The 62578-nt window shown below is 43.0% G+C and overlaps 2 protein-coding genes and 1 long non-coding RNA gene across 3 annotated transcripts; 2 read left to right on the top strand and 1 right to left on the bottom strand.

The window, feature by feature from the left end:
- The first annotated feature begins 2141 nt into the window (after positions 1 to 2141).
- On the top strand, positions 2142 to 23457 carry LOC103183243 (solute carrier family 46 member 3). Its single transcript, XM_007900600.2, has 7 exons — positions 2142 to 2317; positions 8044 to 8256; positions 10312 to 11179; positions 15737 to 15820; positions 19033 to 19189; positions 21985 to 22042; positions 22142 to 23457. The coding sequence occupies exons 2-7, from the start codon at positions 8065 to 8067 to the stop codon at positions 22184 to 22186; spliced, it is 1404 nt and encodes a 467-aa protein (XP_007898791.2). The 5' UTR covers positions 2142 to 2317; positions 8044 to 8064; the 3' UTR covers positions 22187 to 23457.
- An 8396-nt stretch (positions 23458 to 31853) lies between these two features.
- Positions 31854 to 52267, bottom strand: pomp (proteasome maturation protein). The gene is given in 6 exon segments (NM_001292609.1): positions 31854 to 32817; positions 33920 to 34013; positions 39479 to 39580; positions 40756 to 40816; positions 48536 to 48633; positions 52210 to 52267. Coding segments are annotated over 6 exon segments (426 nt in total). The 5' UTR covers positions 52213 to 52267; the 3' UTR covers positions 31854 to 32749.
- Positions 52268 to 55242: 2975 nt separating this feature from the next.
- Positions 55243 to 56702, top strand: LOC103183245. The gene is made up of 3 exons (XR_488398.2): positions 55243 to 55262; positions 56012 to 56093; positions 56541 to 56702. It is a non-coding gene; the product is annotated as an uncharacterized LOC103183245 (long non-coding RNA).
- Positions 56703 to 62578: the final 5876 nt, after the last annotated feature.

Raw genomic sequence — 62578 nt, 5'->3', positions numbered from 1 at the left:
TGGGGAGCCAGTGGAATCGGGTGAGGGTGAGAAAGATGGGGTCACAGAGCCTGGTGCGTGAGAGTACATGAACTGCAGAGGTTTGGATGATCTGCAGCTTGTGAAGGGAAAAGTTGGGAAAGCTGATGAGCAGCGCTTTGGAACATCCTCCCAACTTGAAAGGTACTATATAAATGTAAATTTGTTGTTGTTGTTGTTCTTGAGGGAGGTCCCGTAATCAAGCCTTGAGGTGACTAATGCGTGGGTGAGGGTTTCAGCAGCCTGAGGGGTGAGGCAGTGGTGGAGTCTGGCAATGTTGTGGAGGTAGTGGTAGGCAGTGCCGGTCATGGCGTGGATGTGGGGGGCGAGAGGAGTTCAGGGTCAAACAAGATACCCAGGTTCCTGACTGGCTTAGTGAGGTTGAGTTTGCAGCCGTGGATGCTGATGCCGCCAGAGCCCGAGGTGCGGAGGCACTGGCCAATCGGGAGGACCTTGGTCTTATTGACTTCTTTAAATCAATTTTAAAAAAGTCACTCTCTGCTCATGTATAAGTCCTCCAACGCGTATGTAATGTACATGTATAACATTTATGCACTTTCTTTTAAAATTAAAGCTTTATTTCAGTTAACCCACATGCATTAACTTGGGTGAATCAAGGTGGCGAAGGAGCGAGGAACTGTGAAGCAGCCTGTCACCCATAGGAAGGAGAGAGTGGGCTAAGACATTCATTATACCCGTATAACATCTGTAAAATTGTAATTTTTTTTACAGCAAGCAGGTACATAACATCGAATTCAAAAATAAATCTGACACCTCGCTACAAAGGGATGCCTCTGGCAAGCCACTTCTAAGCTCAGCAAATTTATGTCAAATGTTAATGACAAACTTTATGATGTCTGCACTGTAAAGATAAAACAAAATGACATGCATCTTGTTGCAATGCTGCAATGATGACTGGGACATTATTGTAAGTAACGATAAGAGATAAGATAAAAACTTGTTAAAAGTACACATATAATATTGCAAATGTGGGTAATGCAGTAAAAGCATACACCATCCCTGAGATCCAGAGTTAAATCTTGCCTATATATTAAGATTATACAATCAAGTTATAATTGAAAATATTTCTGTGATAACCACCATATAATAATCCATGCATTCGATATAATTCCCATTCACGCATCTTCAAAATATCTGTGTTTCAGTTATCTAGAGCAGTGGACTGCATTTGTATGCAAACAGGGCAATCAAATTCCACGCAGCAATATTACGCACAGTAACGTCCCACAAAGAGTCATGGAGTGAATGATGGGGCTGATGGGGTCGCGGAGCCTGGTGCGGGAGAGGACACGAGTTGCGGAGTTCTGAATTGTCTGCAGCTTGTGGGAGGATGAGTTGGGGAGCGCAGGAGATAGTTGGCGTACAGAAGCCTGGACATGATGAACGCATGAGAGAGGAAGCCTGCGACTGGGCACCATGACAGACAGGTGGTGACAGGGCTCAGAGCCTCGTGCAGCACAAGCCCCGCCCCTCATTGTATAACACCAGCCCCGCCCCTCATTGTACAACACCAGCCCCGCCCCTCATTGTACAACACCAGCCCCGCCCCTCATTGTATAACACCAGCCGCCCCTCATTGTACACCAGCCCCCCCCTCATTGTACCCCACCCCCCCCTCATTGTACCCCAGCCCCCCCTCATTGTACACCAGCCCCGCCCCTCATTGTATAACACCAGCCCCGCCCCTCATTGTACAACACCAGCCCCGCCCCTCATTGTACACCAGCCCCGCCCCTCATTGTATAACACCAGCCCCGCCCCTCATTGTACCCCACCCCCCCCCTCATTGTACCCCACCCCCCCCCTCATTGTACACCAGCCCCGCCCCTCATTGTATAACACCAGCCGGGCTGGAAATGATTGACGTGCCAGGCAACCAATGGTGTGCTCTTTGTTTGGCCACGTGCTCTGAGAGCCGCCAATCAGTCAGGAGGAGCCGCTTGTGTAACGCCCGTGTGCGTCGGCAGGCCGTGGCGCGTGGCAGTGACGTCAGAGCAGTCGCGGGGGGGTGGGGGGGGGGGCCTGGGCGCCGCCTGTCACTCAGGTTGACGGACAGCTCCATGTTGGCGGGCGGTGGTGAGGGCGGTGCTCGGGGTGTGGGGGGGAGGGGGAGGGGGGGTCTGATTGACAGCTGCTGCGGGGACTTTTATTTTTATTTTGTTCTTTGTCTCTGCGTTTTGTTGCCGTCGTCGTTGCAAACAGATTGTGTCTTCCGGTCGGTTGTTTGCAAACTGCTTTCAGGGCAGAAAAGTTTCTGGCGCTCGGACCCGCGCAGCCGGTGAGTTGGTGTGAGGGGAGACCTGGGCACTGGGGGCACAGTCACTCACATACAGCCCCAGCGAAGGGTGTGGAGGAGCTGAAGCTGACACCTGCACACTGCTGGGCACCCGCTGCTGGGCACCCGCTGCTGGGCACCCGCTGCTGGGCACCCGCTGCTGGGCACCCGCTGCTGGGCACCCGCTGCTGGGCACCCGCTGCTGGGCACCCGCTGCTGGGCACCCGCTGCTGGGCACCCGCTGCTGGGCACCCGCTGCTGGGCACCCGCTGCTGGGCACCCTCTGCTGTGGAGGAACCAGAGGCACTTGGTGAGGTTCACACATTACTGGGGAATGGTATGGTCTCGCCTCTGCTCATGTCATTTTGTTGTTGTTGTTGTTCCTGATGTCACCCCTCCAGTCTCACACCTCCTAATGAAATAAAAACCAGAAGTTGCTGGGAACAATTAGCAGATCAGGCAGCATCCATGGAGAGAGAGAAGTGCGTCAACGTTTCAGGGGCGATGGCTTTTCGTCAAGAAGGATAACCAGGCAACAACAGCATCTTGCATTTATATAGCCACCTATTTACAGGGGCAGTGTCTCGGAGCGCTTCACAGTGGCGGACACCGGCGAGGACAACCTTGCCAGGCCCTTTACTTTGTTTGATTTCAACAGTCACCCGATATGCATTTACAGTTCCTAATGGTGAGGCTTCTGGCAACTCATACCTTTGTCCTCTGGATTTAAGTAAACGGTGGGAAGACAGATAAAGCTGCATTGTGTAAATTTTTGTATTTGTTTGGAATATGCTGAAGCATGCCAAGTAGTTTCTGGGTGTGCTTCTCCCACTTGTCTTTGTAAAGTGCAGTGAGACAGTCTCCTTAGGTCTACAGTATTAAGGGCATGGTTAATAGGTAAAAGAGAAAATTGTTGTTATACTCCTTGTTATACTTGTTATACTGTATAAATGCAATTTGTTGTTGAACTCTCAGTTTAGGCTAATACTCCAATGCAGTTTTGGGGTGTCCTGCATTGTTGGAGGTGCCTTCCTTCAAATGAGAGGTTAACCAAGATCCAACTTCCCTATTCAGATGGTCGTTAAACATCCCATGACACTATCCAAAAAGGAGGGAGTTTCTCCTGGAGTCTCTGGCAATAATTCCCTAAATTAAATTGATTTTTCACTTCATGGCTGTTTGTAGGATATTTGCTGTGCTGATAAGTTTCCTGCCCCATTTGTCTAAAATACAGTTACTAAGCTTCGAGTAACATTCTGTGAAGCGCTTTGAGATGTTTCAATGATGTGATAAGGTGCTACATCAAATTCAAACATTATAAGATATACTTTGTAACTACAGTATCAACTAGTATCAAACTCTAAACTCTATAGGGTTGAAAAGAATTTTACAGATCCTATTTAAGCTTTATGCTAGCCCAATATTAAATACTATTTACTATAATTCTTGTACTAAAACATATATAGTAGTTTACTGATATGCAGATAAGTCCTCAGTGGTTAGAGCACTCATCTCGCAAGCGAGTGTTCGATTCCCTGCGGGTGAAATGTTGGGCAAGTTTCCTTACTCCACACGCCCCTGTTTACCTAGTAGTAAGTTAGTCGATCGGCGGATCACTTTTCCGGGGGTAATTCTTTCAAAAAAAATCCTTTCATTTAATATAGCACTTTTCACTTCTTCTCGATGTCTCAAAGCGCTTCATAGAATAGACTTTAAAGTGAATTGACTGTATATTTGTGGGTGAAATGCGGCAGCCAATTGCGCACAGCAATTTATTATTGTTGTTTTTCTTGAGGGATTATTATCAGGTGGATTAAAATTGGTCATTTCAATCCACGACTGTTTGTGGGACACTGATGTATGCAATTAGCTGCCACGTTTCACCATAGGCATGGTCGAAGAGGAAGGTCATCAGGCGCGACTTGAAAATGAGCAAGGAAGGGGCAAGGCAGATGGATTAAGGGAAAGTATTTGAGAGTTTCTGGGAGTAGTGGCTGAAAACATGGCCACCGATGGTGGAACGGAGGGCACAAAGCTCATGCAGGAGGCTGGAGCCAGTCGAGCAGAGGCAAGAGGTGATGGGTTGGGGAGTAAGCAGGTCGGAGAGGTAAGGAGATCCCAGGGCATGGATGGATTTGAAGATTAGTGTGTGGATCTTGAAGTCGATCCGTTCAGTGATTGAGAGCCAGTGGAGACTGGCTAGAACTGGTGTGATGGTGGTAAGGAGTTTAGTGCGGTTGAGTATGCAGAAGGTGGAGTTTTGGATTAAAGAGAAGAGCTTCACAGGAACCAAGCAGTATGGCTTTCGTCTTGTTAAAATTTAGCTGTAGGAAGTGCAACAGAAGCAAAGTAAGTAAAGGGGAAGTAATGCAAAATTACATATGTATAACTTCTTTCACATCGGGACATCAGGTGGGGGACGTGGAGCGGGCTGGAGCCTGCTGAGTGAGGGTAGCGGTCAGGTTTATAAGGGGTTAGTAGGTCGGAGAAGTAGGAGGGGCAAGGCCGTGGAGGGCCTTGAAGGTGAGGACGAGGATTTTGAACTTGATCCTCTAAGGGATGGGAAGCCAATGGAGCCGGGCAAGGGTGGGTGTGATGGGGTCACAGAGCCTGATGAGGGAGATGACTCGAGCTGCGGAGTTCTGGATGATCTGCTTGTGGAGGGAAGAGTTGGGAAGGCTGACAAGCAAGAAGTTGGCATAGTCGAGCCTAGATGTAATGAAGGGTTTCAGTGGCCTGTGGGATGAGGCAGTGGTGGAGTCGGGCAATGTTGCAGAGGTGGGGGAAGGCAGAGTGGGTCATGGCACAGATGTGGGGGTGAATGGACAATTGACAGTCGAACAACACGTCTCAGTTCCTGACTGGCTTGGTGAGGTGGAGTGTGCATCCGTGGATGCTGATGCTGCCAGTGAAGCGCTAGCGTGAGCCGATCAGGAGGGCCTCAGTCTTGTTGATGTTCGTCTGTAGAAAGTTAGCTCTCATCCAGGACTTGATGTCTGACAGACAGTCTGTCAGGACAGCAGTGGTTCTGGAGCCAAGGGTGGAGGCAGAGAGACAGAGTTGGGTGTCATCCGTGTACATGTGTAAGTTCACCCCATGTCTGCAGGTGATATCACCAAGAGAGAGCGTGTACAGGTTGAAGAGGATAGGACCACGGACGTTACCCCGAGGAACACCGCACAAGATGGGGGTTGGAGGAGAAGCTGTTTGTGGAGACAAAGTGGAGCCGGTGTGAGAGATAGGATTTGAACAATTCAAGAACAGAACCTTGAAGGTTGAGGTGAAAGGAGAGGAGTATTGAGCAAAAATTTTGAATAATACTGGTGGTATGAATTTCAAAAAAATATTGATAAGCAGAGATAAGCAGCTGCCACACAAGCTCTGCACTTTCAACTGATGAAACCATCGCTCAATAGATAAGGCTGTGTGTGTGATGACTGACCAGACAGCTTTGCTTGTTGGCAGCACTTGGCGAGGCAAACTGATGATTGGGACCAAAGATTCTTTCAATTTGTCTCCTGTTAGCCTTCAAGCCAAAGCCCTAGCAAGTAGGATTACCCTAGCTGGACTAGCAGTTAGAAGCTGGCTTGGCAATCCTCTCAATGGAGAATTGTGTAGTTTTAGCTGGTTATGTGTTTTTAGATGGTTAAACTCCCAACGCACACTCTGTCCTCAAGCTTTAGATTTTAACAAACTGCGTCTAATATTTGGTGGAACTAAGTAAGCAGGATGCACCCATCGGGAGGGGGGGGGTTGTGTATTTAGTTGCAGATGCGGGAATTTCCATATGTAGGTGGCATATGTGAAAGTCTAACTGGTTTGGATACTCTTAAGCATGGTGATGGGTTTCTGAATGTATCGCACACCTGGCTGATCAGTGATCACAAAAGAGAAGTGAGGTTCACAACGATGAGGAAGAGCTGAATTTTCTTAGAAAGCCAGTTCCGTGCAAAGCATTTCAATTTAATTAAGCTTGTTGTAGCTTTCAAAATTCCTTCTGTAGATTTGTTGTGAATGAAAATGAATACTTCACATTGATTTTGATGGGTCTGCCCTCTGCTCAGCCTTCCTATCAATGATCTTGAATAGTGAAAAGTAAAGAATTGTGCAACACCCTCAGTATGTTTATCAGGATGAACCAGATAATCTGTAATGCAACACGTGTTGTGTATTTTACCATGACCTGAAAAACACTCTGATTTGAAAAAAAAACTTGGCTCAATCTGCAAACTGAAACTAAGAATTTTGCAGGGTTCTGTAAAAATTCTTATGTGTACAAAAATAAAGAAATATTTAAAATTGATCGTTACATATAGAGAGCCAATTATTTTCATCGGATGCAAATTCTGCAGTTTGGGAACAGAGAACTGAATGTACTTCGGAGGGTGGTGTTCTTTGTTGGAGCTTAACTTTGAATCTATAATAGCTTTAATGCAAACTATTTTTTTTAACAAAAATTAGCGGTCCCAATATTTTTAAATTTTCTCCCCATTGGCATACGCCTCTCTGCACCTAGACCCCAGCCTCCTCGTGCTGAGATGCAGTCCCATGGGCGCTGTTCACCTACTGATGTAATTGCTCAAGTGATCATTGTTCAGGTGTGAGCCTTGGCAGTGAGTGGGATGTCTTCCCACTCAACTACTATTTTATTTATATATATATATATATACCAGAAGAGGTTTACCAGTAGAGGTTGCTCTAGAGGGACCAGGAGCAGAACTCTGGCTACTTTTTCCCCTCCTCAACCCTGGAAGGCCAGGCCAAGTTTAGTCTTCTCACGAAGCTATAGCTGAGACCAGCAAACTCAGCAAAGAGCACGATTCAAACCGGTGAGATTATGGCCCATAAACTGGAGCTCTATCCATCGCACAATTGGAGCTATCTTTTATTTGTTAGTTATCAAACACAGATAAACTGTTTCCATATTATTTCAGCACTTTAGGATGTCCGTCTGACGTGAAGGGTGCTATAAAAATGCAATTTGTTGTTGTTTCAGCTATGTTGAGTTAAGTTTTTCTGTAACCAATGCAAAGGTCAAAGTTTGATTAAAATCCTGGTTGGTTGCTGCGAGCTCTAGACATTTATTTTTTGGCATGTTACAGAAAGAAGAATTATTGTGCTTAGAACTGTGAATAACTGAATTGGAAGTTCTTGATGGTAACATTGGAGAAGATAAAAGATTAGTTAAAGAGAAGCAACATTTTTGATTTTGTGAGCGGGAAGGGGCCCCTCACTTACTCGTGCACCAGCAAACTTAAGCAAGTTTCCTACCTCTGTTTACTTAGCAGTAATTAAGTAGGAACATGGTTATTAGTGGATTAGCGGATCGCTTTCCAGGAGTAATAATCACTTTTTTTAAAAAAATAATAATTTGGTTCAATGAGTTTAGATTTCCATTCTCAATGTAGAAACACTGAATTTTGAAAGGAACGTTCCAATTTCCATAATGCTACTACCTCATAGTCGCAGTCAGGATGTTATTCCCGGTTACAATACTTGAGTAACCTTCATGCAGTGTTTAGTGCCGGCAGTAGTTATTCAGCTGGACTTAAACCAAAACAACAACGGATTGTTGTTTTCACAGTAACTAAAGTAATTATTGGATCAAGAAACATAATCTGCTGGTTTGTGTATGTTCTTCTCAAGCAGATCTAATTTAGCTTTATTTATTTTTTCAAGATCGCAATCATTCATCTAACAATAGTTTTCTTTGCTCCTTTTTCATATAGTGACCCTGATTCATAGGAACCATGAAGCGGCTGTATCTCGTCGAACCTGTTATTGCTCTTACCGCCTTGGCTTCTCTACCAACATATCCGTTAATTCAACAGTATATTTATCGCAGGACATGGGAGGAGCAGACTAACAGCAGCTACATTGATCATGGAAATGTCACCTTCTGCAATCAGAATCGCAGTGATCCTGCCTTTGTGAAACAAGAAGTCAGTGTTTTCAAATTATGCATCACAAAAATAAATGTTTCATGTGCAGTTGTCAACCACATTTTTACTGTGTAGAGCTTTGAAACATTTTCCTACGTTAAAGGCGCTTCAACATGTGGAAGTTATTGCACAGTCAAATATATATTATGAATCATGTATTATACAATAATGTTTTTAAAAAAAACGTTTTAAGACTAAAGCGCTATGAATATAATCTTGTGAATCATCCTAATTTAGAAAGTTTTCTTTAAATTATATATTTATTTGTAAATATAGTATTTGGTACAAAAAACAACTTAAAATACAACATCTTTTGTTACATTTTTCCCATGTATCTTATATTATTATATTATATAATATATATATTATGTAATAATAATATTACTATTATATATCCTGATACAAAACATTCCATTCTTTACATTACATTCACTTTTTTGGGGCCGCTCTTCTATACGGTGAGCGTCCCCTGATGTTTGTCTGTGCGCGGTTGGGACCCTAGCGCGTTGGGTTTAGTACTGCTGTCAGCGTGTCCAGCGTAGGAGGGCTCCGGTTGGGGCTCAGGCCCCATCTGTCCGTTGCCGCGGCTGTGCCAAGCTTCAGCGTGTCCCAAAGCGCGTAGTCCCTGATGGTGGAGTGTGCTAGCCTGCAGCAGGCCTTCGCTGATGGCTGAGGAGGTGTTCCACCATCTCCTCACCTCCACAGCCACCCTGAAGGCAATATATGGTAGCAGCGAGGCCCCTGCAGTGCAAGAAGGACCTGATGTAGAGCGCTTTGTTTATCGTCAGCCAGGCCGTGTCCTGATGTTTGTTGGACAAGGCCGGTGACGAGGCATTCTGTCAGACATGTCTGACAGTCTCCCTGGGGTTCTCCCTCTATCAGGTCTATCCCCTCGCCCTCTCTGACGGTCCTCACTTACTCTCATGGACCACTGGGTGATTGCCCGCGGGTCTGTGATGTTCCAAGATGTGAATCTCTCGATGTGCGAGAGGCGTTTGGCACATTCCAGCTGCGGGGCGTTCCATTCCGAGGCAATTCTGCCAGACTCGTCCTTCTGAGCATCGGGTACAGGTAGAAGCCCAACACTTAGTGGCATTTGGTGCCGGCGTAGCAGGGCTCCAGCAGCCACAGCTTCAGGCAGCTACACACAAAGGTGGCAATGAGGATCAGGCCTACGTCTGGGACACTCTTGCCTCCCTTGTCCGGGATCTTCAGGAGTGCAGTCCTGCGGACGCACTCCACCTTGGATCCCCAGACAAAGTGGAAGATTACTCGGGTGACCTTTGCGGTGCTGGATGGTATGGGCCAGATTTGTGTCATGTGCAGCAGCAGCACCGAGGACTTTGATTGGATACCCATGCGGTCACGTCATACCAAAGTTTAAGACCTGGCTTTTCTGGCGGTTTACTTTGGCGCCCGAAGCCCTTTCAAAGTGATCACTGAGGCCTAGCGGGTTCGCGACCAAGTGCTGAGCAAGAGACAGTGATATCATCCACACATAGGGAGACCTTGGCTTGTGTGCCGTGGCTGCCCGGGATGGTGATACCTTTAATGCTCTCGTCCCTCTTAATGGCCTGAGCAAATGGCTCTATGCAGCAGACAAATAGAGCCGGGGACAACCCTGCCTGACTCCAGACCTGATGGGGAATGCCTGAGTCTCAAATCCATTCACTGTGACTGTGATACAATCGTCTCTGTAGAGCAACTGGATCCAGTTCAACATTCCCTCCCCAAAGCCCATTTGGAGAGCACCTCAAAACATGTAGTCCTGCGACACTCTGTTGAAGGCTTTCTTAGAAAGTTAATAGAAACTTCGCAAAGTAAAGCAAAAGCCCTTTAACACAGAGAGCTACCTAACGTATAGAAATATTACACTCCACCATTACTTTGTAATGCATCAGAAATACTAAGAAATTGAGTCTCCTGACCAAAATTAATTTGACTTGCTTTTAAAGATTAATATAGTTGTCCATTATTAAACAAATAGACAACTGATTATAGTTGTAATCATTTTGATTTAAGTGCTAACTTGACTTTTTTTATTTGTTTTTTTAGGAGGTTCAGAAAATGACTTCCCACTTTTTTATGTGCATGGAGTTGGCTGTGTTTCTCCCCGGTTTCATTGTTACCTTTATATTGGGCTCCTACAGTGACCGTCATGGACGTAAACTGTCTCTCCTCCTTCCCTCAATTGGGAGCCTGTTTAATAGCCTGGCTTTTTTAGCAGCATCTTACTTTTCTTGGCCAATTAATTTGCTGTTTATACCAGTGATCCTTACTTCATGTTTTGGTGGCTTCACAACTTTGATTGGGGGAATTTTTGCATATGTAGCAGATGTCTGCACTGGCAAGCAAAGAAATATGCGCATGGCATTGGTGGACATGATCATTGGAGTGATGGGTGGGGTTGGGGTGCTGTCAAGTGGCTATTTCTTAAATGCTGTGGGTTTTAACTGGCCATTTTTGACCATCACATTGATTAATTTTGTCAATATCATGTACATCGTGTTTTTCCTTGAAGAAACTGTGAATAAATCAGAAAACGAATCAAATGGAGTATCTGGTTTTGACCGCCTCAGAGAAATATTCTCTGGGATCTCTGTTCTTTACACTAGTTCTGATGTGAGGAAACGAATACAAATTAGTCTGTTGCTTTTTATTTTTTCGATGTACATACTTGCTAATTTTGGTAGTGCATCACTTTTTATTCTTTATGAACTGAATGCTCCCCTTTGCTGGAATGAAATTCTTATTGGTTATGGCTCTGGCGCTGGACTGCTTGTGTTCCTGACTAGCTTTGTGGGAGTTGCTCTGTTTTCCTGTTGTCTCAATGACGTTTATATAGTGCTGATCGGCATATTTTCCTTCGTTGGAGCAATGATCATGACCATCTTTGCCACTACTACTCCACTCATGTTTCTAGGTATGTACACCAAATTTTATTCGTACCATATTTATTCAATTAAGTCTGACCGGAACTTGAGAATTTAGATTTATCGAAAGTCACGCGTGAGAATGAGAAACAGCACAGAAGGTTGCCATTTTAGCATCATGTTGTTTTGGATATAAAATTGGTTTACTCAAACCACAACTGTTTGTAAAAACACTGCTTTGCGAAATTGGCTTCCATGGTTTTGCTGCAAAATATAACCATCTTAAAACGCAATCAAAAGCCACTTCCTTTCTGCACCAGATCTTTTTAATGCAAGTCATTGAGTTGTCATTTACAACTTCTGACTAACTGGTTATGATAACATGAATACAGCTGTTATAAAGGCCTAGAAATCTTGTTGTGTGAAAATTAGCTAATGCGTTTGCTGTAAATATACAGTTACTGCATTTTACAGTATATCCTGTGACGCACTTTGGGACATCCTCCGGATGTGGAAGGCACTATATAAAATGCAAGGATTATTATTATTATATTGAGGATAAATTTTGATTACTTACTGCAGATTTTAGTTTGGTTTTTTATTAAAAAGCTAGTATTTTCATTTTTTTAAAACCTTTTTTAAATTAAAAATTTGGAGTTCTGTAGAGTATTAGTTAGAGCACTTGCTTTGCAAGCGAGAGTACCCAGGTTTGCTTCCTGGGCAGGGCGAAATGTTCGGCAAGTTTTCTTACTCTACACGCCTCTGTTTACCTAGCAGTAAGTAGGAACCCAGTTGCTAGTTGGTTAGCAGATCACTTTTCTGGGGGTAATAATCCTTTCAAAAATAAATAATCATAAAAAATAATATGGTAAAAAATAAATAAAAATAATGATATTTAATCCACTACTATTTGTGGGACACTGCTGCGTGCAATTGGTTGCCACGTTTTGCCCACAAATATACAGTCAATTCACTTTCCAATATATTCTGTGAAGCGCTTTGAGACATCTCAAAGACCCGTTAAGGCGCTATATCAAATGCAAGGATTATTATTATTAGTAGTAGTAGTAATATGCCTCACCTGCAAATAGCAATGAGATGAATGATCAATGAATCTGCATTTCTTTAAATTACATACACAGTCTATTCTGTGAAGCGCGTTGAGACGTCAAGAAGACGTGAAAAGCGCTATATCAAATGCGAGGAATATTATTATTATTAGAATACATTAGAATATATGGCACAGAAACAGGTTATTCGGCCCAACTTGTCTATGTCGGTGTTTGTGCTCCACATGAGCCTCCTCCTGCCCTTCCTCAACTAAGCCTTCAAGCATAACCTTCTATTCCTTTCTTCCTCATGTACCTATCTGGCTTTCCCTTAAATATATCTATGCTATTTGCCTCAATAACTCCTTGTGGTAGCATATTCCACATTCCCACCACTCTCTGGGTGAAGAAATTTCTTCTGACTTCCCTATTTGGTCTATTTGTGACAATTTTATATTGATGGCCCCTGGTTTTGGTCTCCCCACAAGTAGAAACATCTTCCCTATGTCTACTCTATCAAAACCTTTCATTTTTTTTAAGACCTCTATCAGGTCATCCCTTACCCTCTTTTCAAGAGAAAAGAGTCCAAGTATGTTCAGGCTGTCCTGATAGATATAACCTCTCAGTTCTGGGATCATCCTCGTGAATCTCCTTTGCACCCTCTCCAGTGCCTCTACATCCCTTTTATAATACGGGGACCAGAACTGCACACAGTATTCTAAGTGGGATCTAACAAAAGTTCTATAGCAGTTTAGCATAACTTCCCTATTTTCATTTCTATCCCTCTAGAAATGAACCCCAATGCCTGGTTTGCTTTTTATCGTCTTATTATCATGACCCAACTGTGCAGCGCCTTGGGACGTCCTCCTGACGTGAAAGGCGCTTTATAAATGGAATCTTGTTGTTGTTGTTGTTGTTATTAACCTGCGTTGCTATTTTTAGTGAATTGTGTATGTGTACCCTTAGGTCCCTTTGCTCCTCTACCCCATTTAGGTTTTTATTTTCCAGGATGTATTTTCCTTCCTTATTCCTTCTATCAAAATGTACCACCTCACGCTTTTCTACATTGAAATGCATTTGCCATTTGCCCACTCAGCAAGTTTATTAATGTCTTGCTGTAATTTGTTGCAGTCCTCCTCTGTATTAACTACTCCCCCCAATTTGGTGTAATCCGCAAATTTTTAAATTGTACTGCTGATTCCCGAATCCAAATCATTAATGTATATTGTGAACAACAGTGGTCCCAATACCAATCCTTGTGGAACACCACTGTCCACTCCCTGCCAGTCTGAGTAGCTACACTTCACCCCTACTCTCTGTTTTCTGTTTCGCAGACAGTTTGCTATCCATTCTGCTATTTTTCCTCTGACTCCACCCGCTCGTACATTATTCATTAATCTATTATGTAGTGCCTTATCAAACACCTTTTGAAAATCTAAGTATATTACATCTACCGCATTACCCTTAATGATGGAGGAATATGGGCCACAGCACAATTTCCTATATGTGATATTTAACACTCCACCCAGTGTTACATCAGTTTAATACCTCATCTGAAGGACCACACCCTCAACAATACCACGCTCAGTAGTAATGGCATGTCACACCTGATTATCAACTCAAATCCTGATGTGAAGCTCAAACTGACAACCTTTTAATCTAGTGTCACCAACAAAGCCAAACTGATACAAAGAGACAGAGAGCCTTTTGTGTTTCTTCCAACAATTCACTCACCCGATCTTTAATTTAAATGCGGTAGTTTTAGCTGATTAAAAATGTCTAGTGTCATTTGCAATAAAGCCTATATATTTAATGAGAGCATGAGGTGTTTTATCATCACTCTGAATCAGTGGAAGTTGTTGCTTTATTTAAGTGTAAAAAGATATAGTTTATTGTGTTTATTACAGATAAGACTTTCACTAGCAGTTACAGCTATAAAAAACATTAATGAGATAACCTTTGGTAACAGTTTGAGATGATTTACAGTCTTCTGGCAGTGGAACAAAACTACTCATCAAGTCAAATGGCCGATAGTTTATGTAGTCTTAAGATGTGTCAAACAGATTGGTGTTCAACTCTTTTTTGTTGGTTCTTAGGTCTTATTAAGCTTAGCCATGTGGTGGTGACGTGTGCTGTAATTAATTTTAAGTATTGATTCCTTGCTCCCACTTTCAGAATAATACTCCCAATGATCCTCAACAAAATATCTTTAATATTTTTACCAACTCCACAAACATTAGAACTGTATCTGAGAACTGCAGAATAGCAGGATGGCAAATGTGACGTGAGCCTGGGAGTTTTAGATGAGCTAGTGGGGAAAAATGCTTGAAAGCATTACTATATTTGGGATCTTATCAATTCTCATCTTAAAAAGTACAGATGTTGTAAGGAGTAGTCAACATGGATGAAGACATAGTAGTCACACCTCACAAATTTAGTGGAATTATTTGAGAAAGAGAGAAATTTACTTGTAATTTTTAATTTTTGACACGATGGGCCGAATGGGCTTCTGTAGTATAAATACATTTACAAAAAATAATACATTTGATTAAGCTCCATAGGTGGAAAACAAATTGAATGAATGGTATACACATTACATGCAGAAAGTGACATCAGTGGCGATCTGACGACAGGAATTCAGGTATTTTTAACACAGGAAGCCGGCAAATCAGCCCCAGAATGTGGGTGGACTGTGCTTTGGTTAGTGCAGGTCCATAGGACTCCAGCACTAAAAGCGAGACTAAACTGCGGGGGTAGCTTAAAACACGTTGCATTGTATTGTACTGCAACTTAATTTAATGTTTTTGCACAATAAGTTAAAATAATGAATTTGGCTGAAGACATTATTGAAAAAGGAAGGTCTTGAGGTAGGCCTTTGAAGAAGCAAGGGAGGGGCGAGGCTGAAGGCCAGACTGCTGATAGTGGAGCAGGACGATGGGGGATGTGGAGCAGGGAGGGATCGGACAGGTTGGTGACGTTTTAATGGGTCCCAGAGGTAGAGCAAGATCATGGAGGGCCTTAAAGATGACAGTAATCTTGAACTCAATTCTCCGGGGAATGGGCAGCGTTAGGGTTAGGATGGGGTTGATCAGCTGATGAAGATTCGTGTGGGAGAGTACCTGAACTGCAGAGTTCTGGATAATCATTTTTTTGTGGAGGGAAGAGTTGGGAAGTACGGCAAGCAGGGAATTAGCGTAGTCAAGCCTGGACGTAATGAATGTATGGATAATAATAATGATAATACAACAATAATAATCCTTGCATTTGCTATAGTCCCTTATCACGTTGACACCTTAAAGCGCTTCACGGTATATATTGTAAAGTGAAGTGGATTGACTATATTTTGTGAACGAGATGCGGCAGCCAGTTGGGCACATGTTTGCCCCCCGAACATTTGCAGTTTTTTTTGAGGGATTAGTACCCCCGGAAAGCAATCCTCCAATCCACTAACAGCCGAGTTTCTACTTACCACTAGCTAAACAGGCATGTGGAATAAGGATTATTATTGTTTTTAATAGTAATGAGTTGACTAATCATTTTGAGCTCTTTGCTTTTCAGTCAGACTGGTTAGCCTGTTTGCCATGATGCCACTCCCTGTCATTCGATCAATGCTATCCAAGATTGCTTTACCCAGTGAACAAGGTTAGTTGCTTTTGTGATAAGAGAACAAAAATCCTTGTGTGTCTTGTATTAGGTGTTGTTTGTAACAGGGTGCCGAGTAAAGTTTCCACTTCACAGAAATTAAATAAAAGCAAATGGAATTCTGGAATTTATTATAAGAGCATCTTTCACATAGGAAGGACATATTTAAGGCTTCACACAACTGACTGGGTGCCCAAGGGCATCATTACAGTCCGACCCTATCTTTGACATGTTTTTTTTTCAAATTGAAAATTGGGATGCAGATCCAAGGTTCTAAGTATATAATACATCAACAATGTCCAGGTCAGTGCCTTGGGATGACCTCCCGACGTGAAAGGTGCTGTACCATTGTAATTTTGTTGTTATGAGATCAAATCCTAGTGTGGGGCTTGAGCTCAAAACTCTGCAGCTCAGTAAGAGTGCTATCAACTGATTCAGTCATATGTGCATATCTACCATTTCATATTCTTAAACCTCCTCTGCTTTGCACCATCTTTGCCTGTCTTCAGATCACGCCTGAAGACCTTCCTCTTGGACCATGCCCACAGTAACCTCCCATTTATTCCTGGCTCGGTGACACTGATACTGTTATGCCATTCACTCGCTCACGTCTTAGCTTGGTAATACCAGCAAATTTTATAAAACATGAAATCCTCTCTATGTTTGCCCCCACTCCCCCAGCAATATAAGCAGAATCAGATTTATTGGGTTGGTTCCATTTTGAGGCTATTAGAAGGATAAATTACACTGCTTTCCCATTTAGGAGAGTCAAGTACTTTTATGCACACTGCCCTGAGCAGATTTTCCCAAGGTTCAGGGAAGATAAACTGTTTTAAAAAATATTAATAGTAATAATCTTTGCATTTGGGACTTCGCTTTCATATCTAAAAATGCTTTAAAGGATTTATTATAATTTAAAATGACTTCTTTAAAAAAAACTGTAAATGAGCAGTTTTTAATGATGTATTGTGGAATCTACCCATAATATACCTAAGAGGAGAAGGGGCATTCACAACATCTAGTCGAAGAAGACACGGTTTTGCTCTGATTCAGATCACAAACTATCTGGAACGATAATGACTTGTTTCATTCACATACTAAGAGTTCCTTTCATGCACAGATGACAGCAGATTAATTCCAGTTTGTACAGATTCTCTTCTAAAGTTGAGGCAAATTCAGGTCAGAAGATGGAATTGGGAACAGCATAAATAACTCTATTGTTTATCTTCAGGTTTACTTTGGTTCCAGGAAATAAAGAATTTGTTGCTCCGGTATGAGAAATCAATTTGATTTGGGTCAGCACTAACCATAATAGTTGTAATTGAGTTTATCCATCTCTCACCACCCACAAGAGTAGAAGTTTAACACTGCTGAAATGTTAAGCAGCTTTGACAGCCACACACAGAGGATTACTTGATTCAGCAAAGCCAGAAAATCTCATTGCATCCAAAAAAAGGCTGGTGAAGCATGAAGGGAGCATATGTTGCTGATAATTATACTGTGGAACAAAACTATCAATCCATTCCTGTAAGCAGGAAAGAGAAGCAATAATGAACAGTGGATCAGAATAAATGCACACCAAACTAAGTTTGTTCGTAGTTGTGAAAATACTTCTAATAAAGCCGAGTGCTTTTTAGAAACTTAAACAAGAAATTACATTTGTGTAGTGCTTTTCATGTCCCAATGTGCTGGACAGTCAAGGATTTGGAGCCAAGCTGGAGGTTGGGATCAGGAGGGTTGGAGCGCTTAACAGTGACATAGTCCGATGAGGGGGGAGGTGACCATAGGCACAGTCGAAGGGGAAGGTCTTCAAGCGCGACCTGAAAATGGGGAGAGAGGGGGCAAGGCAAAGGGATTGAAGGAGAGAGTTCCACAGCTTTGGGGCATAGTGGCTGAAAGCACAAACGCCGATGGTGGGGCGGAGGGTCCAGGTGACAAGGAGGAGGCCGGAGCCAGTCGAACGGAGGCAGGATTTTCACATAATTTCGGGCAGAATGCTCGAATGCTCAGGGTGCAAGAGATTTTTAGCTGGACTGGCTCTCCGGGCTCTGGAATATCCGAGTTATATTTTAAATTTGCAATTTTACACAGGCTGTAAATGCAGCAAAAATAAATTTGTTTAAAAAGTTTTACAGTAAATAAACTCATTGTGTTTTCCCTCCAGTTATTACACCAAATTTGTGAGTAGGACAAATTTGATTCATTATTATCTTCTTACCATCAGTTGTGTTGTACAATTTAATTTCATAACTTCCAATCGTACTTAATGTCATTGCCAGTCAATCAGTAATTTACCTGACCGGATTTAGGATCTACTATTGCTATTTGTCGCTTAGATAAGGATTCTTTGAAATCGGAATGTCTGTTGGCGACTCTTGCCTTTAAACCGCTGTAGTGCTGGTTCAACTTTATAGAATGTGATATAATCAAGCATTGATGGATGGTGCGTTTATACCTCAGGGTGTAGAATTATGTTTAAGTCACTATGTTAAGAAGACAAGAAGTCTCCTCAAAGCAGCCATTTAAACATAGCTCTGAAACATAGAAACAAAGAAACAGTGGTAGGCTATTCAGCCCCTTGAGCCTGATCTGCCATTTTATAAGTTCATGGCTGATCTGTACCTCAAGCCCAGTTACTGCCCCTTGAAACCATTAAACATTTGAAAAGTGCCATGGGGTCTTTTTAACATCCACCTGAAAGATGTAGATGAGTTCTCGATTTAATATCTCATTCAAAGATACCATCCCTAACAACGCAGCACTTCCCACAATACTGCATTCTTCAAGGCCGGTCTCAAAACCTTTCTCTTTGACCGTGCCTTCAGCTCCCCTCTCGACTCTCTTCCCCCTCCTCGCTCCCTCCCTTCCCTCCCCTCACCCTGACCATTTCCCCCCTCCTCGCTCCCTCCCTTCCCTCCCTTCACCCTGACCATTTCCCCCCTGCTCGGGTCATGACCCAACTGTGCAGCGCCTTGGGACGTCCTCCTGACGTGAAAGGCGCTTTATAAATGGAATCTTGTTGTTGTTGTTGCATTGGAGGCTTAGTCTATGCTGTGATCTCAAATCCCAACATGGCGCACAAACTTACAGCCTTCTGACTTGGAGACAAAGTGCCATGTACTCTTGTCACTGAGTGTTCCATTTTGAAGTTGAAGTGTGAGCGAGATTTTTTGGTACTTGAAGAAACTAAAAATCATTTGTTTTTCTTGCAGGTGTTCTCTTTGCCTGTGTAGCCTGCCTGGAAAATTTAAGTGGGACCCTTTCCTCTGTAATTTTCAATAGCATTTATGCTGCTACTGTTTCACATTTTGCAAGCCTTAGCTTTCTGATATCGGCATGTTTATGCATTATTCCAATATCTGTTTTGTGGTAAGTCGATGTATTTTAATGCTCTCTAAATTTAAATTCTTTGGACTATGACATTAGTTTGTTTCATGCATTTATTTTATACATTTTGCACATTGTTCAGAGTTTGATCAGATTTACTCTGTGTACCAGAACCTTGTGAAAAGAAGGCTCCAGCCTTAGCCCCCTGTTTTCCATCGTTACACTCTCCCTGTTGGTGATGTCAACCATAAACATGGGGTCACTTTCACATGTATGTGGATGATGCCCGTAACTGCTCCTCCTCTTCCAGCAGTGACTACAGGTCCACCGATGTTCAGGCAGTTTGCTTCTCAGAATTCAAGGCCTGGGTGAACACAAACTTTTTGCAGTTGAATGTTGACAAGATGGAAGCCATACTCCCTGACTCCCATCAATGTTTTCTTTCCTGCGGCGCTGACCTCCCCAACTTACCCTTAAGATTTACTGAACCTGTGTGTAATCTAGGCATCAGATTCCATCCCTTGCCGTCCTTACTAATCCCTGACCAGGACCACTTTCCTCCGCCACATTGATCTCCTCCGACCGAACCTTACCCCAAACGCAGCCGGAACCCTAATCCATGCTTTTGTCAACTTCCACCTCGACTATTCCAATGCCCTCCTTGTTGGTCTCCCTAACTCCACTATCCACAAAATCCAACTAATTTTTAATTGCCTGATTCAAGACCAGTCTCAAGATCCTCCTCTTAACCATGCCTTCGGCCACCCTTCTGCCCTCCCTTCCCTCCTCCCCTCCTCATCCCAACACCTTACTTAGGTCCAAATCCCTGACTGTCCAGCGCCTTGGGATGTCCTCTTGATGTGAAAGGTGCTATACAAATATAATTTGCTGTTTGCTTCCTGTATACTCGCCCACACTCCGTACCCCCATCACACCAGTTCTAGCCAGGCTATAATGGCTCCCTATCACAGAACAAATTGTCTTCAAGATCCTCACACTTGTCTACAAATCCCTTCATGACCTGGCATCTCCCTACTTCTCCAACCTGCTTACTCCCCATTCACTTCCCACTTGGCTAGCTCCACTTGGCTGGCTCTGGCCTCCTGCTTGTTCCTCATCCCCTCTTCTCCATCATCGGCAAATATGCTTTCAGCCAATACCCCACCAAAACTTTAAAACTCTCTCTAAATCCCGCAGCCTTGCCCCCTACTTCCCCATTTTCAGATCACACCTGAAACCCTTCCTCTTTGACCTGCCTACAAGTCACTTCCTTCCTTCTCCCAGCTCAGCCACGGTTACGTACTCTGAGATGCTACCCCGTGTGAAGGACGCTATATAAATGCAAGTTGTTGTGATTGTGGAACTGAAATATTGGACAATATGAACTGGGGAGGATGGAAGTTTGGATGAGTCCAATAAGTTAGTGCACTGCTCCTTTACTTCAGAGACCTGGGTTCTGTGGGGTTGTTACTGTGGGGAGTGGGGGGACATAACAGTTAGAATGGTTCCACAGAGATGTGTTCGTGAATAAAAAATGTTCTCTAACTAAAGTCAATTATAACTCCCCAGCACTCTCTGACTAGGATCCGCTAACTCAGCACAAAGTAGGGAAAGAAACTGGGACCTACAAAGTCTATGTATCAGCTACTCACTGAATAACCTTGCTGAGGAGCCAAGTTTAAATTTTGACAGATTGTATACAGCAACAACAGATACTGGGGTCCAAGTAGTAGGGAAACTCTTTAGAAATTTTTTTCAGCCTTTAAGAGACCGTGAGTTTCTTTTTTTAAAAAAAAATCAGATTCTCCCCGAAAATGTGTCTTTGAATTAAAAGCATGTCACTAATCCATTTAGCCTAATTTGCATCATTTTTTTGAATGGGATACCTTAATAAAAGATCTTGCCGGAGTTCATGTCAGTCCACTGGAATCCCAGAAGTAAATCCATTATATGATCCAATGGGTTGACCTAACCTGCTTTCCTTCCCATTCCTCCTTTGTACAACTTTGATTTTCTTATTAAGTCCTGTAGCTCATTGGTTAGAGCAGTTTGTGGGACACTGCTGTGCGCAATTGGATGCCGAGTTTCGTCCACAAAATGTATAGTCCAAATGTACATTCTGTGAAGCGCTTTGAGACATCTCAAAGACCCGACTTCAGCTCATCAGGACCTGTTTTGAAGCATTAACAGAGAGTTATTTTTTAATAGCCATTCAGTCTGGATTTAAGGGTTATATGGTCACTTATACACAAGCAAAATATAAATGATTGAAATCGGCTATTTTCAAAAGGACAATGTTAAAATCATTTGGTCTCGAAATCCCAATGCCACTTACAGTAAACTACAATTGACAATAGGGATAAGAAAACTTGAATTCCTGGTTCCAGTTCGAAGCATATTACACATTTTTGGGGAGGGAGAAGTGGCCAGAAACAACAATTTAAAACTCCGTCCCACAGTCCCCCCATCGTGCTCCTTCCCATGCCTCCTTCAAGACCCTCCTATTCAACTGTGTCCTCGGTCACTCTCCTTCCCCTACCCTCCCCACCCTCCTCCCCTCCTGATCCCAACCACCAGCTCGGGTGCAGATCTTTGACTGTCCAGCACCTTCGGACATCCTCCTGATGTGAAAGGCGCTAATCAAATGGAATTTTGTTGTTGTTGTTGTCGAGAAGAAGTGATAAGGCGCTATATAAAATAAAAGTATTGTTATTATTTCATTGTAAAGTGTAGTGACTGTATTGTAAAGGTGAACCATTAAGAAATACTCCAACAAGACCCCTTTGATGTTATTTGCTGACCTTTTTCTATGTTTTTCTCACTTTGTGTTCTTTCAGCTTCCTGCTGTGCTGGAAATCTGAAGACGAGGATGCTACCCATCTGATTGACGATGAGGTTTACACAAATGATGCTTTAAACAATTCTTTGATATGAAAATCTACAGAATTATGCCAGCTTGCTGTATGTTTTTTTTTACGTTGTGTGTTCTTTCAGCTTCCAGCTCTACTGGAGAATGAGGAGGAGATTGTGGGCAGCTAATTGATGATGAGGGTTGTATAGTGAATCCTTGATCGAATTTGCATCAGAGGGAGCTTACCTTGTGATATTTTCCTGCTTCACAACGCTCGTCATGTCAAATACATTGGCTTCTTCTTGTCATAAATAATATTTACATGTGCAACTAATGCATTTCAATGTGCACTAGAAATAGACAGAAAACAGAAAGCACTTATGAAGCACTGACAGTTAACCCTTTCATACCAGCCCAGTGTATGATACTTTCTGGTTTTATATAGTTGCTTTACCCTTAATAATTTGCACTATCAGAGCAATTGATGGTATCAGGTGATGCGATCTAGCTTTCAGTTGCCAGAATTTATTCCCTATAATACCTTTTTTTGTGCTGATTTTCATCCATTCAATCTGGATTATGATACAGCCTTGAAATTTAGCAGGCACTATGCTTAATGCAATTCATTAAACAAAATACATTTTCCATACCCAATGTGATGAACACGCTTTGAATATTTCAGTCAGTTTGTAAATTAATTGGCAACATCCATACATCCCTCATCACTTGCAACCAAACCAGTTGACCTTTGCTTAATTTTCCAATCTGGGCTACATGTACTCAGGCTGTAGTGCTCAATGTAGAGTCAGATCAAAAGACGACAAGAGGTTTGGATGAAAGATTTCTTTCAGCACATTTGATCTCATTCTTTCAGAATATCCAGTCCTGCTATTTGAGCATCAAACTGAAATCCAATGTCTTGACTTCAGGTAACATTCTGTTTCAACTGTCCTTTCTAGTAACCTGCTCCAGTTATTATTTACCCTCTATGTAGCGAAATCCTTCCTTGTGTGCCCTTTACTGTTTGAAAACCCAACCCTGTATCCTCTTTTTCAGTGTTTCATTGCATCACGTTCTCAATCCCACTAAAGATCCTACCAAAGTTCCCCTCTGAGATGTGTCTTTTCAAGAGTGAAGAGCTTAGCTTGTTTAATCATTTCTCATAGTTCATTCCTCCTCAGTAATCTCCTCCGCACTGTCCCTGGGTCCTGGTCTACTCACTTATGTCATAGACCAAATTATGCGCACTTTGATATTCAACAACAACAACTTGCCCCTCACGCAGGGTGGTGTCTCAGAGCACTTATGTACAAAGAATAGGAGGGGTCTCAGTGCAGATCTTCTCGCTGTTTTTCTGAAGGAGCTATCTAGTGCTGTTACAATACCACTAAACACACTGCTGTAATATGTCCAATAGTCCTTGAACATATTCAAGACTAAGATTGATAGATTTCTTACTGCAAAAGGTATTAAGGGATATGGGGATAAGGCAGGGTCAGGTTATTAGCTGGAGTTAGATTAGAAGATCAGCCATGATTGAATGGTGGGGCAGGCTCGAAGGGCCGAATGGCCTACTCCTGCTCCTACATGTTATGTTAGTCTGTGAGTTGGCTGGAAAATCCATTTTCTGACCTAATTTCGAAACCAATTTTAGTGAGTTAGGATATTATCCCCCTTCAGGATTTTTGTGTTTCTCTTTTATTTAAAAATATATTTGTGACATGTGAAATATTGTCAGTTTAACCTCCCTCCTCCACTCCCACCCCCACACACTATATTGGTACGTGCGCTTTGTATTCTTGAAATGTAATACATGTGCAGTGTTTGGGATTGTATTACCTTAAATACCATTCCTTATCTTTCCATTCTCTTAAGCTTATTGCTTCACATTTATGTGCATATCATCTTACTTGTTTCCTGTGTCTACTTGTGTAATGTTGATCTACTAACAGCTTTTATTGTGTGTTGTTTTATTAAATTAAAAATGAAATTAATCTTTAATGAGGTATAAGCAGAGTACATAGTAAGGAGCTGTGGTAAGTAAGACTAGCTCCTTATGATGAGTTCTTGCATATCGTCTTACGTTTTGCCTATGTCTACTTGTTGTGTAAAGATGATGTATTAACAGGGAGCTTTTATTGTTGACTACACCTTGTGTGTGAGGAATACCTTTGCACTTTAACTGCGGTACCTTAGTTTAACAAAGAGTATTTTCATCTCAAAACGTCTTTTAATAATAATAATAATAATCCTTGCATTTGATATAGCGCTTTTCACGTCTGGAGGACGTCCCAAAGCGCTTCACAAAATATACTGTAAAGTGAATTGAGTGTATACTTGTGGGCGAACGCGGCAGCCAATTGCGCACAGCAATGTCCCACAAACAGTCGTAGATTGAAAATGACCAATTTATTAATGTTTTTGTTTTTTTGGAGGGATTATTATTAGGCTCTGTGTGGAGTAAGGAAACTTGCCCAAGGTTTCGCCCTGTGCCTGGAATTGAACTCAGGTCTCTCACTTGCAAAGCGAGTGCTCTAACCACTGAGCTATAGGATTCCGCCTGTACATTTTACATTTCCTATTCAGAAATCTGTGGAAAAAACCCACTATAAATTAATCTCCAATACAGTTATCAAAAATTGCAATCACTGCAGATAATTTAGAGACATACTTTACCATATTCTGTACACCTAAAATATTTCCTGTTTGTGCATGTTACTTTTTTATGTTTTTGTAGTACAGGATAAATATAGATATATAAATTAGGCAAAAATATGTTGCATTTTTTAATCATAAATTGCAGTTTGCAATCTTTGTATTTGATGAAGATATGCCCTTTGTGCACACTTTACAAAATGATATCTTCAAATGATGTAAATACTTGTGATTTGAAAGTTATCTATGAATTAGGGATGTACTTTATTAATGTATGTTTAGAACTTGCAATAAACATGAAATACAAAAATAAAATGATTAATGAGCATTGATTAATCAAACACTTATTGCTAACAAACCATCATTGGATGGACAAATGTATCTTGTCTCATCGTCTGCTAATTTGTCATTCAGCATAATATGGTGGGACCTGAGCAAACTTTGCTTTGAAAAGATCATAAGAGAGGCCCATTTGACCCATTTGATCTCATCCTTCTAGAATACTCAGCCTCCCATCACAGCATCAAGCTGTTGTTTCAATGAGTCCAGCATCATGACTTCAACCACCCTTCCTGGTTACTTTGTTCCAGTTGTTAATTCAACAACAAAAACAACTTGCATTTATATAGATAGCGCCCTTCACTCAGGTAGCATCTTTGAGTGTTTAAGTGTGGCAGAGCTTCATGGTGAGCCAGGAATAGAGGGGAGGTGACCGTAGGCACAGTCGAAGATGTGCAAGGAAGGAGCAAGGCAGAGTGATTGACCCAGAGAGTTCCATAGTTTCAAGACGTAGTGGCTGAAAACATTCGCCAATGGGTAAAGCAATTCTGCTGTCTTGGTGCATCCAAAAGTATTGTTTTGAGTTTATTTTCTCAATCTCATTTAAAATTTAAAATATCTCTTTAAGGTCTGCACTGGGATGAGTAAAGCGTCCAAGCTAGGCTAACTGTTTCTCATGGCTCGTTCTTCTAACTGGAGATAATACTTTTAGTTTTCCTTTTCACTGTTTACTACAACAATAAAAACAATTTTATATTTATTTGTGACAGAAGGATGTCTCAAAGTAATGTAGGGCTTGAACAGCTCCCTTGTGGTTATCCAAACTGTATGCAGTACTCTAGGTGGTGTCCTAATCAAAACACTTTGTAGCTTGAGTGTGACTTCTGGAGGTCTGATATCAACTGGGTTGGCAATATAGTCCAGCATCCTCTTTGCCTTGTTTATTACTATCTCACACTGTTTTGACAATGGATCAAACTGTGAGCAATAAGTCAATTAACACCCAGAGATCTCTTTTCTCCCGGTGTCCTGGCCAACAATCCCCCAAATTTATCACTTGTTTCATGGATGTTTGTGTGCAATTCTGCTGCTACGATTGCTTACAAATTCACAGTGTCTCCATTTCATAGTAATTCCTGTGAAGGACTTTGAGACGTCCTTCCTTCGACGTGATAAGGCACTGTACAAAATGCAAGAATTATTCTTGTTATTTCAGCTTCCTTTTGGCAAGATCTGTCTCTTTCGAATGACTCACTTTTCTAATGATTATCCATGGGCAACAGTGTGCATGCATTTCAACAAACTTGTTTTAGTGTAAGCTGTACCATAATGTTATACTTTTTTACCGCTATCTCACTGTCTTATCTGTCAGGAATATCATTTTATACCTTTAACAATATTTCACAGTCCGTAAATGATCCATTAACTTACTCATTGTGAGTATGTTTGCGTATGGTTTTCATTGTTTAACATCTTCCTACTGTTTTTCCTGGGTTTGGTTCAAGTTAGGGTCCTCCAAACCTAAATTCTTTACTTATAGATCGATGTCAAACATTGGCGAATGCTTAACACATCAGTTTGCAGTAAGTGCTGACCACAATGCTAAGATGATAAAAGAAATTGCTGATACCTTGAAATCTAACTGTTCCATAACCTTTGCCTTTGAATCTAAAATCGCACAGAATTATGGAAACTTCTCAAATTCAACAACAATACATTACATTTGTATAGCGCCTTTCATGTCAGGAGGACGTCCCAAGGCTCTGGACAGTCAATTTACTCTTAATTTGTAAGCCGATTGGATCCAGTTATGAAACAGAACTGGTTTAAAAGAGTAAACAATGGCACCTCCGATAATGCAGCACTCCCCCAGCACTGGACTGGAGTTAAAGCCTAGACTATGAGGTATAGATTGAGTAAATTGGAATATGACTTTGGATTGAACCAAGAAAGGAGACATAAATTTAAAATCAGACAGAATTTATACAGTTGAGCTGATCTGGCAATATTTTTGCACCAAATCAATGCGGAGACCAGCATGAATTAAATTAGATTCACAAGAAATTGGGCTTCCTATAAATAGTTTCTATGTTCAAGAACTGTATCCTTCGTGGCCTAGTGAACATGACTGACAAACTTCAAAGTCCATTTATTTCAAGCCCTTCTGCTTCTTTCAACATGAAATGTGAAGTATTTATGTAGAGTGGAAAACGTTATTGAATTAAATGAAATTCATTTTGTTTTATAAAATGTATTCTCAGTACAGACACATGATGACTTTATGTTGGTGGCAGGATATCAGTAGACTAAGCATCCTGTGACCTACCACCATGACACAAATCACAATTAATAAGTGTTTTTCTTAGTTTAGTTCCTTAAAATTATGGAATGTTGTTTCGCAAGTGTCTATTGAAGCAGAGATCATTAGAAAGTTAAGTACCTTCTTATGGCAATGAGAATCTCTGATTTTACCCTGTACTTCCAAATTAATTTCTTTATTTTATTTGGTTTGATTTCTTCTTGTGCTTTGGTTTGATTTCTTCTTGTGCTTTTTTTTTTGCTTGTGACATTTCTTTTCCACCAAAATAAACCCCCTAATTTTGCATGTGGGAGAATGTAAAACATATAAGAATACAGATTAAGTGGAGTCCTGTAGCTCAGTGGTTAGAGCACTCGCTGTGCAAGCGAGAGACCTGAGTTCAATTCCAGACAGGGCGAAACCTTGGGCAAGTTTCCGTACTCCACACAGAGCCTAATAATAATCCCTCCAAAACCAAAAACAATAATAAATTGGTCATTTTCAATCTACGACTGTTTGTGGGACATTGCTGTGCGCAATTGGCTGCCGCGTTCGCCCACAAATATACAGTCAATTCACTATACAGTGTGTTCTGTGAAGCGCTTTGGGACGTCCTCCCGACGTGAAAAGCGCTATATCAAATGCAAGGATTATTATTATTATTATTATTAGATGTCAACCACAAGGTGGCACTGCACTGAGGAAAGCAGTATAACTAACACGTTCTATTTCTGTATGGCGCCATCTAGTGGCTTCAATTGGATACATTGTCATACAAATGTTTAGAGCATTTATAATTTATTGACCACATCAAATCTATTGAGAAAATGATCAAATATGCCCCATTGAAAGGATTTTGAAAAGGAACGACATATGATTCAGGTTTATCCAATGTTCCAAAGAAATATTTTGGAGACTAGATAGGTTCGACTATATAGAATAATGGTGTCCTACTGCTTGCTGTTATGTAAACTGTTATGCTTTTAATAATTATGGTTAGAATAAACTTTCTTACATAGAGGGTTATTAGAACTTGCAGTCGAAAGCATCAACATATTTAAGAGGAAAGCTCTCCAAGACGCCATGCGGTGTGAAAGATGCTATATAAATGCAAGTTCTTGTTGTTGATGCACACACGAAGGAGAGGGGATTAGGAGGTGATGAAGTAACATGTGAAGTATAAATACCGCTATTGAATAGTGCTGTAACTTTCTGTGTAATACTATGCAAAATGTAATTTTTTTTCCAGCTCAAAACGTATACTACGATTTTTGTTTCAATGATTTTAATACAACATCTTATGAAACAATAGTATTTATTGCATTTGTGGGGTCAAATAACCAAGTAAGCAATTTAATCTTTGAAGTTCACTATTATTTTATTATATTTCTGGTATTCCCCTTGACTTGTAACCTTTTACGATTTGTTGAAAACAAGCACTCCACTCCCATTGTCAAGAAAGACAGGTTTTAAAATGGTTGGGTGGTTGGTATGAAGATGGTTATCACACAAGGAAATTCATCACTGGGAATTTATTGCCCTTCTGCTGCATTCCGATGGAACAAAGTGACCTGTTACATGGCAATGGAATAACAAACATTTCTCCAGAAAGCCGAATATAGCTAATTTGTTAAACTTGTATGAAGTCTGATTCACAAGCCATTTAACTCACACAGCCCAAGATAGTTGTGTGGGAATGTTGCTATATGGTATCGTTTTGGCAGAGCAAACATGATGTGCACAAGAGAGAAAATACAGAAAATGAAGAGGAGAAAATGGAAGATAGAGCTCTGACGAATGCTGCATGTGACTGTGTCTGTGAGATGGCAGGAGAAGAAGCCATTGGACAAGTCAAAGTGAAGATGCAACAACAACTGTGAACAGGTACAACAACAACTTGCATTTGTATAGTGCTCCTATAATCTAAAATTACATTTGTATAGCGCCTTTCACATTGTGAGGACGTCCCAAGGTGCTGGACAGTCAGGGATTTGGACCCGAGCAGGAGGGTTGGGATCAGGGAGGGTGGAGGGTAGGGGTAGGAGGGTGGCTGAAGGCATAATTGAAGAGGGGGTTCTTGAGACATGTTGTGAAGGAAGGAGGCAAGGGAGGGAGCGAGGTGAAGGGAATGTGGGATGGAGTTCCAAATGGTGGGCTCAGAGAGGCTGAAGGCCTGACTGCCACTAGTGGGGAGGACCAGGCGGGGGACATGAAGCAGGCTACAGCCTGCTAAGAGGGAGTGGACAGGTTGATATGGGGTCAGCAGGTCAGAGGTAGGGAGAGGCAAGGCCGTGGAGGGTCTTGAAGGCAAGGACGAAGATTTTGAACTCTATCCTTACATTTATACAGCATCTTTCGCTGTGGTGCTGCAGTAAGCGCTGAGCTAAGAGTAAAACCAGGAAAGAACAGAGCCATGGAGGTGAAGGCAGGGAGGTAAGACAGTGAAAAAAGATTGGAGGAAGCAGAGAGCTTGAGGACAAGGGGCAGAGGGAGTCACAGATGGAGAGAGCAGCATTGATAGGAATGAGCTATAAGCAATGAGACAAGCCAAGCTTGCTTGGAAAGGGGATGTCTCAGAGGGGACTTATACAAGACTTTAAATGGGTTTGAGAAAGTGAGTCCTGAACAATACTTTGGATGCACCAAGAGTGTAGAATGAGAGGGCACAGGTTTAGGATTGCAAGGTGCAATTTCAGGACAGACACCAGGAAATATTTCTTTACCCAGAGGACAGAAACAAGTTACCAGGAGGGGTGCTTGAGGCCAGAACATTGGACTTGTTTAAATAACAGCTCAATGTTAGGAATGGAGAACAGTGGAGTGACTGCCCTAGAGGGAAGAGATCGAATGATCCAAATGGCTTCTTCATTTGGATTGATTTTATATGATCTTGTGACTTTGACCATGGCAGCGTCGGTGCTGTGGGCAGGGCAGGTCGGATTAGAGGGAATAGTAGACAGGCTGTTGAAATACTAGTCAGTCTGTTTCATTGGCGACACGGAGGGCAGGTCAGTCACTGAGGGTAGAAATTCTTCCCACTCAGCTCTTGTTAACCCTGCAAGCCAAAACCCTAACGGGTAGGGTTAACAGGAGCTGGACAAGCAGCGGGAAGCTTGCCAGATAGTGGCTCACAATAGCACGCTATGTAGTTTGCTCTTGCCAACCTGCACCAAATGCTTCCTGGAATTAGGTACACAGGGTGCGTTCCCTCCAGGGAGAGAGTGCACATTCCATTCCAAGCACAGGGAGTTTCCATGTGTAGGTGGCAAACGTATATGGAACACTGTCTGGTTTGGATGTTCTCAAGCACAGTGAAACATGACCAAGGTGACCAAACAAAATTAAGGAATTTGTTAAAGCATTTTAGACACCAAATGTGCAGTACTTAACATTGTCATAAAACACATCCACGAAGGCTGGGAAGAGGGAAGGTAAACCAACAGGTTAGACACCTACACAAAGAATGGTGATTTTATGCAATACACTGTGCCTCTTGAGTATTATTTGTAATACAATACTTTTATTTCCTGGAAAATAAAGGCTGCACACTGATAAAAATCGCAATGATTCCACCTTGTGGTTACACCACACACAGTAGTTTCAATCATTGTCAAGTGATTCATTGCATCGACAGTGCAAACTGGGGAACACATAAAACATGACCAAGCTTGCTATTTCCTATTATTACAACTGGTAATTATTGAAGTAATATTTACTTACAGCAACCCCAACACCGAGTGTTCAACTATAATTGTTTTTGGACCAAGGTTGCATGTGGGCTAAGATTCACATAGCAAAGTGAACGATCAAAGTTGAAAAGAGTCGAAGAGAAAAATGAGAAGTCATAAAGTGCTTAGGGGACAAGAAGTCGGTTTTAAAAGCCTGTAAAACATAGGAGACTGAGGGGGGTAACTAAATATGCTATTGAATGTCAACAGTACATAAACATGAGTAATTCATGTGTTTAAATTGCAATGAAACAAGATACAGGACCAAGAGTTGTGGGCAGAATTTCACAACCTGAGTTTATTCTTCAGAAGCAGTTTCACTCCAGTAGGGGAACATATGAAAACGTGGGGAAAAGAATGCAGAAAGTAAACTAAGGGGAGACGCCCCATCTTGGAAAAGGGCTGGAAGGAGGAGGCTGTTCTGGGCAACAGACTGGCTTGAAATTGGGACGAACACCAAATTCATCCATTTTATACAAATATTCATCGCTCAAGTTTTTCCCACTGCAGACACAATTCAATGGTGATCACTTAACCTGGAAGATTAAATATTGAACACTGCAAGTACTCAGTCTGACATTCATGGTCTTAAGACTCCTCACACATCAGAGGGGAGAAAACCTGAAGAAATGAGTGGGAAAGGATTCAAGCGGTGATAATTCACTGAGTTTGCTGAACTCCGCTGATTGACAAGTATGCCGATTACGAGAGTAAATGGGCTTCCACATCTAGCTGTGTGACTCTGTCTACATTTGTGACTCCTACGTTTCTTCTTCAGCATGTTTTGAGCCAATGGATATCACTGTTAAAAAGCTGCTCCAACTTCCAAAAATACAGTAGGATCTGATGTACCGTAATTCAAGAAAAAAGCTTGTGCATGCTAAAATATTTTCAAATGCATTTTGTACCCACTTTATTGTTCATTTAAAAAAAGTACATTTTTGTTTAAATAACCAGAGAGATTGCAAAACAGGAAACAAAAACCGAAATCAGCCATGAAATTAGTAAAACAGAAACTTAATTTTGACTTCTAGAATATAGAAAATTTGGGTATTTAAGTAATAGATCAAAACTGTCAATAGAAAAAGCATAATCAACTACCTGGAATTTACTGACGACTATTACATTTTCTGACAGAATCCTGATTTTTAATCCAATAGATGTGTCAAATACTTTTATCCACATAAATTAAGCAAACTACTTTTGAGTAGAAATGTACCACAATGCATATGCTTTTGTTACACTGCATCTTGACAAAAGTCATCCAATCCTGATCAATCAGTTAAGACACAAATTAATGAGATAATATTCCGTCAAAAGAACTTAAAAAACCTGAACTGAGTACAAGTCTGTAACTCATTTATGCAATAAGAGTATTCAAATGTTCAAACTATTGGGTATCATGAAACAGGTGTACTTTACAACTCTGATTTAATATATTCATCACAAGGCAGTAATACTAATATTTCAGAAGGTTACCATTTTATGCTTAAACTGCAGCATTCTTCTTGAACTAGGTGAAAACTAAGCGTTTTAGTCTTTGTACAAAATAATATTCCTGAAAGTCTTAACTCTTTAGATGGTTTCCATTCAGCATTAAGTTTGGTTTGTCTTTTTAAAATGTGATGTACACTAATTAATTTAATCTTAAATCACATTTTATCAAGTCTTATCAAGAACATTTTGCAAGACTGTTTTGGATGTTCCAGAAATATTCAAAACAGCTTCTGTATAGCAGAAGAAAGGGATACCAATCTTTTTAAAACATACTTAGGAGTTTTATTTTATGATTACAATAAACCAAGTTTGTATTCCATCATAAGATGAGGTTCTCCCATGAATTCACTTTGGGATGGATCTGAAAGGAGAAGGAAAAGATTTTAATGGCAGTGTAATATTCAGATCTTCATTAATTATTCTACTTCCCCCATGTCCACCCCTTATCTATTCAGAAAGGTGCAATGTTTTTAATCAACTTTCCCAGTAAGAGAAACTAACTCATATAGTCTATACTTGGTTCTATGTTTTTTTTTCAAAATTAAAACCACTAATTTGAGAAAATTCATTACATGTGTCAGCCTGGCTAACGGATCGTGGGACCGAGCCAGGGGGAGAGGGGGGGGCGGAGGTGACCATAGGCCCGGTTGAAAAGAAAGGTCTTCAACAGAGACCTGAAAATGGGAAGGGAGGGAGCGAGACAAAGGGAGTGAGGAAGGCAGTTCCAGAGCCTCGGGGCATAGTGGCTAAGGCACGGCCGCCGAGGGTGGAGCGGAGGACTCGGTGGACGAGGAGGAGGCCAGACCCGGAGGAACAAAGGCAACGGGTACTGTTTTGAAGAGAGGTCAGAGAGGTAGGGGGAAGTGTCAGTCTGACATTCAAGGTCCTAGGCTCCATTACAGAGGGCCCCTCTTGTCTGAAGTAATCATGTGTCTGTACCATCAGAGAGGAGAAAACTGAAGAAATTTTTTATTAAGATCCGATGACGCTGGTCTCTCCCAGTGTCCTGGCCACAATCCCCCAAATGCAAAATATGCTCATTTATCTCATGGCTGTTTGTGGAGCATTGCTGTGCACAAAATGTTTGCTGCATTTGCCCACAAAACGATCACTGTACTTTACAGCATATCCTGGTATGTCCTTCTGGTGTGCAAGGGACTATATGAAATGTAAGGATTTTATTATTTAATCAGCATAATGATATCACTGCCTGATATTGCTGTGGTTGATTTCCCCATTCTCTTGCCCAACTGTAGGTCCAACAGCTGCACTAGCTGACATCTTCAGACTGCAACTGAACAATTAACGTTCTGGTCACCGATTGATATGAAGTTCTTCAGTTAGTTTTTGTGCCTCCTGTATGTAAACCATGGCATTAAACCCCTGCAAATAACTTTTATAAAGTTTGAGGTTAAGGATACATGTTTTTATACACCAAGCTCCCAAATTTAAAAAAAAGTCACCATTCAGCACATCTTCAAAGCCAATGCACTCATCACTTCCTCGCAGAGTTTCCAGTGCAATATTTGAACTCATCAGGAAAGGCAAACGTTGGACCTGTTTTGAAACATTAACAGAGTTATATTTTAATAAAAATCGGCTGTATTCAAAAGGACAATGTGAAAATCATTTGGTCTTGAAATCCCAAGTGGCCAGAAACAACTCCTTTAGTTAATAACTCCGTCCCACAGTCCCACTTCGCTCCTTCCCACGCTTCCTTCAAGACCCTCCTTTTCGACTGTGCCCTCGGTCACTCTCTTTCCCCTACCCTCCTCCCCTCCTGATCCCAACCACCAGCTCGGGTGCAGATCCCTGATTGTCCAGTGCCTTGGCACGTCCCCCCGACATGAAAAGCGCTATACAAATATAATTTGTTGTTTGGAACGTCGGTACATAGGAAAAGGAGAAGGCCATTCAGCTCTTCTAGCCTGTTCCACCATTCAATTAGATCATGGCTCATCTAATCCTGTCAATTCCAATTTCCCGCTTTTTCTCCATATCCCTTGATACCCTGACCTACAAAAAATCTATCAACCCCACTCTTGAAAGCTGTGGATGGATCCAGCATCCACAGCCTTTTGGGGGAGAGAATTCCAGACTTCTACCACCCTTTGAGTAAAAAAATGTTTCCTGATTTCACTTAAATGGCCTGGTTCTAAATTTGTTGCTTTTACTACCTGAGGCGTCCTGCTTCTCCCAGTCTATGTGAATAATTAAAATTTCCCATTATAACCACATTGCTTTTGCAACATGCTTCCCTGAACTCCGTATTTATACACTTCCCCACTACATCACAACTCTCTGGAGGTCTGTAGACTACTCCCAACAGAGTCTTACCTCCTTTCCTGTTCCTTAATTCTACCCAGTGTTTCCACGACTGATCGCCCTTACTGAAATCTTTCCTTTCCACTGCTGTAATAGTGTATTTTATCAATATTGTTACTCCTCCTCCCTTACCATGTTATACAAGACGCCAAGGGTCTGGACTGGCTTAGCAAGGTGGAGTGGACAACCGCGGAAGGTGATGCTGTCAGCGCCTGAGGTGTGGAGACACTGACGGGAGCCAATCAGGAGGGCCTCGGTCTTTTTGATGTTCAACTGAAGAAAGTTATCGCTCATCCAGGACTTGATGTCTGACAGACATTCTGTCAGGACAGCAGTGGTCCTGGAGACAAGGGTGGAGGTAGAGTTCAGTGTCATCCGCATACATGTGGAAATTGATCCCATGTCTGCGGATGATATCACCAAGAGGGAGCATATAGATATTGAAGAGGAGGGGACCAAGGACAGAGGCCTAAGGAACGCCGCACAAGACGGTGTGGGGGCTAGAGGAAAAAATGTTTGTGGCGATGAAGTAGAGGTGGTGTGAGAGGTATGATCTGAACCAGTCAAGGACAGAGCTGTGAAGGTTGAGATGAGAGAGTAGTTGACGGTGTCGAAGGCAGCAGAGAAGTCAAGGACGAGGAAGCAGAGGGAGCCCTGGTCGCAGATGGACAGAATGTCATTTGTCACTTTGACTAGGGGTGTTTCTGTGCTGTGGGTGACACGGAAACCCGATTGGAAGAATGTGTGAAGGGAGTGGCGGGAGAAGAAGGAGCGAAGGAACAACTCGTTCCAGGACCTCGGACAGGAATGGGAGGTTGGAGATAGTTCCAGAGAGGCTTTTTTAAGGATAGGAGTAATGACAGTGTTTTTTAGTGGGGTGGGAACAGTATCAGTGGACAAGGAGACGTTTATGATGTCTGTGAGAATTTTGAGGGAAAGGAGGTGGAGCTGGGAGGTAAGGAGAGGGGTAGGGATGGGGTCGAGGGCGCAGGTGGTCGTTTTCATGCGGTTATAGTGGTGGTGAAAGGAGTGGGAGACAGTTTCGAAGGTGTGGAGGGAGGGATGGGTAGGGGCCGGGGTGGGAAGGGGAGATGGGGAGGGTGTAGCAGATGGAAGGGCAAAGGCAGCTGAGCGAATCCCCTCGACTTTGGATTTGAGGAAGTCCAGCATCGCCTTGCGGTTGGCATTTGAGGTGAGGATCAGCGAAGAGTGAGAGGGTGGGCGGAGGAGCCAGTTGGTTATGGAGAAGAGGAGCCTGGGGTTGTCCTTGGCCTCCAAGATTGTCTTGGAGTAGAACGGTGATTTGGGGAAGGTGAGGGAGGAGTGGTAAGGTTTGATAAGGTCCAGCCAGATCTGCCGATGGACTGTTAAGTTTGTTCTAAGCCAGGTGCGTTCAGCAGCACGCACCTGTGCTTTAAGGGAGGGGAAGTGGTTGATATACTATGGTGACTTACATGAATAGGAGACGGGTGGGGGGGGAAGGAGGCTGATAAGGAAAATTTTGAGGGAAAGGTTAGAGGGGTGATAAAAGATAAAGTGCTCAAAGGAGGGGAAGGTTTCAGAGTAAGGGGATAGGCCGAGCGAGAACCACGAGATGAGAGCTACACTGCCACCACGGCAGTTAGGTCGAGGGGTATGATGGAAGGTGTAACCGGGTGGTGTGGCCTCTATTGGGGGAAGGTGTCGCTTGGAGCAATCCAGGTTTCAGTGAGGGCAAGAAGGTTGATGCTTTCGTCGACAATGAAGTCTTGGATGGTAAGTGTTTTGTTGGAGAGGTAGCGGGCATTTTGTAGACCGATGCAGAGGAAACAGTTTGTAGTGGAATGTGGGGGGGTGAGGGGGACGACTGACAGGGAGAGTGGGGATGTGGATCAAAGAGGAGGTTGGCTCCCGTGGTCGTGGACCAATGGGCTTTGCGGTGAGAATGGGGATAGGGCAGTCAGAGTGGCTGCTGTTGGACAGCCAGCAGCGATTCCCACGGTGGACCCAACGGAGGAATCACAGGCTGGAGCAAAGGGAGGCTGTGGGATGGTCGAGCAGGGTTAGGAGTCGGGGAGGGCGGTGGGAGAGGAGGACTGAGCGGGAGTAATGGACGGTAGAGGATAGGGGTGGGAGCATTATGGGGAAGCAGCTCAGGTCAGTGGCGGTAGCCAAAATGTGCAAGCGAAGACTAAGAGCAAACAGTATTACTGTCCACAAATTTCTACATACTGCAGCCTTGAGACTACCTATGTTGCCATTATCGCTTTCTAGCTTCAACTCCATTTAACCTTTAGGTTTATTTATATATATTTTTAAAATTTACGAGGTTTTATCCTTCGTCTTTTATTTGTTTTTAGTTTATTTTCCCCTTAATCTATTTTTCTGTTAAAAATTTCAGGGTAAATAGGTAATCAAGTAATTTATCACCTTTTGTCCTTTGCTCACATTCCTTAATACTTAACACCTTCTTCCTCAGGAATGTTACCGTTGACACCTCTGCGTCTAGACTAACCAAAACTCCCGTCATCTACATGACTTCACTCTCCAATCTCCCACAGGCCCCGAAAAGGCTCCCGCACTGAGTTCTCTCGCCGTTTCTGTTTTTCCTTTACAAGCCACTCGCTGCTCCCCTCGTGATTGCGCCCCTCATTGCTCCGCTCACAACTTCTTGTTGTTGCATTTGATATAGCGCCTTATCACGTCTTCGAAACATCTCAAAGCGCTTCACAGAATATATTGTAAAGTGAATTTTCTATGTACATGTATATTTTGTAGACGAAACGTGGCAGCCAATTGGGCACAGCAGTGTCGCACATCCAGTTGTGAATTGAGTGACCAAATTATTGTTTTTTTGAAGGGATTATTACTCCCGAAAAAGCGATCCACCAATTGACTAACAACTGGGTTCCTACTTACTGCTAGATAAACAGAGGCGTGTGAAGTAAGGAAACTTGCCTAATGTTTTGCCCTACCCGGGAATCAAACACAGGTCCTCTCATTTGCGAGGCGAGCCCTCTAACCACTAAGCTACAGGACTCCACAATAATTCTAGCCCAATCTCTAAGGAAGGTTTATTTTCCACCCACAACCCATTAAATCTCAAAAGTCCTAATTTGTGGAATTTCTATATTCACTAGCAATTCAGTTGCGAGACTGTAGAGGAACATCCAAAGAAAGAGAATATACAGTGGGGGAGGGGGAGAAAGATGTCCATCTCTGTGATGTAAGCAAAACTAGCCCTTGAAGGTGAATGGACAAACTCACAGTATCTACACCCCTCTTGTATCGCCCACTTGAAATTATACTGAATGGAATCTGGATCCATTCACATCTTAAAGACTGAGGGATAGCTATTCGGTAGGTCAGGGTATTAAGGGATACAGAGCAAGGGCAGGTGATTGGATTTGAGATACAGATCAGCTATAATCTTATAGAATGGCAGAACAGGTTCAAGGGGCTGAATGGTCTACTCCTGTTTCTATGAATTTAAAAGTGTACTGCCTCGTATTCACTCACCCAACCCTTTCCCAATTACAGATAATCTCAGAATCTCCACAATAGGAAACCCATCAATTTATGAATTGAGTTTCCCATAGAAAATCAACCGTTGATTATAAAATAATTGCAGGTTCTTAGCTTAGAGGAAACCAAATTTTCAGGAATGGAGCTTTACATGGAACAATTTTATGTATTACAGGATAATTGTAGGCTTTCCTCTCTAGGCAATTCTTGAAAATACTGTTGTCAAATAAATATATGAACATACGAGATGTTATAACTTTGCTAAAACAAGAATCAACATTGAACATTCTATGATAATGGACTGAATCAGCTTCTCCATAACAAATAAATTCAATCAAAATAATAATCAAAAACAACAATCACTGCATTCCGTATAGCACCTTTCATGTCGGAAGGACTTCCTAAAGTGCTTCACAGAATATACTGTTGAGGACTACACAGGAAATGAAGTATGATGGCATCAAACTGCCAAACTATCAACTGCACCAAACTACATTGTGATTAAGTTAAGCAAGTCATTTTAATAAGTCATTATAAAAATTTAGTATCAAAAAATCAAAATGATGAATCCACACTAAAAAACAATTGGGTGGGGGAAGGCGTTGCATTGTTGGAGGTGTTATCCTGCCGATGAAATGTTGAACTGAGGTCCCTGTTCAGGTGGATGTTAGAGATCCCATGGCACTATTCGTAAAGAGAAGGAAGTTTCTCCCAGTGTCTTTTCTGATAATCCCAGGAAATAAACATTCATTCACTTCATGGCTGTTTGTAGGACGTTGCTGTGTGCAAATTTGGCTAGCGCATTCGCTTGTAAATACAGTCTCCTTCACAGTAAAATCCTGTGAAGCTATTTGGGACATCCTCGCAACATGAAAGGTGCTATACCAAATGCAACGAATATTATTATTATGCAGATTCAGCTAAGGCATAATAAACGAATGAAGCCACAAAAAACAAGGTGAACAAAACCAATATGGTGCGAACACTAATTATTATCCATATTATTAAAATGTTGATTCAATTATTTATTGTAGGGATGTAGTGAAGCAATTAGAAACCAGAGCTTTTTTCCTCAACTGCATTTATCTGTTCACTCACATCCACACATCCTAAACAAAAACCTCACTGAATAAACAATTACAGAAATAAAACTACTCCAAAGTATATCTATATATTATATATAATAAACTTACCTGCTGTACTGCTTTGTATTCCATTTGCAATTTTAGTGGTGCATGCAGTCCTTGAATATTTCGCAGAGTAGTAAAATTCATTTTATCTTGAGTGAGCTGAAACTGATAATTGGGAAATGCATAACATCCCATTAGTCTCTATAAGAGATGTGCATTGGATCTGCAGTATCCAATTGGTTAAAAATCAAAGTCATTTTAGTTTGATTCGTATAGCATTTATCGTAATTCTTTTTCTTTGCATCAATTAGTTTTACCTTCTCCAAACCCAGATTTTGCACTATCAAGTCTTTTAAAGGTTATATACACCCTGTACATATACACACACATATATATATATATATACACACACACACAGACCACCTGGGGACTCTGCTATTAATAAAATTCCTATATATTTACACACAATAGAAGGTAGGGTCAAAATCAATTGTAGATTTTCTTTACTTATATGGTGTGATAATGTCACGAACACCTATTCCTCTCCATCAACATTTTGTTAAAAGCTAAATACCCTAAGTTCATTTTGAAAGATGAATTTCCCATAATTTCATGTTATATCAATAACATGAAATTGTTAATTTTATAACATTTCTTTGGCACGATCTTGCGAGTATCTACATTTATAATATCATGGTTTTCACAAGTGCAGGTTGATCTGGTTATAAAATGTTTTAGTGGAGAGCAAGTATTGTATAGATCCACAGTTCCCGAAAGTGCAAGACCTCTGGCATAAATTAGCTGGCTTCCTGTGTCTGTGCGCAGAAACCAGCTGTTCAGTCACAACTGATGCTGCAAGAGTTCTAGAAACGCATGGGAGAGCATTCATGGTTGACCAGTCGGCTTCCTACATGTTGATGGCATGCACAGGAAGCCGATCAGTCTGAAAATGTTGTCAGTGTGACCCAATGAACCAGAGAGGGCTGGCGACCAGTTTATTCCACAAACGCATTATAACACGGTGATTAATTTCATGCATGCGAAACACCTGAGTTATAACTTTGCTGTAATCTTAATTACCTTTTAAATACAGTTTGTCAAAATGTAGTCTCCTATTGCCCCATTCAAAACATTTTTTACATGAGATAATTGAGTTACGTTTCATTTTAGTAATGATCTATTTACTGGTTTTGAACAATTAAATCCTGTCAAAGTATTTCTATATTTAAGGAGTGTCATTCTTCAAATTAAGAGTTTTGATGTTAAAAAAATACATTGCTGCATATGGGCTATGTTTACATTTTGCAAGGTAGGTTTAAATTCATACTTTTAATACTTACATTTTTTTCTGAAATCTCCAGAGGATGACTTGGCAAAAGTTCTGACTTGACATTTGTGAATCTAAGTGCAAGAAACATGGAACTTATTAGACACTTACTTGGTTTGAACCCAAAGCACATTGCATATCCCTTTACTCGACTTCAAGATCCTCACACTTATATTCAAATCCTTTCACTCTCTAGCACCTCCCGATCTCTCCGACCTCCTCACTTCCCAATCCATCACCTCCGCTTGACTGGCACTGGCCTCCTGCTCATCCCTCGCACCCTCCACCCCGCTATCGGAGATCGCGTTTCAGCCACTACGCCCCGAAACTCTGGAACACTCCCTCAGTTACATTGCCTTACCCCCTCTCTCCCCTTTTTCAAGTGCCTCCTGAAAACCTTCCTTACGGCCACTCCCACAGCCACTGTTGAGCACTCTGAGACACCTGCACGGAGGGCACTATATAAATGCAAATTGTTGTTGTTATGGTACTCCGGGTCTGGCCTCCTCCTCGGACCCCGAGTCCTCCGCTCCACCCTCGGCCTTCAGCCACTATGCCCCGGGGCTCTGGAACTGCCTTCCTCACTGCCTTTGCCTCGCTCCCTCCCTTCCCATTTTCAGGTCTCTGCTGAAGACCTTTCTTTTTTGACCGTGCCTTTGGTCATCTTCCCCCTCCGGCTCGGTCCCAGGATCCGTTACTGTAAGGCAATCTGAGACGCCGTCCAGAGTGGAGGGCGCTATATAAGTCCAAGTTGTTGTTGTTGTTGTTACGCTTCCTCGGTGGATTAAATTTAAACTTAAATTTATCTACAGCCTTCACGCAGGATAGTGTAGCAGAGTGCTGGTATGGAGGCACTTTCTACCCAAAAAAGCGCTTCTGCCACCAAAGTGAACATTGGGAAACAGGACAATTGCAGAATTTAAAGATTAAATTCTTAAAACTAGAAATCAATTACAAAATTAGGCAAAAAATAAAATAGCACGAGGATGGGGGAGGTCTCAGAAGGCATCTCCCTCAGCTCTCCTTTGCTTTACATCTATTAATATCCGTGTCTCTAGGTCGCCTCGCTTCCTCCCTTGTGTCCTTCAAGGTGGCCGGGCTTTCAGCCTCTCTGTCCCCATACTCTGGAACTCCATCCCACGGTCCCGTCGCCTCGCTTCCTTCCTTGCCTCCTTCAAGGCAGGTCTCAAGACCCTCCTCTTCGATCGTGCCTTCAGTCTCCCTCCCACTTCTTTGCCTTTCCTCATCCCTAGATGACCCCTCCCCCATGCTCAGGCCCCGACACCTGACTGTTCAGCGCTTTGGGACGTCCTCCCGATATGAAAGGCGCTCTATAAATGTAATTTTGTGGTTGTTGTCCCCTGCACATAACCAATGTACATTCTAGGGCTGTTCTTTTTTGTTTATGAATTCTACAATAGATGTAATGTTTGCAATACTTTAGGAAATAACTAATCATAGATGATATACCTGAAGAGGTGGCTATAACAGTAGGAACAGCACAATTTGCAACTTTTTGAAATGCACACAATTCCCAGTAAATCTTATCTGCATACATTTAATAAACTTTATACAGTTAACTAGCTGTGAATCACCAATTTGCGGGTGAATAGTAAAAGTAACCCTAAATTGAAGGCATCGATACAGCTATTTATTTTCTCTAGTCCATAAAAACAAATTCTTTTCCACTGAAGCTGTAAACGTAATTTTTCAATTACTGCAGAGTGCGAGATATTTCCTACATCTATAACCAGGGGTCACAGTCTTAAAATTAAGAACAGAGCTGAGGAAACATTTCTTCACTCAGAGGGTAATGAATTTATGGAATTCACTACCCCAGAAGGCTGTAGATGCTCAGTCCTTGTACATCTTCAAGGCTGAGACTGATATATTTTTAAAAAATAGAGGAATTAGGGGATATGGGGATAGGGCAGGTAATTAGAGTTAGGTCTGAAGATCAGCCATGATCTTATCGAATGGCGGGGCAGGCTCGAGGGGCCGATGGCCTACTCCTGCTCCTAATTCTTATGTTATTAAAACCTAACCGCTACAATCCCATTGTCACATTTACAACATACACACAATATATCTCTAGCATTTAAGACACTGTTCCAGTGATCAAACTATGCAAAAAACAAAGACTGCTTATGGAAGTGTAAAGACAACCACCCACCATCACTGATGACCAAACTTTTGATTCTATGCCCCGAACCCCTGAACTCCCTCTCTGTAGCCCTTCAACATTTCAATTTTCCCATTTCTCTTTAAATGAAGAGGTGCAGTGCCCAAACCTGAATGCAGTACTCCAGACCAAGGCTCTATATAGTTGAAGCATCATTTCCTCTCCTTTATATTCCAGTCCACTTGAGTTAAAAGTCAACATCCCATTCGCCTTTTTGCTAACTTATTGCACCTGTGAGCTTGTTTTGGGTATTTTGTGTATGTGGACATCCAAATCCCTTTGCTCCTCCATAATTCTTAAGTTTCTCCCTATTTAGAAAATATTCTGTTTTGCTATCTTTGGATCCATTGTGGACGACCTCACACTTTCCGACATTGAACTCCATCTGCCACAGTTTTGCCCATTCATTTAATCTGTCTGAAACCCTTTGTATTTTCCTGCTCCCATCTACACAACTTACTGCCCCTGCAAACTTTGTGCCATCCGCCAATTTGGATATAAAACTCTCTATTTCTTCATCCAAGTCATTTAAATATATGGTGAAAAGCTGAGGCCCCAGTACAGACCACTGGGGAACACCGCTTATCACGTCCTGCCAATCAGAGAATATTCCCCCCTATCCCTACTCTCTATTTCCCGTCTCCCAATAAATCACCAAGCCAAGTTGCAAGGTTACCTCTGATTCTACGTGCTTTTATTTTTGCTAACAACCTCTTGTGCGGAACCTTATCAAATGCCTTCTGGAAGTCCATGTAGACGACATCAATAGACACTCTCTTATCCACCATATTAGTGACCTCCTCAAAAAGTTCAATTAGATTCATCAGACATGACCCACCTTTCACAAATCCTTGCTGACTCTCTTTGATTAGCTCATATATGTCCAAGTGCTCAGTCACTTTGCCCTGATGAGATTCCAGTAACTTCCCCACAAATGAAGTTAACATGACAGGTCTCTACAGTTACCTGGTTTCTCCCTCCCTTCTTAAATAATGGAGTGACATTTGCAATTCTCCAATCCGAGGGCACAATTACCAAATATAGAGCTTTGAAAATTATAACTAACACACCTGCAATTTCCTCCCCTGCATCTTTTAATACCCCGGCGTGGAATCTATCAGTTTCTGGAGATTTGTCTATCTTTAGTCCCATTATTTTCTCCATTATCTTTTTTTATTTATATTAAATCCATTTAGTACTTCTCTTTGACTTATTTTCAAGTTCCCTTGTACCGATGGTATTTTGTCCTCGTACTCTACAGGGGCATACTTATTCTTTAAAAGGAATCTAGTCTCCTTTGGACGAGTGTGGGAAAGTTGCATTTGCCAAAGTAGTACTTGAAAATGTAGGAAGTGGTAAACCAAAAATGGGAGATGAGTTGGTGCATCCTTATCTGTTATGTAAAATACAAGTGGGTAGAAATTATTGGAAATGTCTAAGGCTCAAGCAACAACATAACTCTACACTGATAAATTAAATAGTTTACAAGATGAACAAGACAGCGCAGCAATAAGAATTACATGTGGTTAAGTACATTTAGTTCAAACTATAAAGACATGGCTGGGATAAAAGTGCACAAACATTTATAAACCTCCTCCTCCTCAAATCAACTGAGATAGTTGTATTCTGAGTCACACATTTACGGTCAAAATTCTCAATAAGGGTTATGAGGCAAAATGCATGATTTTACCGAAAGCACGGAGCGAGTCGTTTAACATACAGTTGACCATAATGGAAAGAAATTTGAGAGAGAAAGACTGGGAAGCACAACTATACCCAGTGTGCTGGAATTCTCAATGGAGTGGAGGGACAGAGGGATCTGGGTTTAAAATATAGTGTTAAAATTGGGATTGCAGATAGAGAAGACCATTTAAAGGGCAAACAAAATTCTAGGTTTATATACAGAGCCAGTGAGTACAAAAGTAAGGAAGTATGCAATTTTTGGGTGTTGTATTCTGAAAAGGTTATAAGAGCTATGGAGACTATCCAATGTAGATTCATGAGAATGATACTGGAAATTATCCACTCCGCCTGCTCGGGATTCAAATCCCAGAATGTCCAGTGCCTTGGGAGGTTATTCCGATGTGAAAGGCGCTAACAAATGTAATTTTGTATTGTATTATGAGGAGAACTTAGATTGATTAGATGTTTTCCTTTCAGAGCAGTGAAACATGACAGAAGTGCTTAAAATAATGAAAGGATCAATCACGAAAACCTCTTGAAGGACAAGAATTCAAGATTGTAAAAGGAGATAGGCTACTCATGCTACTCATAGCTATTCTAGAGATGATTTGATTATAGTGCCTTTCATATCTGGAGGATGTTTCAAAATGGTTCACAAAAATACTTGCCAGATAATGTTTACACTGGCAACTTGCACTATTTAAACTCCAGGATTACCCCCAACCCATACTTGAGGTCCCCAAGTCATGGTTCTTGCCAATCTGTGCCCAATACTTTTCTGAATTAGGTAAGCAAAGTGCATTCCTCAGGGAAGAGTCCTTCCATTCCAGACAAAGGGCAATTTTCATGTATATTTGGATCTCTCTGGTTCAGATGCTCTTAAGCATAACAATGTGTTTCTGTGTTGCAGACACTTAGCTGACAAAAAAAATTCCGTCCTCCAGATTGTGGAGCAATAATAGTCTGCAAGTTATTTTCAGTCAAGCTTTTATTTCTACTTAAATTGGTTCCATATTGGAATGTCATTTTTGGAATTTTTGAGAAACGTAAGAAGAGTGACAAAAAATTAACACAACTCATGATTCACTGCGATATTTTCCCAATTTTTACCAGCCATATATTGAAATAAATCCTATTGAAAATAATGCAATTAAGACTTACAATATAGAATTGAAACATTTCTGGAGAGAAGAAAGATGTATCTTAACTCCTTACAAAAGAGCAGTTTCTTAGATTGTCCCATTGCTCAGTGAATTTATTTGAGTGAATAGTTGAGCTAGAGCCAGAGGATGTTAGAAATTTGATCCCTAGCCCGTGCAGCAACAAAAACAAATTACATTTTTATGGTGCCTTTCACATCAGGAGGACGCCCCAAGCGCTGGACTGTTAGGAATTTCAACCTGAGCTGGGCATTGGGATCAGGAGATAGGAGGGTGACTGAAGACTCAGTCGAAGAGGAGGGTCTTGAGATGGGCCTTGAAGGAGGAAAGGAAGGGAGCGAGGTGAAGGGACTGTGAGATGAAGTTCCAAAGGGTGAGGGCAGAGAGGCGGAAAGCCCAACCACCGATGGTGGGATAGGCCGGGTGGGGGAGCGGGAGCAGGCCATAGCCCGCTTAGCAGTGAGAAAAGGGAGATGAGGGAAAAAAATCACCTAGCATCCTGTTTCTGACTGCTATCCAGCATCCAACCTCTAATATGCATGTGTGTCAACACTGGACAAGGAGAAAATCAGTGCTTGCGTGCAATGTGTCATTCCCCATTTGAGGTCAAGTAGCCTGTTCCATATTATGCCTGAATCAAAGACAGTTTTAGTCCTGTAGTGATAGACTGGGTTTGATTCCCGGCAGGGGAAATGTTGGGCAAATTTGCTTACTCCACACGCCTCTGTTTACCAAACAATAAGTAGGAACCCGATTGTTAGTCAATTGGCAGATCACTTTTCCGGGGTAATAATTCTTTCAATATAATAAATTGGTCACTTAATCCGCGATTGTTTGTGGGACACAGTTGTGCACAGTTGGCTGCCGGGTTTTGCCCACAAAATATACAGTCAATTACTTTACGTTATATTCTGTGATGTGCTTTGAGACATCTCGAAGACGTAATAAGGCACTATCTCAAAGGTAATTATTATTATAATAAATCATAACAATAGCAACAACAACAAAATTACATTTGTAGAGCGCCTTTCATGTTGGAAGGACGTCCCAAAGCACTGAACATACTTCTAGTGAATATTCAATTCCAATCAAAATGGACTGCAACTTGCCTTTTGAATTAGGGGAAAGCTTCATCTCTATCAAATTTGAAGATTTTGCTGCAGCACATCTTAATTTCTAAAATGTTTAATTTGAATACATATATTTCCATTCATAACATTCTTCCATTGCTATCTGTCCAACAAATGTGGCCTCTGGAGCAGCATATAGTTCCGAAGAACTATCATTGTTTTTTTGCAATTCTATTAGCGTAAAAGCAAACAGATGATTAATGATAACAAAGCTTTGCATTTGATATAGTATTTTATGTTGAAATTTTTCAAGGCACTTTACTGTTGCCGCAATGATCCACAATCTAGTTTTTGGTCAACTGGGTTTCTGACACTGTGGGAACCCCAAAAAAACGTACTAAAGAGTATCCAAATGGTACAAAGTTCTATGTGTGCCAGCTACACATGGTAATATCAGTGTTTGGAATGGAATGTTCATTCACTCCGCAAAGGGTCATATCCTGCTTACCTAAATCCAGAAATTATTACACAAGATTGGCAAGACTTTTCAACGCTCTGAAACATGTGTTTGGGGTAAGCTGTTGTGTAATTATCTGAAACCACATAATGGCCATTGAAAGCACTGTCTGGCAAGCTTTCTGCTACTTATCCAGCTGGGACCACCTTAGTCATTAGTGTTTTGCTTACAGAGTTAACAGGCACTAAGTGGGAAGAATCCATGTCCTCCCCACAATGACCAGTCTGCCCGTCTGCATCCTAACATTAAGCCAGGCTGCATGGTCTGCTATCAGCAGTGACCCGGAGTACTGCAGACCTGCCTGGTTAGGCTACTGAGACCGCCACACAGGACTGACTCAATTCCAACATTCTTTTACTGAGCATATCACCTTGAACCCAGCTCAAAGGAGACCCTGCTTTTTCTCCCCCCAGTCAGAAGGTGAATGACCAATTTAACTGGAGGATTTGTTGGCCAGGACAACGATTTAACATTCATCCGTACACAGATGAGACCTCAGTTTAAACGCTCATCTGAAAGATGGGACCTGTAACAAATCAGTCATTTATCTAGTTGGGAGTTTCAGCCTAGACCTGACTCAAGGCTTTGAACCCACAACTTTCTGATCCATGTTGTTAACTCAGTGCCAACAAACACCAATGGTAATATTGGCCACAAAACGCACCGTGAAATATAAAAAAAATTCCCCGTGTGCTCGATTACACAATCTTCCACTCTGGAGTTCCAGTGACAAATTCCTGGTCAAGAACGTCTTGCTGGGTATCACTTGACTTAAAAGCATAAATCTACATAGAGAACAGTGAGTTCCAAAAAATATTAGAGAATACAATAGTCTGAATGGTTTGCAGGGTGGGTCAGATACTTGATCTCCCGATAAGAATTTCATAACACAATTTCAGGAACCTGCGATTTGTGAAGTCGTCTTGTAGATCTCTTCTCTCTGCATATACATTAGAATTACTGCAAATTAAGATTCAAAACTATTGATATTGATATCAGTGATACTGAGCTGCACAAAAAAAGAGGGACTTGAAAGAATTTCACAAGTGTGATTCTTTTCCTAGCACGGTATTCCACTCAAAATATGCTCATTTGTGCCATTACAACCCTAAATGGTTGTTTTTCGATTCAAAATATTTAAGACAATCCTTACTCAAATGCAGACCATAAAGTATGCTTACCCTCTACGAAGTGTGTCATGTACACCAAAGGATTCTGCATAAGGATTGAGTTCCCCAGGGATGCTCTCCTTCATCTCTGACCTAAGTCCTCTGGTATTCTGCAACAAAAAACATTACAATTAAATCTAAATCAGAATGGTCCAACCAGGGGCCCGCAGGCCACATCCGGGGAATGATTTCATTCAAACCGCCCACTCCCTCCCCAGCAAGGGGATAGTGAGGCCAAGGTTGGCCAGGAGACCCGCATTCCTGCCCCTCAGCTCGGGAGGGACCTCCTGACCGAATGGCACCAATGGCCAATGTTTCCAATCCCTTAGCTCAATGTGCTGCAGTCTGTCAGGAAGCCACACTGGAAGAAGGCTAGCGGGTTTCGCCAACCACGTCCTCCCAACCATCAGCTCCTGCCGCTGCCAGATAGTGAGCCAAGTGGCTAAATGAAAGACGGTGGGGAGAAGAGTAATAACGTGAGAGAGTCTGGGAGAGGGAGTGAGAGAGTCATATCAGTCAGGATCATAACATTTAATATGACTTGCACTAAATACAAGTTTGCCCATATTGTATAAAATACGATTTAATCAATAATCTACACTGCGTATGCATACTTTATACTTCATAGATTTCTTTGCACTAGTCATATTTTATGAAGTATAAGTATTATAATAATAATCCTTGCATTTGATACAGCGCTTTTCACGTCGGGAGGACGTCCCAAAGCGCTTCACAGAACACACTGTAAAGTGAATTGACTGTATATTTGTGGGCGAAAGCGGCAGCCAATTGCGCACAGCAGTGTCCCACAAACAGTCATAGATTGAAAATGACCAATTTATTATTGTTTTTGGTTTTGGAAGGATTATTATTAGGCTCTGTGTGGAGTAAGGAAACTTGCCCAAGGTTTCGCCCTGTGCCTGGAATTGAACTCAGGTCTCTCGGTTGCAAAGCGAGTGCTTTAACCACTGAGCTACAGGACTCCACTAGTCGTATTTTATGAAGTATAAGTATTATACTTTATAAAATACAACTAGTGCAAATAAATCTAAGTGTTTTTGGTAGGAAATGGAATGGGACTTAGGCGATCATACAACTTATAAAGACTTCTGAGTTTTACTGTATAATACTGGTCCAATGTCTCAGTGGCTGTGTTATAAATGAGGTGTGAAAATGGCTGAACTCTGGCTCGTCAGATTACTACCTTCCTATTAATGAGACATCAGTAGAGCTTCATGCGTATTCCGCAGTTTGCAGCAGGTGACAACAGTAGTGCTTCCCACTCACAACAGTAAGCAAGAAACGATGACCCAGAAGTCAACTATAGAAACATACAGCACAGAAGGAGGTCATTCGGCCTATCACGTTGGCTCCTTTAACATCAATCTCTTCAGTCCCATTTTGTTGCCCTTTACTCATACCCATGTAGGCATTTCCTTTACGATACTTACCTAATTGCCTTTTGAAATCCAAGATATCGCAGGATATTCCATTTCCTAACAACTCGGTGTATGAAAAACATCTCCTAACCATCCCATTACGTTTACTAACCGTACTTTACTTTGAAGTTAACATTAGATAAACTGACTAATATTTATTGCCCCCAATATCAACTTAAATTTAAAAAATGTCCTTCACATAGGATAGCAACTCGGGATTGCTGCAGAATGGCGGAGTTAGACACTGACTGAGGGAGAGGAGAACCAAAGACACAAAGAGATAAATCTTAAGAGATCACCAATGGGTAACCAGGGGACATGCAGCAGACCTGTGCCCACTGAGTGAAGGGGGTAGCAGTGGAGAGTGATATGTGCAGGTCAGAGGGCTAGGGAGTGAAGGGATTTTTAGGTGAGGATAGGATCTTGAAATCCATTCTTTCGGATCCTGGGAGCGAGTGGAGCCTGGAAAAGATGGAGATGACCTAGATTTAGCCAATTTAGGCCAACCTAGATTGAATCCACACATCTGGTAAGAGCGTTTAATTCTGAGACGCATTACAATGAGTCAAGATTTACAGAAATTAGAACGTTGCTAAACATCTGTTTCAAAGTTTTTGATGGGAAATGAACAGGAAACGTATAGCAGCAAAAATAATAATCAGCACAGACTGATTTGCTGCTGTTAATCAGGTGTGAGCGGGAAGTGGGAGAAAAGGATTTGAGTCACGATGCCATCCCATACTGGGATGAACCACAGGGTGAAGAATTGTATCATCTAAACACCCGCCAAGCACAGGGAACACGAAACACCCTCCGTGACTGAGGCGATCAGATTAAACCAGCATCTTCCCCTCGCAGAGAGTGGGGGGGGGCTGTGTATGTGTGTGTGTGTGTGTGAGGGGGCTGTGTATGTGTGGGAGGGGGCTGGGCTGTGTATATGTGTGTGGGGGAGGGGGCTGTGTATGTGTGTGTGGGAGGGGGGGCTGTGTGTGTGTGTGGGGGGGGGGGGCTGTGTGTGTGTGTGGGAGCTGTGTGCGTGTGTGTGGGAGGGGGGGCTGTGTATGTGTCTCGAATTCAAGATCCTCATCCTCACCTACAAGGCCATTCACGGCCTTGCTCCCTCCTACCTCTCCGACCTACTATCCCCCTACCTACCTGCCCGTACCCTCCGTTCCTCTGGCTCCGGTCTGCTCCACATCCCCCGCCCCAACCGCCCTACCATCGGTGGTCGGGCCTTCAGCCTCTCAGCCCTGAGGCTCTGGAACGCTATCCCCCGGTGCCTTCGCCGCCTCCTCCCTTTCCTCCTTCAAGGCCGGTCTCAAGACCTTTCTCTTTGACCGTGCCTTCAGCTCCCCCCTCGACTCTCTACCCCCTCCTCGCTCCCTCCCTTCCCTCCCCTCACCCTGACCGTTTCCCCCCCCTCCCCACCCTGCTCGGGTCCCGACACAACTGTCCAGCGCCTTGGGACGTCCTCCCGACGTGAAAGGCGCTCTATAAATGGAATCTTGTTGTTGTATGTGTGGGAGGGGGCTGTGTGTGTGGGAAGGGGCTGGGCTGTGTGTGTGTGTGTGGGAGGGGGGGCTGTATGTGTGTGTGGGGGGGTTGTGTGTGTATGTGTGTGCGAGGGGGGGGCTGTGTGTGTATGTGTGTGTGGGGGGGGGCTGTGTGTGTATGTGTGTGCGGGGGGGGCTGTGTGTGTATGTGTGTGCGGGGGGGGGGGGCTGTGTGTGTATGTGTGTGTGGGGGGGGGGCTGTGTGTGTATGTGTGTGTGTGGGGGGGGGCTGTGTGTGTATGTGTGTGCGAGGGGGCGGGAGACATTTAGCACAAGGAGCTCGTTAACGAAACACCGGGAGGTGGATTTCGCTTTCGCTTCAGGAATCACAACTAAACTAAGTTGTTTTTTTTTTGCTGTGAGAATCTCGGAGGTTCTACCAACAACTCGTCGAGAGCACCGCCTTCCCTGTCCCCCCCCTCACACACCCCCCACTCACACACCCCCTCACACACCCCCAGCGCGCCCGCCCCAGGCCCCCGGTCACCGCCACCCACTGCCCGCCTCACTCGGCCAACTAGGCCGCAGCCTCGGTGACGAGTCAAAAAGCTGCCGACCCGCTCCCGCTGCAGCCCCCGCCACAAGGGAAGCGGGTCGCGGCCTCCCCCGGGGTGGCCTCCCCCCCCCCCGCTGCTTGGTGAGGTGGGGGTGGGGGTGAGGTGAGGAGTGGGGGGGAGACCGTGCGCGAACCCACCATTTTTCTGCCGCTTAATCTTCTCCTGACCGACCGCTCCGGGACTCACTCACTCACTCACTTCCTCTGACAGCTTCCGGTTCCGGTCCGGGGTCACGTGGCGGCTGTGGGTGGGGAGGAGCGGCTCCTGCGTTGGGGAAGGTGGGAAGTTGTCCCACATTGAGGGAAGCAGTGCCCCTCCTCCTCTCCCCTCCTCTCCCCCCCCTCTCCCCCCCCCCTCTCCAGCCACTGTCTGGGCACCAGTCTCGGCTCTCGTCAAGTTACACCCAAACTTCAACGGGAATTCATCGACCTCCGGATCCTCGTGTTCAAATCCCGCCACTCCCCGGCGCCTCCCCCCCTCCCCCCACCGCTCCGACCTCCCCACTCCACCGCCCCGCGCCTCCGCTCCACTGGCGCCGGCGCCCGCTCGTCCCTCGCGCCCTCCGCCCCCACCAACACTTCTTGATCTATGCCGTGAATCAAGAAAAAAAACTGAAAACGCACGACCGATTGACTAAGCAGCGCCTTGGGACGTCCTCCCGACGTGAAAGGCGCTCTATAAATGGAATCTTGTTGTTGTTGTTGTTGTCAGGACTTGTCTAGACTCACGCTAATGTTCGGGGGCCACTTCGTGGTGGTTCCGTGGGCCACAGGTTGCCCACCCACTGAGATAGGTGTTTGGGAAACAAGTTGATGGAAGGATATAAGAGAGTAGAAGACCCTTTCAACGTTGGGGCAGATGAGAATAATTTGGCCTTTTCTGGTCTTGAACTTGGGAGTTTTCATTTGATTACTTTTGGAGTTCAGAATATTTCCTTTAACCGAGTGGGTAGATTTTTCTTGGTGTGTATAAAGTGCAATGGGCTGAAGCAGGCTTCATATTCTCCGTCTAACCCACCCCACCATCAGCGGGGGGGCTTTCAGCCATTCTGCCCCTGCTCTTTCGAACTCCATCCCAGAGTCTCTCCAACATGCTCCCTCCTTCTCTCAAGGTATGTCTCTTAATTCCGCTTTGTCCCTGCTTTTGGTTGTTTCCCTTTCCCACTCCCTCGGTTCCAATCCCCTGCTCAGGTGCCCAGCCAGCATTAGCATTTTGAGACAACCGCCCAATGTGAAAAAGGCTCTATAAAATTTAAATTGTATTGATCACTTTCCTCTTTTACGCTATTTTGTTGTTGAGTTTTGAGACATTGTTAGGCTTCAGTTTATTTATATCCTTTAGTATCTTGAAATATTTCAATTCGACTCACTTGAGCCTTCCCCAATTGGAATATTCCCACTTTCTGTAGCTTCATGTAACTCAGGTTTCGACTCCCAGTAATCAATTAGTTGTCCTTCACTATACACACTTTCACATATGGAACTAAGAGTCACAAGCACAGTGGCTTAAGTTTGCAGATAACACCAAGCTAATGAAGGGATAGATTGAACAAGATAGGATTTGAATATACTTGGTAATTGAGCAGATCAGTGGCAGATGAAATTCAATGTGGAGAAATGTAAAGTACTACACATGGGGACAAAAATCCCTGAAGGGACTATTATTTGAATGGAAGGAAAATAATATGTATGGAAAATGAAAAGGACCTGGGGGTCCTGATTGACAATAAATTGAAGTTCTCCCAACAATGCCCTTTGTCAGTGAATAAAGCACATCAGGTGTTGGAATGTATCAAAAGATCAATAGCAAAGCCAAAATAGTGGGGCAATCCTGCCACTGTATAAATCATTGGTGAGACTATACTTAGAGCACTGTGTACAGTTCTAATCGCCGCAGTCCAAAAAGGATATTGGAGAAATCGAGCAGATACAGAGAAGGGCAACCAAAATGATTGAGGGAATGGAAGGACTAGACTATCAGGAGCGACTCAGCTTGTCCAGTAGAACCAGAGGTGCTTGCATTACTGCAATTGAAGGGGGGGATATTCAGAACGAACGTACACAAACACTATTTCAGTGAGCGAATAGTGAACCTGTGGAACAGGCTCCCTAGGGAGATGGTTGAAGCAGGAAATGTTGATTCTTTTAAACACAGATTAAATAGTTTTATTTCAGGAAATAACATTATGGGATACAGTACATAGGTAGTTTGGGACATATGTGCACGCGACTGTCAGGAAGGTGGAAGGTAAATTAGATGGACCTTGATTTTTTTTGTCTAGCATTTTTTATGCTCTTATGTTATACATAATGCCCCTCTGAAAGCAGAATTCACTCATCCTCACTATTGACTTGGATGTCTTTCCTCCATATTCCCTAGCTCCAGCAACAATTAGGCAATTATATGATTTATACAGATCAGACTTCTGCGAGTTTTACTGTATCTACCTCTCTGACTGCATGTTTGACAGAAGTAGCCATTGTTGGTTTGGATACTTTGGTTGCCTCTATTGGAAAGCTGATTCATGATACCTTTGATTTACTTGGAAAAAAGTTGAAAAAAAACACTTTGGAAAGATTTGTGAATTTCAGAAAATTTCAAAACAGGGATTGCAGTTGAAGATGTGTTGCCATTCACCAGTGCTGTAAATGCAATATGACTTACTATTGATCTGCACCAATATGAGTAATCCAAGTTCCAGGCGAGGGATTAAAATTCCAGCATTAGACACTCATAGTGAGTAACAAGTCAAACCAAGGGTAAGGGCTTGGTGTGGCCATCAAGTGACGTTGTATCAGGGAGTGGGCCTTCCACTTTCACTGAAACACTTCTTGGACACTTCTTTGTTGGAGTCTCACTCTCCTTGATGTAAATTAGTTGATCTGTATAAATGTAACACAACAACAACAACAACTTGGATTTATATAGCACCCTCCATGCCGGACGGCGTCTCAGAGCGCTTCACAATAATGGATCCCGGACCGAGCGAGGGGGAGGAAGGTGACCAAAGGTGTGGTCGAAAAGAAAGGTCTTCAGCAGAGACCTGAAAATAGGAAAGGAGGGAGTGAGACAAAGGGAGTGAGGAAGGGAGTTCCAGAGCCTCGGGGCATAGTGGCTGAAGGCACGGCCACCGAGGGTTGGAGCAGAGGACCCGGGGGACGAGGAGGAATGCAGGGACTTGAATACAATGGTGAGGATCTTTACTAAATCTATAGAAAATGTATAGTTAGTGAATGTTCCAAAGACACAAATTTATATAGGAACATGGACTGACTAACTCATATTGCACATTAATTCACCCAAAACAGCAATGAGTGGCAACAATGGCTGAAAGAAAAATTAGCTGAAATAGGTTCACTCTATCTGTGCTGTATCTACAATCAAACTTTTTTTGAGTGGTTTTCTTTGCATTTACCCATATAAGAACAACCACTTGCATTTATATAGCATCTTTCACATAGGGTAATGTTATAGAGCTCTTTAGAGGGACTGGCTTAGATGCCGAGCAAGGGAGAGCGATAGGGGAAGTGACTATAGGTATGTTTGAAGAGGTAGGATTTGAGGTAGGACATAGAGGAGTGAGATGAAATTTTAGAGGCTGGGAGCTCCAGAGGAGGGGGACAAAGAAACTGAAGGCTCAGTCACCAATGGTGGGGTTAATAGGGCAAGAGACACGCAGTAAGTCACTAGTTAGGACAGAGCGGAAGGGATAAGCAGATGGGTAGGGTAAGTGAAGATGCAAGAGATAAGGAGGTGCCAGGAACTGAACAGCTGTGTAATAATAATCCAGGAAGCAGGATCTGAATAGATTCATAATAATAATCCTTGCATTTGAATACAGCACCTTATCACGTCTTTGAGACATCTCAAAGGGCTTCACAGAAAATACTGTAAAATGAGTTGACTGTATATTTTGTGGGCAAAAATATTTATTTGTAGGTGATGGTGAGGACCTTGAAATCGATCTGCTTGGAGACAGTAGAGACTGAAGAGGGCTGGGGACGTGCAGAGTTTGATGCAGGTGAGGACGCAGTGGGGGAGCTTTGGATGAGTTGCAGCTTTATAATATTTGGTAGATTCCGTTCTGTTCAGGCAAGAGCAATTCGTTTGCAGATGTTACTAGATAAATGTGATTTTATACAATTGGTAGAAGGAAACATCGAATGCAAAATTACATAGACATTTGTTTCATCAGAAGGGGAATCGTAAACATTTCAAAGTCACGCCCACCCTGTTGATGCTGAACTTCAGCTGTGTCCTCATGATGACCTGTGTCTCAGGATTACTACACAGCTTGCCTCCCGTATTCTTCAGTATACGCATGTTAATACCCCCATGTTGGGGAATGTGATGCTTTGTGCAGACAACAATGCTACATTTTCAGACTTTTAAGGCGTGTGTGGTGTCTGTGCACATACTGTGTGGCAAGTAAGTTATTTTGTAACTGATGTTTTTTTTTGTCTTTCAGTACAACCATGTTTCAAGTGTTGCATCTATCAAACGTGTCATTGCTTGCACAGCAAAAGTATGATGAAAAGAGGGTACTAGGAATAGAATAACCAATATCCCATTTCTCAGACAAACCATCCATCAAATTGGATGACCCCCCCCTCAAAGACCGTCCACATTTAAGAAGATAGATTAAAGGTATGTGTGGCAATTAACCCCAGGAACAGGAAAAATCAATTGAAGTATTCTACTCTTGTGGGCGCTTCACCCACAGCACACACAGTCAAAACCTCATGACAGCAAACAATGGGGTGGCGGAAGTATGTTTCCATCACCCCACCCCTCTAACGTAAAAGCTTCTGTCTATGGTGAGCTTGGCTTCAATGTCAATCTCTGAGTCAGCCTCTGAGTGCAAGTGCTGTGTAGCCAGTTTATAAACCACCCATTCTGTGTTCCTGTAATCGCTGTTTATTTCAGATGATTTTGCTCTAACCTGGGTCAATTTCACCTCAAAGACGCCATTGGCTTTGGTGAAGGTGGAGGATCACTTTGGCGTCTTTTGTCACAATTTTGCCCGGATCTCGGACTTCAGACCCCCAATTATAAAATGTTTACGCCACTGATGATTTATATGATGCTGCATTTTAACATGCAAATGGTCAAGCTGCTGTGGTTCATGTATGACACTTGCTTTGCAGTTTTCGTTCTGTGCTGTTTATTATTCTAATTATGATTATATACATTTGAAGATAAAAGAGGCTGGAATTATTCTCCTTAGAGCAGAGAAGGTTGAGGGGAAGTTTAATAGAGGTGTTCAAAATTATGAAGGTTTTGATAGAGTAAGTAGGGAGAAACTGTTTCCTCTGGGCACAGATTTTAGATAATTGGCAAAAGAAGCAACAACAACAAGATTACATTTGTATAGCCCCTTTCACATCGGGAGGACGTCCCAAGGCGCTGGAGACGAGTTGAAAATTGTTTACCCTAGAGAGTAGTTACGATCTGGAATGCATTGCCTGAAAGGGTGGTGGAAGCAGATTCGATAATAGCTTTCAAAAGAAAATTGGATAGATACTTAAAAAGGAAAAATTTGCAGGGCTATGGGGTAAGAACGGGGGAGTTCCTTAAAAGAGCCAACACAGGCGCGATGGGCCGAATGCCCTCCTTCTGTACTATAAAATTCTATGATTCTACGAGCAAGAATGGTGAAAGATATGGGGAAAATGTGGATACATTAGCACTAGCTTAAGCTTGATGGGAATGTACTCAGTGATTCTATTGGGGGAATCCTATTCAGTGTTTCCTGACTGCTCCCTCTGCTCTACAGGAACTGGCTTGCTCCGCGTCTCCCGCTCTGTGTGTTCCACTATTGGAGGTTGGGCCTTCAACCTTTCCACCCCCAACCTCTTGAATTCCATCCTGGAGCCCCTCCGCCTGCTCCCTCCGTTGCTTCTTTCAAGGCCTGTCTCAAGACCTCCTTTTCGACTGTGCTTTCAGTCATCTTCCTTCTGCCATCTCCCTTGCACTCCACCCCTCTCTGTTCCCAACCCATAGCTTGGGTGCAAACCCTTGTTGGCCAGTGCCTTGGGACATCCTGCTGACGTGAAAGGCACTATATAAATGCAATTTGTTGTTCGATTCTACAAAACACTTTCCTTAGAATGCATCAGTGTTGTCCAATAGTTGATGTCTTCCAATGTGCTAGTCAAAAATTGGAATCTGTAACACCACTATGTCTGTGCAATAAATGTTTAAATGTCTGCCCACAGTCTGAATATCCTTTATAACAGATGGAACTAGAATCATATTTCATAATCACTGTTTAACTTAGTTTGTGCAGCACGACAGACTGCAAAATATCTTCCTATAAACTGTAATAATTGTAATACTATCTCAGCTCAAATATGGCATCACATGGCAGCTTCCCAAGTCTCAACTACTGGACATTGGATATATAGGTCAGCAAATTAGCTACAATATTCACTTAATTACAGAGTCCAAGATGTTATCCTACAGGAATGGAGCTATATAAATGCAAGTTATTTATTTCTAATTCATTTTGTCTGTAAATAATTTCAAGACAATTGAGAGGACCCAGGTTCGATTCCCGGGTGGGACAATACCCTAGGTAAGTTTCTTATTCCACGCACCTTTGTTTATCTAGTAGTAAGTAAGAACCCTGTTGTTAGTAACTGGGGATCACTTTCTGGGGGTAATAAACCCTTTTAAAAAATGTGGTCACTCAATCCACTATTATTTGTGGGATATTCCTGTGCATAGTTGGCTGCCACGTTTCGCTCACAAATTATAGTCAATTCACTTTACAATATATTCTGTGAAGTGCTTTTAGATACCTCTATGACGTGATAAGGCATAATATCAAATGCAAGGATTATTATTATTATCTACATGAAAGACACTATATGTATGTATGTGATTGTTGTTAGTACTATTCAACAATATAAGGCATGAATTTGCATGGAGCCTTGAATCAAATCTATTATGTTTTCTTAGTTAATGTTTCCAGACTGTTTGACCACTAAAAGCACACAAACCATTGAAAGCAACAACTGCTATTTTAGTGAGTGTTATTATTGGGTGGAATTTTCAAGTAGGGGGTAAGATGGGCAAAAAGGGTTCTCAGTACCTTGACCAGAACATTATTGCAACACTACCCGCATTAAACCTTGGTTTCCAATTGTATAGGGTAGGTGCAGAATTCAGTATTAGTGTAAGTGTTGAAACTTTGTTTTGCATAAGTTGACCTGCGCATAAGTGGTGTCATCTTGAACGTTAAGTATTTAATGGTGAAATTTGCAATTTTACAATAACTGGTAGGAAATTGAGGGAATGTTCGCGATTGGTGCTGAAAATTGAACTAAACATAATTTGGATGATAATGTACAATGTGATGTTAACATTGCTTTTTGCTACTTTTGTTGCTATTGCCTCACTCTCTGTTAATACCTCTGCCTTGCCTGCAAATTCCCCATCTTCAGATCAAGTCTGAAAACCTTACTCTTCGACTGTACTAATGGTCAACTTCCCCTTCCCCCCAGCTCGGTATCATGCTTCACCACTGTGAAGCCCTCTGGGACGTTACTGTGTGAGGGGTGCTATATAAATAAAGCCCTGACCTGAGCCTCCCTCTCCACTCTAAATGTCTCTCCTCCCACTCTCCTCTATCCACTACACCCCCTCTGTCCTTCCCTCCCACCGTCCTCCCCGCCTTCTCTCTCTCCTCGACTCCATCACCACTTCCCTCTGCTCCAACCTGGGCATCCTCCGCCAGGCCCACTGTGGCTCCCGGCACTGGCTGTCATAGAGCAGCAACCCCACATGTCCCATCACTCACTCCCTCCGCTCAAACCGCCTCCTTAAGGCAAACCCAACTCCCCCTTCCCTCATACACACCCTCCCCAACTCTCCATTCACATCACTCTCCACAACTATCTCTCCTGTACAACCCCAAATCCTCTCCGCACCACTCTCTCCTCCCTCCCCCCCCCCCCCCCCCCCCCCTCCAGCAAACCCACCTGCATTTCCCTCCAAAATGTCCGTTCCCTCTCAAATAAAGCCCTCACCATCCACAACCTCATTCTGGACGAGCACCTTGACATTCTTGGGCTCACCGAAACCTGGCTCTCCCCCAATGACTCCGTCCCCCTAGTGGAAGCCTCCCCTCCAGGCTACACCTTCCACCACACCCCCTGTCCAAACCAACGTGATGGTGGGGTGGCCTTCATTTCCAAAGCCTTCCTTGGTCTCACCCCCTACTCCTCTAGCTGCTTCCCCTTCTTCGAGCACCTCACCCTCTTCCACCCCTCTCTTCCTTTGAAAACTCTCCTTGTCTACCGCCCCCTATGCCCCCGGCACCTTTCACACAGACATCTCCACTCTCCTCTCTTCCCTATCCCTCTGCTCTGAGCGCCTACTCATAATGGGCAATTTCAACCTCCACCGAAACTCCCCTTGCACCACTTCTGCCGATTTCACTGCCCTCCTCTCCTCCCTAAACCTTACCTTCCATATAAATTCACCCACCCACAACCATGGTCAAACACCTGACCTCGTCATCCACCATGGCCTTGACATTTGTGACCTCAGCATAGTGGACAAGGCCATCTTGGACCACTTTTTCATTTCCTTCTCCTCTCACATCCCTCTCTCCTCCACCAAGCCCTCAACTATCCTCTACCGCCCTTGAAAAAGGCTACCCCCTGAGACCCTCACAAAGGCCCTCTCATCATCAAACATCCTATCCCTCTGGCCTTCCACCCGCGGAGATCCTGAAGCAGCCATCCAGTTGCTCCATGATCGCCTCTCCACCTTCAACTCCCTCGTCCCCCTAAAATCCAGGAACATCTCCAAACCCACCCAATCCCCCTGGTACAACAACTATCTCTGCCGCCAAAAAATCCAAACCCGTCTGCTCGAGAGCAGATGGCGGAAAACTGGCCTGACAGTTCACCGCCAACTGTGGCTCGAGCATCCCCACAGCTACTGCTGTTCTTTGACACACGCAAAAATGGCCTTCTACTCCAACATCATCTTGGAGGTTAAACACAACCCTAAAATCCTTTTTTACACCACCCACTACCTCCTCCGTGCCCCCACTCAGGCCTCCTCAATCTTTGTATCAAATGCCAAGTGCGAGGAGGTCATGGACTTCTTTTCGTTTAAAATACTTAACATCTGCCAGACAGCCTCATCCACCCTCCCCTTGTCACCCACCAACACACCCTCTCTGTCCCCCTCACCTTCCTCATCACCTGACTCTACCATCACCGCCATTCTACATTCCTTCCTCGCCATCTCTTCCTCCTCCCTCTCACCCACCATAACCTCCGTGAAACCCACCACCTGCTGCCTCGACCCCCTCCCCACCAACTTACTGGTCACCCAGCTCCCCCTCCTCTACCCACTACTGGCTGACATCATCAACCAGTCCCTCTCCTCTGGATCAGTCCCTACTTCCCTCAAAACTGCTGTCATCACTCCCCTCCTGAAAAAACCCTCCCTCGATCCCTCAAACCCCTGCCATTTCTCTATTTCTAACCTGCCCTTCCTCTCAAAAGTTCTAGGATGCATTGTTGCCAACCAACTTCGCACACACCTCTCCTCCCACTCCGTCTTCGAACCCCTCCAGTCCGGTTTCCGCCCTGCCCACAGTACAGAGACTGCGCTTGTGAAAGTCACAAACGACAACCTCTCTATCTGTGACCAGGGCTCCCTCTGCCTCCTTGTCCTCCTGGACCTCTCTGCCGCGTTCGACATAGTCGATCACGTCATCCTCCTCCACCGCCTTTCCTCTGTCATCCACCTCAGTGGGACCGCACTCGCCTGGTTCGAGTCCTACCTCACAAACCGCCAGCAGTACATCTGCATAAACGGCTTCTCCTCCCGCTCTCACCCAGTTACCTGCAGGGTACCTCAAGGATCCATCCTTGGCCCCCTCCTCTTTCTGATCTACATGCTCCCTCTTGGGGATGTCATCCGCAGACATGGGGTACACTTCCACATAATAATAATAATAATAATCCTTGCATTTGATATCGCGCTTTTCACGTCGGGAGGACATCCAAAAGCGCTTCACAGAACACACTGTAAAGTGAATTGACTGTATATTTGTGGGCGAACGCAGCAGCCAATTGCACACAGCAATGTCCCACAAACAGTCGTAGATTGAAAATGACCAATTTATTATTGTTTTTGGTTTTGGAGGGATTATTATTAGGCTCTGTGTGGAGTAAGGAAACTTGACCAAGGTTTCGCCCTCTGCCTGGAATTGAACTCAGGTCTCTCGCTTGCAAAGCGAGTGCTCTAACCACTGAGCTACAGGACTCCACGACATGTACGTGGACGACACCCAACTCTATTTTTCCACCTCTCTTTGCGACCCCCAGTCCCCTGGTGTTCTGTCAGCCTGCCTGTCAGATCTCAGGGGCTGAATGAACGCAAATTTCCTTAAGCTGACGTTGACAAGACGGAAGCCATACTCTTTGTCAACGTCTAAAATCTCACGGCTCTCACCTCCTCCACCTACCCGACCTCCCC

Source organism: Callorhinchus milii, unplaced genomic scaffold, assembly GCF_018977255.1.
Source record: "Callorhinchus milii isolate IMCB2004 unplaced genomic scaffold, IMCB_Cmil_1.0 Scaffold4, whole genome shotgun sequence".
Classification (NCBI taxonomy): domain Eukaryota; kingdom Metazoa; phylum Chordata; class Chondrichthyes; order Chimaeriformes; family Callorhinchidae; genus Callorhinchus; species Callorhinchus milii.
The sequence above is the reverse complement of the archived record's forward strand: the minus strand, read 5'-3'. Positions and strand labels throughout refer to the sequence as shown.

What these genes read in the sequence shown, in the direction of transcription:
- LOC103183243 (XM_007900600.2), top strand. Translation starts at nt 8,065, where the DNA reads ATGAAGCGGCTGTATCTCGTCGAACCTGTTATTGCTCTTACCGCCTTG. An exon ending in TGCTTTACCCAGTGAACAAG is followed by an intron (nt 15,821 to 19,032) that starts GTTAGTTGCTTT and finishes TTTTTCTTGCAG; the next exon opens with GTGTTCTCTTTGCCTGTGTA. An exon ending in ATTCCAATATCTGTTTTGTG is followed by an intron (nt 19,190 to 21,984) that starts GTAAGTCGATGT and finishes GTGTTCTTTCAG; the next exon opens with CTTCCTGCTGTGCTGGAAAT.